Raw genomic sequence first — 72089 nt, forward strand, 5'->3', positions numbered from 1 at the left:
ATTTCAGCCAGTTTCTAGAGTAAATTAAATGGTTGGCACAATTTTGTGTGCCAAAGTGTCTCTAATATGCTATAGATTTCTATGATTCTGTGAAAGTCAAGGGAAATCTCCTATCCAACGGAGTGGTGACTTGTTGTAAACTGTAATCACAGGGAGAGTGAGAGGGGAACGGCAGGGACTAATTTTGATATACTGATATGGAACAGAAATATGGGCAGGGAGCAGATGGGCCGAGTGGCCTCTCTAGTGTACATTGTGAGTGTGGTAGAGAGAGTAAGTACCTGAGACACTGGATTTCATACAGAACTGATAAATTTTCACAGATCCACTATATTATACACCAGTCTAGTTTCAGGTGAACGTCAGCAGAACAGCCGCCTCCAATGCTCAGTGACCAGGGTTCAGTCCTGGGTGCGATGAGCAGCCGCAAGAACTGCAGAAACTGACAGCGACAGTCCCTCATGAACCTACAGCTGACTTCAGTCACCGTGATGGTTAAACATTCAACAGAGCGGATTTGAACTTCCTCCCTGATGTGAAGTTGCTGGTGGTGCTCACTCTTTGTTCACTCTGGACAGAAATGTGGCCTCTATTTATTGTGAACTCACCGGAGCATCACAAGGTGGGTTAACTGAATGAGTCTCTTCGCACACACGGAGCAGGTGAACGGCCGCTTCCCAGTGCGAAGCTGCTGGTGTATCTGCGATGGCTGACTGAATCCCTTCCAAAATGAGAGCCAGTGAATGACATCACACTGCTATCAACGTCATGGCAATGTATCCAATCAAATCACGGACATGGACACGTGATCGGGCTCTCCTTGTAGCGAGTGGGGCGCTGTCTTCTCCAGCATCTCCGCCTCTACAGTCAAGTATCGGCGGCATTCAAGCGCTGGTGAACTGACAGAAACAGCGGAACTAACGTGCTGTTGTGTTTGTGATTCCCATACACAAATCCTTTGACTTTTCTACACTGTTGAAAGTTTACAGAGCACGCCAGATGAGTGAAGGACATTTTAGCTGAGATAATTTTAGCCTCCATGGTGACCTCTGATTAAAAACTTTGTCACAGCTCAAAACAATTTAGAGGAACAACACCTCATCTTCTAACTGTCCACAGTACCGATATTTGGTTAATAATACCAAACTCTCGGCAAATCAAAGATTATCAAACACCAAAGAACTACAGTGCACGAGCGTCCATAGCCACGAGACAGTCATCACTGTTGTCTTAGTTCAGCGCAGAGACGAGTAAACCGGAGCGAGGGAGTGACGAACGCGGTGACGTGTGTCGGGAAGGGAGGGGATGACGGGGAGTGGGAACTGTATAGGGGACTGAGGGGTGGTCGGAGACAGTGTCGGCGTAGAGGAGGATTGGGTGACGGAGACGGGAAGTTGTATACCTCTTCCCACCCCGCCACATGCAAAAATGCCATTCCCTATTCCCAGTTCCTCTGTCTCCGCCGCATCTCCTCCCAGGATGAGGTTTTCTGTTCCAGGTCATCTAAAATCTCCTCTTTCTTTAAGGATCGTGGTTTCCCTTCTACCGTCATCAATGATGCCCTCACCCGCATCTCCTCCATTTCCCGCATTTCGGCCCTCACCCCACCCTCCCGCCACCACAACAGGCAAAGAATTCTCTTTGTCCTCACCTACTCCCCCAGTAGCCTCCGGATCCAGCAACTTCCGCCACTTTCAACAGGACCCCACCACTAAGCACACCTTTCCCTTTACACCCTTCTCTGCTTCCCACAGACATATTTCCCTCCGCGACTCCCTGGTCCACACGTCCCTCCCCACCGATCTCCCACCCGGCACTTATCTCTGTAAGCGTAAGAGCTAGACGTGTCCCTACACCTCCTCTCTTGCCACCATTCATGGCCCCAAACAGTCCTTCCAGGTAAGGCAACACTTTACTTGTGAGTCTGTTGGGGTCATCTATTTTATCCGGTGCTCCCGGTGCGGCCTCCTCTACATCGGTGATTGGGGGGGTCACTTCGTCGAGCACCTCCGCTCCGTCGCCAAAAAAGACAGGATCTCCCTGTTGCCACCCACTTCAACTCTGCTTCCCATTCCCATTCGGATATGTCCATACACGGCCTCCTCTACTGCCATGATGAGGCTAAACTCAGGTTGAAGGATCAACACCTCATATACCATCTGGGTAGTGTCCAGCCCCTTGGTATGAATATTGAATTCCCCAACTTCCCAAAATTCCCTCCCCCTCCCTTCCCCCATCCTAGTTTCTCTCTACTCCCTCCTCCAGCTGCCTATTACCTCCCTCATGGTTTCACCTCCTTCTACTACCCATTGTGCTTTCCCCTATTCCTTCTTCACCTTTCCTGACTATCCCCTCCCTACCCCCCTCCCCCACCCCTTTATCTTTCCCCTTACTGGTTTTTCACCTGGAACCTACCAGCCTCCTCTTTCCCACCCTCCCCCACCTTCTTACTAGGGCCTCTGCCCCTTCCCTCTTCAGTCCTGACAAAAGGTTCCGGCCCGAAACGTTGACTGATCGTTTCCACGGATTCTGCCCGACCTGCTGAGTTCCTCCAGCGTGTTGTGATTGTTGCTTTGACCCCAGAATCTGCAGAGTATTTTGTGTTTACGGTGGGAGGGGGTTGTTTGCAGGGATGGGAGGGTGAGACAGATACGGTAAAGTGTGCAGCGGATGGAGGATTGACGGAGGGTCTGAACTGTAAACCGGAGAGAGCAGTTCACAGAGACGGATGGCGGCGTAGGGGATGTAAGGGTGACGGAGATGGGGAGGATTGTGGAGGCGGGTAGAGGATATGGGAAGTGGTGTAGGGGTGTTTGATATGTGGGGAGGGGCGAAGGTATGTCCATCTCTCACCGATTATATTCCCGCTCTCTGCTCAAGAGGTCGGTATCAGATACACACACACACAGGTACTTCCAAATGGAAACGTTTGTTGCGCTTTGTGCAGAGCTGCTGCTGATCACATTGAAAGGAACCGACATGGAGAACGACTGTCCAGATCGATAACGCTGCATCCCAGCCCACAGGATCCTCTCCAGCAATGTACATATCCCTGAAGTGAGGTGGGTCTTTATGTTCTAGGTTTATCCACCCGGCTTCTTAAATGTTATAATAACTTTTATCACTGGCTTTATGGGATTTTGCTTGTGGCTATGAAGAACACAAATGTAGTGCTGACGTCCCCAGTAATCTCAATTACTGGATCTCTCAATAATGTGCAGTGTAGCTCCCGAGGCTCTGGAAGATTATCCACCTTAATGCCCTTTAAGAGACCGGATATGATCTCCTTACTGGTGCGGTACAAATTTAAAAGGCATTTTGGATACGTACAGGATGTTAAAAGTTTAGTCACAGACTCTTTCAGTGGGGGAAATACCCTTCAGCCCATGTGCCAAAGTGATTGAGATGTACACTCAAGCTGATTCCTTTTACAGAGGAAATGGCTCAGACGTAGGCAGATGAAACGAGTTTAGATCCGCATAGAAGGGCTGGGCCGAAGGGCCCTTGTGAACGGGAAGTATCGCGTCCGAAATATCGGCTGTATATATCTCAGTAAATGCTGGCTGACCTGCTAAGTTTCTTGACATTATGCATTCTGTTCTGTCTAGCATTTGGGAGAAAATATATTTTGTGCTGGAAGACTGCAGAGGAGATTACCGGGATTGTTGGGTACGTGTTATGGGGTGAGATTGGATTGTGTTGATGCCTAGGCTTAATCTACAGAGGGATCTTGTGATCCAGTTCATAGCTCCCTGAGAGTGGCTGCATGGGATCATGGGATCGATTGCTTTCAGTAGTCGCGACACTGAGTTCCGGTGTCAGGTAGTTAGATTATGAGAACACTCAGTCCTCTTTTATTGTCATTTAGAAATGCATACATGCATTAGGAAATGATGCAATGTTTCTCCGGAGTGATATCACAGAAAACAGGACAGACCAAAGACTAACACTGACAGAACCACGTAATTATAACATATTGCTGCAGCAGTGCCAAGCAATACCATAATTTGATAAAGAATAGACCATGGGCACAGTAAAAAAAAAAAAATCTCAAAATCTCTAGTCAATCGACTCCCGAGTCCCCGATAGCAAGCGTCAAAAGGGAGAAACTCCCTGCCATAAACCTCCAGGCACAGTCAACTTGCCGATACCTTGGAAGCAGCCGAACCCAGCCGACATTGAGTCCATCCGTCCGAAAACTCCGATCTTCCGAGCAGCCTCTCCGATATCGCCTCCCGAGCGCCATCCTCTGCCGAGCGCCTTCGACCTCTCCCCGGCCGCTGAAACACATACAGCCGAGGATCTCGGGGCCTTCAGTTCCGGAGATTCCGGTTGCCACACAGTAGCAGCGGCAGCTAATCGATCTATATCGATCTATTTATTTATTTATTTAGAGTAATTTTGTATCATTTCCGTACACTGCTGCTGTAATAAAACAAATTATGCAAGGCAGTGATGTTATAGATGACTCAGAATGTTTAAAAAAGAGGTCCTTCACGGGTTTTTTTTTTTTCATTCTCATTGTGGTGGAAGGAAAGCCAAATGTGATGGTGAAGACGGATTCGATGGAGGTTCTCAGATACTACATGAATATGTGAAAATGGAAGGATGTGCGCCTTGTGCAGGCAGAAGGAGTGGCCGTAGTTAGCCATGACATTGCCAGTTCGGTTAGTTCAGAACAATGCAGTGAGCATAAGGGCCGACTGTACTTTTCCATGTCTGTGAGACCACAGCTGGAGTTCGGTGCACATCTCTGGTCGCTTGTCTCAGGAAGACGTGATTAATCCAGAAAGACGCAGAAATGATTCACGGATTTGGTTGCCGGGAACAGAGGACTCGAGTCAAAAGGAGACTGTGCAGTGACTGTGCAGTGATCGCAACACTGAGGGCGATGTGACATCGATTCTCCCCTCCGCCACCACAGGCCCTACTCTCAGATTCAATTGTAGGTGATGCTAATGGTGGAAAATGGCACAAATGATCCATAATGGAGGCAGTGTGACGTAATTCACAAACACCGTCATTGAGTTGTTGTGTTCGCTTTAAGAGGTGGTGCGTGACATAATCACGAGAATGTAAGGGGATTCCGCTTTTGGTTTCCTCGTAATGGAAGTAAAGGTCCCTAGTTTTTATTAAGCACCTAACACGAACGGGCCACATTTTATTCGCAAACTCTTACGAACTCACGGTAAATGTGCTCTGATCCCAGAATTTATCTCCGCCCCTCCAGCCCCACAATCGTTTTGTTCCCATTAAGAGGTGGTGCCTGACGTAATGACTAGAGTGTAAGGGGATCGCTGTTGTTTTCCTTGTAATTCAACTGAAGGTTTAAAACTTCTATTAAGCACATAAAACGACCCGGGCTCGTTTTATTCACAAAATACTTGCGAACTCAGAGTAAAATGTACACTGGTCCCAGTAATGGGACCCGTCACTGCAGCCAACGAAAATGCATGTGAATGGCCTCCACTCCCTCAACTCCAGCCACACAGTGACTGTGCGTAGAACTTAACAACAGGATGGGTCACACGAGAGGGACTATATTATAGAGTTCAGTCGACAGCGGGAAATTGACCTGTCTCCGTCCAGCTTACCAGAAACTCTGGTCATTTCAATCGTCTCCATTTGCCGGCATCTCAATCTCCGAAGCTCCATGAAATAATAACCCACCCTGGACAATCCCTCACTATAACACAGGCCTCATAGTCACGGCAACATCCTCCTAAATCTCCCTCTCTCTCTCTCTCTCTCTCTCTCACACACACACACACACACACACAATATCTTTCTCGTTCTCACTACCTCACTGACCCCATGCGCACCCCGCTGTCGTTTCATCACCTCATTCAGCCACTCTCTTACGTTTCCCCTCGCAACCGTGCCCTGTCTACCTCTCTCCACATCCCCTCTCCCCCTATTCTTAGGGTCAACGATCCTAATATCCCGGCGCTGCCGGTCGATGGGACAATCAGGCGGTGAATCTGGTTTGTGTTCAGGTCGCGGCTTTATTAATGAACTGAAGCACCGAGGTGATCGGATATTTCACCGCTCTGATCACCCGCTCCCTGAATTTCGACTGAGTCACCGCGTAAATAAACGTGTTCGTGCAGCAGCTCAAATTCTTCAGCAAAACCCCGACAAAGTGAAAGATCCATTCAGAATCATTGAAATCAAATCCTTTTGCTCTGATCTCGTAATACATGAAATTTACAACCAGTGTCAGCCACAGGAGGATGAAGCTGCCGGACAGGGTGAAGAGTAGAACCACAGACCTCCTCCTGCTCTCCATCTCCGGGTCACTGGGATTCTGGCCTTTGCTTTACCCCTCAGTCCCTTACGGACCCGACTGGACATTAAAATGTGCCGGACTGTCAGAGCGTTGAGCAGCAGAATCACAACGAAAGGGATGAACGGACTTAAAACCGTATCGAGCCAATCATATCCTACCCACCAGGGGTCGGTGAGAGTATAGTCCATTAGGTCACAGAACCACGGTACATTGACGATTACCTCTCTGGGTTCCCAGAGGAAGTAGCGGGGGATGTTTTTCAGACAGCACAGCACGCCGGTTGTTGTTAGAACCAAAACCGCAGTTTTCCCGGTGCAATATTTTGTTTTCAGCTTCTGGCAGCAAATGGTGACAAACCGATCAAAAGTGAAAGCGACGGTGAACCAGACAGAGCAGTATGTGGCTGTGAACCTCAGTACCTCGATCACCCTGCACACAGGGGTAATACTCAGAAAAGTCCACGGAAAGTATTTATATATGATTCGAAATAAAGTGACCTCGCTAACAACGGTCAGTAGATCCCCTACTGCCATGGCCACCAGGTAGCGAGTGGTGCAGGTAGAGAGGCCGCACTTTCCCCGAGAGAGGATCACAATCGCCACGAAATTCACTGCGGGAAGAAAGAACAAGCATTGGGTAGTGCTGAACACCTTCCCCGGGAATGGAAACGGGATCTGGTTTCAGCCAATGATCAGGAGTGCGAGAGGAGGTGAACGGCTGCTCATCTAACATAAACCACAGGTCACCTTGTCTCTGACCTGCCTTCCTCATTGTGGAGGTAAGACGATGTGTGAGCAATTGTCATGAGCAGCAACGATCGGCACTAATCCGACCCCAGTCCCTGATGGGGCCGGTTTCACTGGTTTAACCGTGAATGACCAGGCCTCTGGAAATAGCATCTGACGGGGCTGAAGACGGATCCGGAGGGAAACAAAACTCACAAAATGCTGGAGAACCTCAGCAGCTCCAGCAGCGATCATGGAATTGAACGAACACCCGAGCAGGTCTCAGAGCGAAAGCAGGAACATCTTAGTGATCCAATGTGGATTGACTCCGTTCATGGGTTAGTTCCACAGCGCAGTTCAATTCGATAATACACGGCAGTAGATCCATGGACTCGGGTTCAGGTGATCAGATCCAACTTTTAACTAGCAGGTAATGGAATCCGATTGCGACGGGTTTCACAGGGAGACATAAAACACAGGACCAGGTCCCCACTCGGATCAATAACTCAGAAACAGTCAACTGTAAAATGTAAACCTCTCACAGTCACATCCTCCTGGTGGGCTGCCCGTCCTTAAGACCCTTATGCCTTATGGATATTTGTTCAATGAACACCAAGTTGTAAAATAATCATAAACAGTTTCATATTGGTCAAAGCAAAGAAATATCAAACAGTAATTGCTCCGGTCACTCACCAGGAACTCAAATAACGGCGATGAACATGTTCAATACTTTGCCCACAAGCAGGTACCTATCAAACAATGCAGGCATTTTTTTCTGGCCAGTGATTTGTCCCCGTCTGCTACAGGCAATCTCTCGGAATAAAATGTTGAGGCAGAACATGACTGGGGTTTTAATACCACTCAGCGACTCCACCGGGACAGATTTCAACAGATTCTAAAACAAAATTGTTTTAATTATTTACAATCCGATTAAGTCAGACAAGTGCCATTCCTGTGGCGCAACATTGTGATTAATTTAGTGAATTAGCCGTGAAACTGCAAACAATTGAAATTATGCTGGCAGTAAGGGGTGTAAATTGCAAGTGGCATTCCTCCAGCAAAGGGGATATTGTTTCAAAGACCATCAGACCCAGCTCTGCACCTCATCGTGAGTCGGTACGACTTTTGTCCATCGGCTGAGCGGATTCACTGAGAGTAAAGCGGCCGTCCACTCTGATTCTCCACCAATTGCAATTACAGCTCATTTCACTGTAACCTTATCTCCCACTCCCGATTACCAGCAACCATCCTCAGCTTGTTTCTGTGTACCAAACATTGTCCTGAGTCAAAAAGATATTCATCACCATTGAGAGGAATGCATGCTCTGAGAAAAGCAATGCCGCTGCCTTCCACTTGTGTTAGATCGATCTGGAACTGAAAAATGAAAGCATGGACAGTCTCTTCGGACCACAGTATCTGTGCCAACCATGCCGCCATTTTAAACGGATCCCACCTATGCACACATGATCAGTCTCCATACACTCCCGGCGTGTCCATATGTCAACGCTCACAACAGAGATCTGGGAGTTTTGTGTTCTCTGATCTCAGAAGCTTTTTGACCATCTGTGTGAAATAGTTGTAACCAACAAATTTGTCTGAACCTTCAAAGGTGTCTTGTCAATTGCAATGTGTTTCCACTCTAAATGTGTAATTTAAAGGAACCATTTGACAGACTCGAAATAATGAATTTGATTATCTATTTGTAGGTTATGAAATTATATTGAATCACCCATTGCTACCATTGTCGACAGGTGTATAATCTCTTGACGTTGTTTGAATTTGAGAGACTCTGCCAAGAATGTGTCCGAGGTAATGTACATTTATGGTGTTGAATAAACAATTTCATATCCACGAACTTCGTCATAGTCCGAACACTCGTTTAACTCTCTCAGTACCCATCCCTAACCCATCGAACGCAGCAAACTAAAGGAGTGACTATGTGGGCGCAGCTACAGGTACCTAGCAGACAATGCAGGTATTTTCTCTGTCCAGTGATTTGTCCCCGTGGGCTACGGCAATCTCTCGGAAGGAAATGTGTGCTCTGTCTGTTATGTGTATGTGATACACACTCAGGCTCGACCACGCACAAACTAGTATAAACATAAACAGACAAACACATTCAGATGCAGTCACATGCAGACGCACATAGAGACATACACACACGCGCGAACACACAGACAGTCATAAACACACACAGGCATATATAGGCACACGCAGACGCACACACCCAAACATAAAAAACGCAGAGCACGTGGTCAAGCCAACACACAGACCCTCAGACAGACGCAAAGACACGCATACAGAAGCAAACACACAATCACACACACACGTCAAGTCAAGTCGCTTTTATTGTCATTTCAACCATAACTGCTGGTACAGTGCACAATAAAATGGAAACAACGTTCCTCCAAGACCATGGTGCTACATGAAACAACACAAAACTACACTAGACTGCATGAACCAACACAAAACTACACTAAACTACCTGAAACAACCCAAAACTATATTCTGAATCAACCCAAAACTATATTAGAATTCACACCTACACGGGACTACATCAAGTGCACAAAACAGTGCAAGACAATACAATAATTAATAAACAAGAGAATAACCACAGTGAAGGACAAATTACAATATGATAATAAATATTATAAATGTAAATGTAAACAATGTAAACAACGTTATAGCAGAAATTGAGAAAGAAATGACCAAAAATTGCAAGTGAGTGGAGTTGTGTTCAGTTGAGTGTCTGTGTGTATATGTGTGTGTGTGTGTGTGTGTGTGTGTGTGTGTGTGTGTGTGTGTGTGTGTGTGTTTGTGTGTGTGTGTAGGTTGGTGACGGACGAGACTCTGGGAATTGAGGAGTCTAATGGCTTGGGGGGAAATGTCGTTACACAGTCTGGTCGTGAGAGTCCGAATGCTTCGGTCCCTTTTGCCAGATGGCAGGAGGGAGAAGAGTTTATATGAAGGGCGTGTGGGGTCCTTCACAATGCTGTTAGCTTTGTGGATACAGCGTGTGGTGTAATTGTCTGTAATGGCAGGAAGAGAGACCCCAGTGATCTTCTCAGCTGACCTCACTTTCCGCTGCAGTGTGTGCCATTCGAGACGGTGCAATTTCCGAACCAAGATCAGGATGCTCTCAATACAACCTCTGTAGAATGTGGTGAGGATGGGGGGTAGGAGATGGACTGTTCTCAGCCTTCGCAGAAAGTAGAGACGCTGCTGGGCTTTCTTTGCTATGGAGCTGGTTTTGAGGGACCAGGAGAGATTCTCCGCCAGGTGATCACCGAGAAATTTGGTACTCTTAACGATCTCTACGGAGGAGCCGTTGATGTTCAACGGAGAGTGGTCGCTCCATGCTCTCCTGAAGTCAACAACCATCTCTTCTGTTTTGTTCACATTGTTACGTACCCCGTAACTGGGTTGCCAAACCAGCAGAACGCTCGTTGGAGTCTGTGATTATTAGGATCTAATAAAGTTTTATTCAAGAAATAAGTAATACAGTACACTAATCGCAAGGATATAAATGTAACAGGTTAGCAATGATAATACACACATATACACAGAAATAGGGTAATAGGAATCAATCAAGCTCTATCGTAGTCTAGGAGTAAAATGATCAGTCTTAAGTGAAGCAGAGTTCGGTGCAGTTCAGTGCAGTTCGAAGTAATCACTGTTGTACCGTTGGAGAGAGAGAGGGAGAGAGAGAGTGGGAGATGTAATTGGCTTCAGGCAGACCTTTTGATGTCTTCGCAGTTGGTTTCGGGCAGACCTTTTGATGTCTTCTAATCCCGCTGTGGTCACTGACTGTGACCCCTCCGTTCCGGATACGATCGTTCTTCCGCGGTGAACCCGGCACCCAGGCAAGGGCGGACACACATCCCAGGTTCCCACCGACCGTACCTTTAGACCCTGTGAGCCTCTGATCGATTCCCGCGAACCGGTCCACCAAACTCTCACCAACTTGTGGGGGCACACTGCTCTTTCCAGGGTGTCGTAGCGTGTCTCGTGCCTTAGCAAACCTGCTCTTTTATCCCCCTGCTGGGGTATCACCTGTCCATCAAACATCAAGCAGTTCAGATTCAAAGCAACCGGTCTGTCAATATCTAAATTGTGTTTCTTTCTCGTTAATCACCCCCTTCTCTCTTATTAGCATTGTGAATGTTTCTCCATTGTCTTTCGTTATCTCTCTCATTAGCATCATCCGTCCGGTAGCTCTGCTTGGCGTCGCAGATGACAACCCCACCCTTAAAAGGATTTTTACCGGTGTAAAAATCATGGGCATGAATGCACATTATAAGATACACACTAATATACAGGTAGTCAACAGCTATTCGATTAATACAGAGAACTTTAAGTTTTAACACCTTGACAGGCAATCAGCAATCACATTGTCCGTTCCTTTTATATGTTTTATCTTAATATCAAATTCCTGTAAGACCAGACTCCAACTTAGTAACAGTTTGTTTTTATCCTTCATTGTGGCCAAAAACACTAATGGATCGTGATCAGTGTAAATTATCAGTGGTTTCCGTGACGGACAAATATAAACTAAAAATGTTGTAATGCTAGTATGATTGCCAGTAATTCCTTCTCCACAGTGGAATAATTTCTCTGATGGACATTAAACTTCTTAAAAAAAATAAGCCACTGGGTGTTCGATCTTCTCTTAGTCGGTCTGCAACAGCACCACCCCTGCCACTTCGTCGCTAGCATCTGTTGTTATGGAAAAGGGTTTTGAAAGGTCAGGCGCATTCAATACAGGGTGGTGACACAGAATCGCCTTCAGACTCTCGAAGGCTTTTCGACAAGGTCGTTCCACACAAACTTCGCGTTCTTCGGCAAGAGCTTAGTAAGAAGGAGGGTAATAGCCGCAAAGTTTTTGCAAAACTTACGATAGTACCACACCATCCCCAAGAACCTTCTCAGGTCTCTCTTGTCCGTCGGGATCGGAACTTCAGAGCTAGCTTGCACCTTAGCCTGCATCGGTGCCAGCTGCCCCTGTCCGACCACATACCCCAGATAAGTGACCTTAGCGTGGCCGAACTCACTTTTCGAGAGGTTCACTGTCAGGTTGGCCTCAGACAGCCGTTTAAACAGTTCCTCTACTGCCACAATGTGCTCCTCCCACGTGTCACTCCAGACCAATAAATCGTCAATATACACTTCTGCGTTCTTTAACCTTTTTATCCCCCAGCATCAGTTGCCATGAAAGCATCTGATTGTCAGCTTCATATTCGTTGTCTTCCAACTCCTGGTGCAGTTTGCACCTAGTAGCGTGAATCCATTCTCCTTTACCGTCAACCTTCGGGCTGTTAGCAGCACTGGGTAGGAGCCTTCCCATCTGGGAGAGAAAGAATCTCTATTCTTCGAAGTCACATATATTCTTTCTGCTGGATTAACGGATACATGTTACCCTTAGTTAAGGGTGCCTGGGCTTGCCGGAACCTCTCATACAATTCCCCTGCATTCTGACACAATGCTTGTGCATATTTCAGTATCTTATCATCATTCCATATTAGCTCTTACTTTTCTGAGTCATGGGGGCTTAGTTCCTGTTGTCATAGTCCGCCCCATCAAAATTTCATGAGGGGAAAGTCCTTTATTTCTATTCTTCTGATTTTCGCAGAGTTTACGTTCCTGGGGTCATTGCCTCTGGCCGTATGAGACTGTTTTGCTGACAAACTTTTGTCAAAGCCGCTATTATTTCCCCGTTTGCTTTTTCCACCATACCTAAGCACTGAGGCTAATAGGGGATATGGAATTTCTACTGCAACCCCAAGGCTTCCTCCAGTCCCTGCACTTCACAATTGTAAAATGGGTTCCCCTGTCACTACTTATCCCCAGGGGAATTCCAAATCTAGGTATAATTTCCGGTTGGGGCAAATAATTAAATCTAGTGGGTGTTTTTCCTCTATTGTTTTGCTGGCAAACTAAACAAGTTCGTGTTATCTTCTTGATAGTTACTGCTATCCCCAGGGCATACCATTGATTAGTGATGGCATGCTGCATCCCTCATTTGCCCATGCGAGCCTGGCAATGTGCCGAGCGAGCCAGGTGTAAAAATAAACTCTGAAGGTACACTACTCGGCCATCTGGGTGACGCCATAACCCGGTATTCTGGTAACATGCAGATTTGCTCCAGGCATAATTTTCTTGCTGTGAGGCAAGATTTTGCTCTTCCTGCAACTGCTGGACGTCCATACACACAGGGAGCTCCTTCCCTCCCGATTCAACCCGAGGGGTCTGCAACACAGGTTGTCGCTTAAGGGCTACCTGTTTTGCTACTATGTCTTCAAACCGATTTCCCTTGCAGCCCTCATTCTCGGCTCAGGTGTGTGCCTCGCACTTAATTATTACTAAAGTCTGTGGCAACTGTATAGCTTCTAAAAGGCTCAATACGAAGGAGGCGTGTTTAATCGCTTTCCCCGACGAGGTGATAAATCCTCTATTTTCCCACAATCGCTCACAGTCATGCGCTATCCCAAACGCATAACGTGAGTCAGAATGAACACTGGCAGCTTTTCTTTAGGCCAAAATTGAAACGAGCTCTGGTAACGACATAGAGTTCTGCCGCCTGCGCTGATGTTCCTATTGTCAAGGCATAAGCTTCTAGTATCTCGTGGCAGTTATTATAGTATACCCTGCCAGCAACAGATCAGCTCTTGGGCGGTGCAAAGAGCCATCTGTGAAAAGAAATAAATTAGTGTTATCAATAGGTTCGCTTCTCAGATCTGGTGGGGGAGCAGTAGTGGCTTCCACTGTGAGCAAACAGTCATGGTCATCCCCATCCTGCTGTGCAGATAGTAATGGAACAAAAGTAGCTGGATCAAAAGCCGGAGATCTTTTGTACGTACAGTTGGATCGAGAGAGAAGAATCACCTCATAGCCTGTCCTTCTGGCCGTGGTAGAATGCTGAGGAGCAGCTGAATTCAACAGTAGCATTACGGAATGGGGTACTATCACAGTACACTGGTGATCCAATACAATAGGAATAGATTTTCTACCATTACATGTAGGTCATGGAAGGCTTTCTCCCTTTCGGGTGTCCATTCCACAATGAGGGGCTCCGCTTTCAATGTGGCAGAACGCATTACTGCATCCCTCTCCCGGTATTCGGGAATCCACTGTCGACAGTGCCCTGCCATGCCCAGAAAAGACAGAATGTCATTTTTTTTTTGTTGTTGTTTTGGGGACTGAGACCTTCTTTTTCCTTTTATTCGATCCCTTTCCGAAATTCGCCAACATTTACTCAGCTGGAATCCAAGGTACTGGACAGACTCTTGGCAAAGCTGTATTTTCGCCACTGACACCCTATGCCCTCCTCTCGCCAAAACTTCCAGGAGTGTTAAAGAATCGGTCAGACATTGTGGCCCTGTAGCAGAAGCTACCAGGATGTTGTCTACATACTGAATCAGTGTGAAATATTCAGACAGCTGTCATTCGGCCAAATCATTTTTAACTGCTACAGCATAAACTGCGGGGCTTTCAGTATATCCCTGGGGCAGACGTGTCCATGTATATTGTTCATTCTTATAAGTAAAGGCAAATAGATACTGGCTATCCTCGTGCAAATGTATGGAACAAAATTCTGAGCACCGATCGACTACAGTAAAGGTACTCGCTCCCGCAAGTATAGAAGCAAGCACAATGTTAGTGTCCGGCACCAGCAGAGCAATAGGGATGAGTATCTTATTAATGGCTGTTCGGTCCTGCAGAAAACTCTACTCATTTCTCCTGTCCGGTTTTGGAATAGGTAATATAGGGGTGTTACACCGGCTTTGTGTCTTCACCAGCACCCCTTTCTGCAATGAGTCAATTACTGGAGCGATCTCTTCTTCAGCTTCAGTAACTATACGGTGCTGTTTAATACAGGGCAGTGGCTCATTCTTTTTTAGAGTAACTTTATGCTCCAGTTGTTTGTGCATTTCCCACATGATTTTTATGTTGGGCCCATAGGTTCCCTGGTACCCGCACTAAGGCTGGAGAGGGAGGTAAAGGGTCTTCTGCTGGTGGTTGTTGCTTTTCAAAGGTTGTTTCCCAGCTTTCGGACTGTAACATAATTCTCCCCTCCTTTTCGTTAAAGAATTCTATTCGGGCTTCTTGTCCCAGTACCGGCAGAATTATAGTATAAACAAACTTCGTTTCTTTCGCCAAACGTTTTACCATCGTCCCGATATCTTTAGGCTTTGCTGGTGGTGTTATGGCCACTGTCAAATGAGGCATTGCGGTCGGAATCTTTTTTTCCTGATCTTCCACTAAGTGTACCAGGAACCCTAATCCTTCGGGGACCAAAATACACATACGGGGTTGCCTTCAGCTTTAACGCTTAAGTAAGGGTGTAAAACCTGATCATAGTGCGGGTCAGTTTGTAAAGTGCAATAGACTGTGCAATGGAGCTGTTTCTTTTCTTAGCTGCTATTAATCAAGTATTGCAGGTTTCGCATGTAAAGGTTGGCTCGTCCTATCAATGTGTCATAAAGTCTCTGAACTTGCCCTGCATAGAGATTGCTATCCAGCTGCCAACAGTATAGTATGGGTACTGAATTGTCCTTTTCTCGCCCTTTCATTAATTTTAGCATTTGAGGGGCACTAATTTGAGAAAACGCCATGCATATACCTTCAGCTGTACAGTGCAGTGTTGCCCCTAATTTACAAAGGGTCTGCGGACCCAGTAAGGGAAGCGGGGCTCTTTCAGATATAATGAAGGTGTCTGTTAAAAGCTTACACTTCATTCTCGTTTTCTCTTTTCCTGCCACTTTTTTGTCTGCCTATTCGGGCGTTTTTTGAGTCATCTCTAGCACTGCTAACACTTCCTTCAGCTTCCTCAGCTTCAATTCCTCTTTCCTGAGACCCTTCTCTTGTCGCAGTGATGTCTACTCTGCTGCGGGTGTCAGGTGCCTGATTTCTGGAATGGGGGATTGTAAGGAGTGGGTACGGATCGTCCCAAGGCAGTCATCGTCATTATTAAATCGTCCATTTGACTATTGGGTGCCAAGGGCACTGGCCGGTACGGGGAGTTGGGGATAAAGTCCCGTGGCAGGTTTCGTTTCAACCCCAGCCTTCTCCGCTCCAGGCTGCTTAATATTTTTCTTTGGAGGTTGTTGTCTTTTAGCCACCTCCTTCCATCGTTTATAACGTCTTAGCATGTAATCAGCAGCACAATTTGGGTCGCCGTTCCCATTTCGGATGGCGTCCTCCCAGTGATGGATTAGTCTCAAATTAAAACTTCCCCCATACGGCCAATCCCCATATGACCATTCATGCAAATTACTACTGAATGTTGCCGCATACGTATTATCTCCCGGCTCTCTGAATACCATATCCGCCGGGGATCGAGGCGGGACTGAGGGGTCTCCTTTTTGCTGGTGGTGCCATTTTATCTTTTTAATCTTTTTGGCTCTCTTTTTCCTACCTGCAGTTGGGAATTCAAAGCCTTCATCTTATCGCCGGAACCCTTTAGTTTATTAGCAGGATAAGCGCTAGCACTTCCCATTTTTCTTGTTTATGATTTTAATTTCAGATAAAAGTGCACAAAGTTTCTTTATTCACACTATGTACACAATGAGCGCTCACGGGTGTGTTTCCTCTGTCATTCCACAGGGCTCTGAGCTCGATTACGGAATTGATCGGTAGCTACCTTGGTACCCTTAATGGCCGCCCCTGCCGTCCTTCTTTCAGCCTGGACGCAGGGCTCCTGTCTCCCCCTTTCAGCTAGGAGAACGGTTTTCCTTCCCAACTTGGAAGGCACCTTTCTGTCTTGCTTCTCCTTTCCCGCCGAGGGTTCTTCTTTTTCTTTTCATCCTGCTCCTATAGCTTCTCATTTTCAGCCAGGAGACTAAATTGAGGATTTCATCCTCGTCAACAAACTGTTGCGGATAAATGTCAGGAGCAGCAGACAGAATAAATCAGGTCGACTCAGAGAATTGCTTCAGACTAAAGGACTTTATTACATGATATCATGGAGAGCCTCTGTACCTAAAAGGGATGCTTAGGGGCTCTGCTTAGCTCTCAGACACGCTTCATTATATAGACACAGATACGTAACTAAAAACACTTAACAAACAACGTGACTTTGAACTTAGAACTAGATTTCAAAAGAACAACAGTATTTGTAATTGCAGGGCCATAACATCTTTCCTGCAAGGACTTTAGCTAAATTATAAGACTTGCAAGGACCTTAGCTAAATTTTAAGAGCATTCACAAGCGATTAGGTTAACCTCTACATATCCAAAGAGTCTTAAATTCTTTCACAGAGTGGAAGAAGCTGTCAGATGTGAATGGTCTAATGATTCATTCAGCGGTTGATTTTAATTCGGAGCTCGGTTTGGCTATTACATCACTGGCTGATAAATACAGAGGTGTATCTGCGGAGACAAAAAGTTATTGTAGGCTGGGTGTGTTCTCTGGGGTCAAGCCCACACCCGATAGAGAAGAGTTATATGCGGCTTGGGCTGAGCAGACGTATCAGTTTCTGGATGAATGGCAGTGCTCAGGTCACATGAAAATACTGAGACCGGTAGAAAGCTTAAAGGGTCCGGCGGCTGATATACTGAGTTTCTTCAAGCAGAAAATCCTTTAGAGACATCAGCTAATTGGCAAACTCTGGGAGATGCTATTGGCACTGCCGAAAGTGCAGCCGATCTCAGGATGAAGTTTAGGCACACATTTTAGGAAGAAGGAGGAAAACTGCCTGCCTGCATTTGCAGGTTGGAGAAGCGCTGCACTGTCTGAACCACAAAGGGTGCATTCAATTCTCTGAAAGAAATTGTTTGAGGATGGAGCAAACTGTGAAGGGCGGAATGTCACATAACGTTCTTGCTCTACGTCTTCGAATGACCGGAAAGATGTGGCCGCCTCCATCTTTATACCGAATCACTCAGAGAAGTTAGAGAGCAGGAAAACTGGACGGCTGTTACTGAGCAGCCTAGATCTGAGGGCGAGGAAATCCGGTCGATATCGGTTGGCGATGCACCAAGGCGAGGGCTGCTACTGAGAAGGGTCCCTAGACCGTGCCTGCCGTGGAGAAGATGGACAGTTCACGCGGGGATGTGAAGGACAAGTATATCTTCGGAAAGTAAATCAACGGTCAACAGCGAAGAAAATAGATAAACTACGGAAGAACACGGTTAATGAGAGGATACGGTACTATCACTGTATCAAGGGAAATATTAAACTACAAAACATTATTTCTGAAGGAGTTGTGGGACCATGCTCTGATGTATCTCTACGGAATAAAGGTATTTCTGCTAGACCCATACTTGACACAGATTCTTAAGTTATTTTACTTAATATATCCTTTTACAACCAGTATCCGACGCACTTACCGTTGACGCCAGTCAGTCCCCTTGTGATTCCGGGATTATTATAGATGAGTACCCATACGATAGTTACTTGTTGTTGAAGCAGGAGTTTACGAAATCAGATGTTGGAGTATCTGAGACTATTGACACACAATTGATGCTCTGCACGGATCGGATTGAAAAGGATGGAGCATTGATTCTCGTGGGAAAAATACTGCCGTTGTGAGAAGGCTCCAGGAAGCATGCAAACAGAGGAACAGAGAGAGCTTTAGAAACACCTTGTCCATTCACCCTGTGTTCAGAGCTGCTTTTGTGAAGGTGAAAGTTCCTACTAAATAGACGATGAGCGGAAGGAGGGAACTCTGAGGTACACTCATTCTAAACCTGTCAGTATACGTTCCGGCAGTAGCTGGAGTGTCAGGAAACTCTATATTTGCTGAAATGTTAGAGGAATGGACACAGGGATTAACTGAGAAAATATTGGAACGCGAAGATGTCCTTTCTGGTGGCAGGTCTGATTTTGATTTCTCCAAGATACCTCACCATACTATTAGAGCAACTGAGGACACCCCTTTCTGAGAGCGGTCTCTCTGGATGTTTCCAACGGAATTTCAAGATGGTTATCCGCACCTGCTGAAACTGAAGGGAGCTCAATTCAGTTCAGTCTCTAGAGGGAGACACCCTCTCGTAATCAGAAAGGGTCAGAGGAGGTGGTTGATTCGGTAACAGTTCAATCGTGCGAATTCCCGTGAGTAGAGGTCCAGAACCGTCACATGCTCCGCATATGACAAACCTTTCAATCCTGGAATCATTTTGTAAACCACCTTTGAATCATTCCAATATTAGGACATGCTTTCTGAGACAAGGAGCTCCAATACTCAGAGCAAGGCCTCATCAGTGCATCTTAAAGCGTCAACAATGCATTCTTATATCTATATTCCATTCCTCTCGAAATGTTTTCCGACATCGCATTTGCATTTTTCACCACCTTCGAAACCTGCAAATTAATCTTCAGGGAGTGTTGCACGAAATGTTTTGAGTCCCTTTGCACGTCAAATATTCTAATTTTCTCTATGTTTAGAAAATAATCTACGATGTTACTTCTTTTACCAAACTGCAGGACCATACATTTCCTGACAGTGTGTTCTATCTGCAAATTTTTAGCCGATTCTCCTAATCTGTAAACATTCTTTACTAGCCTTGCTAATTCCTCCACCTATCTCTGTCTAGTCCACAAACGTCCATAAAATCATTATTTCCAACATGCAAGTCATTAACATATAAAGTAACCGTATTCATTGATCAGTTATACTGTACCCTGCTGTTAGAACAAAGAACATAGAAAACCTACAGCACAATATTCGCCCTTCGGCCTACAATGCTGTTCCGAATATGGACTTATTTAGAAATTACCTAGGGTTGCCCATAGCCCTCTATTTTTTTTAAACTCCATTACCTATCCAGGAGTCACTTAAAATACTCTATTGCATCCGCCTCCACACCGCTGCAGGCAGCCCATTCCATGCACTCACCACTTTCTGGGTAAAAAAAAACTCCCCCCTGAAATGCCTTCTGTCCCTAGTTCCAAGCACCTTAATACTGTGCCCTCTCGTGTTCGCCATTTCAGCGCTGGGAAAAAGCTCTGACTATCCACACTATCAATGCCTCTCATTATCTTATACACCTCGACGAGGTCACTTCTCATCCTTAATCGGAGAAAAGGTCAAGTTAACTCAACCTATTCTCATAGGGCATGCTTCCCTCTCCATCCAGGCAACCTGCTTGTAAACCTCCTCTGCACCCTTTCTATAGTTTCTACATCCTTCGTGTAATGAGTTTTTTTTTAGCGTGTCGCACCAGAAAGTCAGCCATCCTTGTCTGGCGGGTGGTGTCAGGAGCTCGACGCTCAACCCGGCACGGATGGAAAGCGTCCTCGGCGGTGGACCGACTGCGATTCGTACTCGGGAGCCTTCGCTGCAGAGGCCGGAGCTGATCCCATTGCGCCACCAGCTGGCCTGTAATGAGGTGATCAGAACTCCAAGTGGGTTCTGACCAGGTTCCTATATAGCTGTAACATTACCTCTCGGCCCCTAAATTCAATCCTATGGTTGATAACGTCCGATGCAAGGTATGCCATCTTAACCACAGAGTCAACCTGCGCAGCAGGTTTCAGTGTCCTATGGACTCGGACCCCAAGATCCCTCTGATCTTCCACACTGCCAAGAATCCTTCCATTAATGCTATATTCTGCCAGCATGTTTGACCTGCTATTTTATATTGCTGTAACTCAATTGCAACTTTCTTTACTTTAATGCAATATGCTTAACTTTCAAATTTTATTTTGATAACTTTAGAAAACAGCTTTATTACATACATTATTTTTTTCAGCTTTACTGATAAAGGCGTGAATATCTTCCAAGCGTCCATGTTCAATCCGCTGTCAAGATAAATATTGTGATTTTGTCACGGCAGAGAGCAGTACAACTAGTCACATCGTACAGGAATCAGGGTGCAGTGTTTGATGAGAAAGAGGCTTCGATAAAGACTGCCGGTGTCAATTTCTCAGACGAGACTATTATTTGGAAAGAACGACATTAGTGCTATTCAGACAAGCTGTCGTTCGCTATATTGCAAGGGAATTTTAGATCGTCGTTCTGAAGTATACATCGGCTGCAGAGCTCAGTAACGAGCGTTTAACATCTTTCTGGACTTTCTGTAATTCGCTTGGTAGTCGCTGAGACAGGGTTTAAATGTAAACAAACTGTTGGATTCGTTAGCAGCCCTAGTTTACTGCATGAAGTTACAATTAATATTGATGTTATCATTATTATTATTTTGTTTGACTCAGCAGTTTCTTGCCTTATACACATTGAAGTTTTGACTGATCTGATGGTACGTTCCTTCATTGCTTTTACTGATTTTCGAGAGGAATTTAATCTAATTCTTGTAACTGATGATATATATGTTTATGCCGTGATGACAAGTTTACTTTAAAACGCAAACAACAGGAATTCTGCAGATGCTGGAAGTTTACTTTCTGCTTTGAACTTTGAAAACAATTTGGCCGAAGGTTACTTTCCATGCTGGACGACTCTATGACAACGTCTTAAAACATCTGCATTGCAAAAAAAGAGGAATACTGGCCGTATTAAACCACACAATGTGAATATAATGCAGTCCTGAATGAGAAACACGGAATTCCCATGTCCAAAAATGCGTTAAACGCACAGTATTGAGCTCCGCTGCCAATGTATATTTCAGAACGACGATATAAAATTCCCTTGCAATGTAACGACAGACAATTTGTCTGAAAGCCACCAATAATTTTCAGTCCAAACTGTAGTTGCGTCGGAGAAATTGATAGCGACACTTCAGCGAGACCTCTTTCTCATCAAACTGTCCACCCTGAATCTCCAGTAATGTGACCCGTTGTACCACTCTCTGTTGTGAAAAAAACAGTATATTTATCATTCTTCTGTCTTTCCCATCCACCTAAACAGAGCATGTTTTGATCGCTTCAATAAAATTACCGTGATTGAATTTTCAAACCAGCACGTGTAAAGCACAGTAGCTGTCAGGAGTGGGATTCGAACCCACGGCTCCAGATGGAGACCAGAACACTCGTGGTTGCTGTAAAGCGACTGTCTCGCCTTAAGTCTGGCGCCTTGGGCCACTCGGCCACACTAACAACCCTGAAGTACTCTCTTCACATCGGACATAAACAGCTGTGTTTCAGAATGGAATGAATGACTGCTACAGTGAGAGAGTATACATACAAAACACACACATTACCCTGGGATTTGAAATTAAATGGATATGTTGTATTTGCTCAGTTTACCAAGCATGTGCGAAATTAAAACATACAGCAGCTCAGCACTGGAACAGGTAATGGATACAGTTCCAGCCATCCGTCATAGAAAGGATGACGTGTGCAGATATGCTTTACCAAGCTGTTACCCGAATTAGACGGTTTGTGAGATAACGAGAGGTTGAACAAACTTAGGTTGCATTCTCTGGATTATGAAAAGCATAGACAGAGCACGCAGAGGTTATCTCAATCCCAGGGTCTTATACCACGGGGCATGCATTTCAACAAAGAGGGGATGACAACACCCAATCACTCAATGTCGGCAAGACCAAGGAACAGATTGTGGACTTCAGCAGAGAGAAAACCAGAGGTCCATGAGCCAGTTCTCGTTGGAGGAACAGAGGTGGGTATTAATATTTCCTCTACTTTCTTAACCTGGTCCCAACGTACAGCATCGATGCAGCTATAAAGAAGGCAAGACAGTGGCTATACTTTATTACGAGTTCGAAGAGATTTGGCATGTCAACAAATGCACTCAAACACGTCTGTAGTTGTACCGTGGAGAGCGTTCTGACAGGCTGCATCACTGTCTGGCATGGAGGCACTACTGCATGAGACCGAAAGTAGCTGCTGAGGATTATAAATCTTGTCAGCTCCATCTTGGGCACCAGCCTACAAATGCCCCAGGACATCATTAGGGAGCGGTGTCTCAGAAAGGCAGCGTCCATTATAAAGGACCTCTAGCACTCAGGGTATGTCCTTTTCTCACTGTTGTTGTCAAGTAGGAGATACAGAAGCCTGAAGGCACACAGTCAGCGAATCAGCAACAGCTTCTTCCCCTCTGCCATTCGATTCCTAAATGGACATTGAAAGCTTGAATACTACTTCATTTTTTTGACATAGAGTGTTTCTGTTTTTGCAATTAAAAAAAATCTATTCAATACACGTAAATAATTTACTTGTTTATTTATAATTATGTTTTATTTTATGTGTTATTATTTTTCTCTGTCTGTTGGATTATGTATTACATTGAACTGCTGCTAGTAAGTTAACAAATTTCGCGTCACATGCCAATGATAATAAACTTGATTCTGAATGCGAATATTCGGCATGACGTCAACAACTTTGACGAAATTCTATAAATGTGTAGTGGAGAGTATATTGTCTGTCTGCATCACGACCTGGTACGGAAACAGCAAGGCCTTTGAAGAAACATCTTCAAGAAACGTTAATGGATTCGGCTCTGTCCATCACGGGTCAAGCCCTGTCAAACATTTATCTAATCTACGTAAACCGGTGTCATCGGAAAGCAGCATCCATCATCAGAGATCCTCACCACCCCGGCCCTGCTCTATTGTCGCTGCTGCCGTCAGGTAGAAGGTAGAAAGTACAAGAGCCTCAGGTCTCAGTTCCGCCACCACGTTCAAGGACAGTCACTACTTATCAACTATCAGGCTTTTGATCAAACGGTGATAACTTACAATCACGTGCCTATCCATTGAATAATCCGACAACCAATGATTTCTATTTAAACACTTCTGTATATATTATTAGCTGAGTCTGTCTGGAGGAACTCAAAAGGCCAGGCAGCATCTGTGGAGAAGAGCAAAACAGTCGACATTTCGGACCGAGATACTTCACCAGGGAATTGTTTCTGAGGAAATCCGGCACCCAGAATTCGACGTACGATTGTCTGTTGTGCTGCGATATGCCGGGACAAACACACAATCTTTTCTTTCTACCATTTTTCTAATCCACACAAACAACCCACCTTTTCTTCGCAGTAATAACATCCCTCGATTGAACGTTTAAGGACAAAAGATGTCAGGAGTGGGATTCGAACCCACGCCCCCAGATGGAGACCAGAACACTCGTGCTTGTAAGAAGGACTTTCATTCCCTGAGTCTGGCGCCTTAGACCGCTCGGCCATCCTGACAACTTTCCATCACCCGCTTCACGTCCAAAACAAATGGTTGTGTTTGAGAACAGATTAAATGCCTAATTTGAGAACTGAGTTATATACACACAAACACATCCTGGGAATGAGAAATGAAAACGAGCTTGTTACAGTTTTCTCAGGTTAGGCAGTATCTGTGGAAAGAGAAGCAGTGTTAAAATTACAGATCAGAACTTGTTAGACGCGTATCAGCAGAGATTTGGGAGGGAGGTTGTAATGGTGAATGACAACGCTGGGAAGAATCGCTGTGTTCACATGGAGGGAGGTGAGGATTTGGACGTTTATAGATGGACTGAATGTGACATCCCTGGCTGGAACACAGGAGGTTCAGTTGTAACGGGGAACGCAGCTTTACTGTTGTTGTTTAAGGTTGCGGAGAGAAAGGGATTCCACGGGTAAAGAAAGAAAAATAAGATGGGAAAAAAGGGGGCTATGACGGGCACTGGTGGGTCTGATACAGACGAAAACGGTTCTGCCGTTTTCTGAGAAGCGGGGGCAAGGGCCACAGGTTTGACCCAAGCTTCAATTTGAACAGAGCGGTAGATGAGAAGTAAAGGGGATGCTGAGGCCAGCAACGCCGTCGGGATAAGCTGTAAACAGCTGTTTTGTAACTCGAAAGTAACTCACAAAATGCTGGAGGAACACAGCAGACCAGTTAGCGACAGTAGGAAAGAGTAAACTTTCGACATTTCGGGCCGACATTCTACATTAAGGCACTGATTGTGTGTGTGCTCTCTCGTATTTCGCGCAGCCGCAGATTGTTTCGTGGGCAGAGACTTTAAAGACAGGTCGCTATCGTTTCTGCGGAGTGAGGAGAAGAAGCTGTCTAATGTGAACGGTCTAATGATTCATTCAGCATTTGATTTAAATTCTGAGCTCGGATTGGCTATTGCATCACTGGCTGATAAATGCAGATATATCTGCGGAGAGACAAAGTTGTTGAAGGCTGGGAGTGTTCTCTAGGGTGAGGCCCACAGCCGCTGGGGAGGAGGAATATCAGGATCTGGCTGAGCAGACATCTGAATTTCTGGATGAATGGCACTGCTCAGATAACATGAAAATACTGAGACTGGTAGAGAGTTTAAAGGGTGCGGCGGCTGATATAGTGAGTTTCCGCAAGGCAGAAAATCCATTAGCCACATCAGCTAACTGTCTGCAAGCTCGGGAAGATGCCTTTTGCGCTGCTGAAAGTGCAGCCGATCTTTGGCGCACGTTTTAGGAAGAGGGAGCGAAGTTGCCTGCCGACATTTTCAGGCTGGCGAAGCTGCCGCATGTTTGAACGACGAAGGATGCACTCAACTGTCTTAGAGAAATTGAGGATGGAGTAAATTATTAAGGTCGGGGGGAGGGTTACAACATGATGTGATTGCTGTAGGTATACGAATGACACGAATATTCCGAGAAGTTCGCGAGGAGGAAAACACGATGGAGGAACGGGAAGCCTTCATGATCAGGGCAAAGTCCTCGGTAGTAGCCACTGTTGCTAAAGCGCCCCGAATCTCACACAACCGCGGGTGTTGCAGGCTATCGTGAAAAACCTGTGGGCCGCGGTAATTCGGATGATATCGTTTGCTGCTACACAAAGGGCCGATAGGAAGCCCGACACACGGGTGCGATGTTACTGAGCAGGACCCCTATACCAGGGAAGTGACCGATATGTTCTGTCCAAATGTGGGGAAGCGGGGGTGTGAAGGACAGGAAAACCTTCAGAAAACAATTCAGCGGTTAATCAAACAGCGACGAAAAGAGATCAAGCTGCGGAGGGACCCAGTAAAGGAACAGGCTGACGTCATGGAGAGGATTAGTGTATCAAAGGAAACAGTACTAAAGTACAAAACACTATTGCTGAAGGGCTAGTGAGACTATACTCTGGTGTATCTCTACGGACTGAAGGTGCTTATGTTAGATCCATAGTAGACACAGTTTTTCAAATTACTTTGCTTTGCAGGTCCTTTTCCGACCGGCATCGGGCGCACTTACCATTGTCGTCACTGAGTGCCCTGAGATTCCGGGGTTTAGTACTGATGAGTAGCCATACAATGGTTACGTGTTGTTGAAGCTGGTGTTTACGGAGCAGATGTTGGAGTAACTGAGATTATTGACACACTAGTCTTCCTGTACCCGGATCCGATTGAGAAGGATGGAGCTTCTATTCTTGTGGGAACAAATACTGCCGATGGGAGCACGCGAGGAGAGAAATGGGAAGAAGTTTTTGTACTCCTTGTCCATTCATCCTGCGTATAGAGCTGCTTTTGAGAAGGTGCCAGTTCCTGCTAAGTCGGATGATGAACGGAAAGGAGAAACTGTGAGGTACACCCAGTCTAAACCTATCATCTTCTGTACTGGGTGTAGGTCGAGCAACAGGAATCCCTGCATTTGCCGGAATGCTTGAGGAATAGAAAAGGCGATTAACTGAGAACATTTTGGAATGCGAAGAAACATTTTCTACCGACAGGTTTGATTTTGATTTCTCCAATAGTACCTGCCACACTATTAGAGCAACTGAGAACACGCCTTTCTGAGAGAAATCTCGCCAGCTGCTTCTAGTAAAGTTCCAAGATGCTTTTCAGCACCTGCTGAAATTGCAGGAAACCAGGTTCAGTCCTGGAGCAGGTGGACCCAAGCCGCCGGAAGACACAAGTGATAGACATGGGGAGGCAACGTCTAGTAGTCAGGAAGGGTCAAATGGGGACGTTAGTAGGGTAAACACTTAATTTTCCCGATTACCGTGAGTACAGAAACACTCCATCTTCTGAATAGCCGGGCGTAGAGGCCCAAAGCCATCATATGCTCGAGCTATCAGTCTTTCAATCCTGAATTATTTTTTTAAACCACTTTTGAAACGTGTCGATTGATAGCACATCCTTTCTAAGACAAGGGGCTCCAAACTGCTCACAATACTCACAGTAAGGCCACATCATGTACATTTTAAAGCCTCAAGATTATATTCCGGCAACTATATTCCATTCTTCCATCAATATTTGCTACCATCTCATTTGCCTTCCTGACCACTTTCGCAACCTAAAACATTCCCTCAGGGAACTCTGCACGAACAAGCTTAACTGCGTTTGCACCTCCGATTTTCCAATTTTCTCTAGGTTTAGAAAATAGCCTTTGATTTTATTTATTTTGCCGAAGTGCGGAAGCACTGTTAATCCCTGACAGTGTGTTCTATGTGCCACTTCTTTGCCTAGTATCCTGATCTGTCCAAGTTCTTTTGTAGCTTCTCTACGTCCTGCAGATTTTCTTCATCTTCACCTATTTTCATCTGGTCCTCAAACCTGCCCGTAAGATCATCAACTCCAACATCCAAATCATAAAGATATAAAGTAAAAGTATCCATCCATCAGTTATATTTCATCCTGCTGTACTAGTTTATCTTGTGCTACCTCAATTGAAATTTCCTTTTTGTTTAATCTAATATGCTTATCTTGTCCAGATTTTAATTTTTTAACTTCCGAAATTATTTTTACTAGCTGTATTAAACGTTTCAGATTTATGTGAATAATTTCAAATGGTTCATATTCGATCCTTCGTCAATGTGTTATTCATCTGGTTGTTTTGAGAAGGAGTTTATATCTAAAGAAATTCCAGTGGGCTTCGTAGTCGCCCTGGATTATTGCGTAAAATAACGATCAATATTGTTATTATCATTATTATTTCGCTTGACTTTGCACAGTTTGTTGTGTTACACACATTGAGTGTTTGACCGTCTTGTTACTACGGTCCTTCAATGATTTTATTGTGCTTCTTGGACACCCGCGGGAAAGTGAATCTCATTTTTGTATATGGTGATATATGTATACAGACTTGCTGTGATGCAAAATTTACTTTCTGTTTTTAACTTTGAACCAGTTGGGCCGAAGGCTACTTTCCGCGCTGTACGTCTTAAAACATTTACTTTGCAAAACTAAGAGTGGCCTATTAAGCCAAAGATAGGGAATATAATCCAGTCCAGAATGATCAATCCGATATTCCCAAGTGCAGAGTGGTGTTAAACGTACGATACTGAACTCGGCGGCGGATGCACAGGTATGCTTAAGAACGACGATGTAAAATGTCGTTTCAAAATAGCAACGGTCAACGTGTCTGAATGGCACCGATGTCATTCTGTCCAACAAATAGCCATGGCTGATAAGGTGACACAGACACTCTTCACCGATTCCTCTTTCTCTTCAAACTCCGCACCCTAAATCCGATGTGATGTGACCCGTTGTACTGCTCTCTGTTGTGACTAAAACAAAATCTTTATCTTTCTGGCGTCTTTCTCATCCTTCCAAGCAGACCATGTTTTAATCGCTGCAATAAAATTAGTGATTGAATTATCAAAACACCAAGTTTAAAAGACAACAGCTGTCAGGAGTGGGATTCGAACCCACGTCTCCAGGTGGAGACCATAACACTCGCGTCTATTATGAAACGACTTTCTCGGCTTAAGTCTGGCGCCTTAGACCACTCGGCCACCCTGACAACTCTCTTCAAACCCACATGAACAGCTGTGTTTTACATAATAGAGTGAATGACTACTTTGGTAAGAGAGTATACATACACAACACACACTATATCGTGGGATTTGAAATGAAAATGGGCGTGATGCCTTTTCTCAGGTTTTCCAGCATGTGAGAATTTAAAGCTCACAGCAGCACAGCACTGAAACTGGTAATGCACACAGTTTAGGCCATCTGTCACCAAAAGGATGACGAGGCTTTGGAGAGTGTGCAGAAGAGATTTAACAAGATGATACCTGATTTAGACGTTTTTTTGCGATGACCAGAGTTTCTACAAACGTTGGTTGTTTTTTTTTTCTCTGGAGCAGCAAGGCTGAGTGTGAATCTGATAGACATCTCTTAGATTTTGGGAGGCATAGATGAAGGTAGAGCACACAGAAGCTCTCTCCATCGCAGAGGTGACATGTCTTATATCATAGGGCATACATTTCAACTAAGAGGGGATTGTTTTGAAGAAGATGTGACAACACCCTATCACTCAATGTCGGCAAGACCAAGGACAGATTGTGGTCTTGAGGAGAGGGAAAACCACAGGCCCTTGAGCCAGTTTTCGTTGGAGGAAGTAATTTTAAATTGGTAGGTATTACTATATCCTCTATGTTCTTAGGGAACTGCGGGGATTCACCATGGCCTCAAAAACCTTGATGAACTTCTGCAGATGTGTAGTAGAGAATAGATTGCCTGCCTGCATCACGACTTCGTACGGAAATAGCAATACATTTGAAGGAAAATCTTCAAAAGTTTAGCGGATTGGCCCAGTCCGTCACGGGTAAAGCACTACAAAACATTCAGCACATCTGCATAACGCTGTCATCGGAAAACTGCATCCACCGCCAGAGGTTCTCACCAACCAGGAAATTTTCTTTTTACGCTGCTGCCATTAGGTAGAAGGTAAAAGAGCCTCCGGACTCGCACCGAGAGGTGCAAGAACAGTTTACACTCACGTCCCCATCCATTGAATATTCCGACAGCCAATGATTTCACTTTAAACACTATTCTATATTGATTAGATGAGTAGAAAAGAGTACACAGTCGACGTTACGGGCCGAGATCCTTCTCCATGGAATTGTTTCTGAATAAATCGCTCACACAGAAATCGGTGTGCGATTATCTGTTGTACCGTGATGAGCAGGGTCAAAAGCCACAATCTATTCTACCGTTTTCCTAATCCACACTAAGAACCTACGTTTTGTTGCAGAAATAACATCACCTGGATTGAATGTTTAACAACAAAAGATGTCAGGAGTGGGATTCGAACCCACGACCCCAGCTGGAGACCAGAACACTCGAGTTTGTCGGAAGGATTTTCATACCTTGAGTCTGGCGCCTTAGACCACTCGGCCACCCTGACTGCTGTTGTGTTTGGGAACGGAATGAATGCCTGATTTGAAGGCAAAGTTATTTACGCACAAACACACATATCATCCCGCTAATCGGAAATGAACGCGAGCTTGTTACAGTTTCGCAGGTTAGGCAGCTTCTTTGGGAAGTGAAGCAAAATAATTACAGATCGAAGACTCGTGAGACGCGTCTCAGCAAGAATTTGGGAAGGAGGTTTGCTGAGATGAATGAGAACGCTTGGAAGACTCATTATTTTTACATGTAGTGAAGCGGGGAAGAAACGTTAATTGACCGTATTGAATCTGAAAACATTGAGTGCGAGTTGATCATGACAACGTCAACAGAAACTGAACACAGTTCAATTATATCTCGCAACGCTGCTTTACAGATGGATGTTAGTAACTGAACTATAAAGCTCAATAGTCTGATGACTGTGGAAGAAAGCGAAGCTGCGATTAAGTTCACAAGAACATAAGACATCGTGCAGAAAGGCCATTCGGTCCGCTGTGTCTGTTCATCATTCTATCATGGATGAGTTATTACAGTCAGAATATTGTTCAGGCTTGTAGGTCAATGTTTACTCTGATGGAGAGGAGACAGAAGCAGGGCGTTTTGGACTGTAGAGCAGCGGCCTTTCTGACAGATGAGACGCTTAAGAGAACGTATTTCGCTCGGGTTTGCTAATCCTGAGATAAATGCACAGAAGACATTAAAGTAAGGCAGGGACAAGGGGGCGGCCATCGCCGGAGTGGAATGCTCCTCGCGGGATGTGGAAAGGCGGGGAGATTTCCATGGTTCCTGATGACAACAGCTGCGAGAAGTACACAGAGCTGCAGCTGGTAACAGTCTGCAAGGTGCAGATTCTATGAGGTGTTTGAGTTGAATCTGGATGAACCCCGGTTCATTGGGGGCCGCAGGCGGGATGGACTAGGACATATAAAGTGGTAGATACAGTCAGGGTGCAGGACACAGGAAATTGGGTGACAGTCAGGAAGGGGAAAGGGTTTAGAGAGCCAGTGCAGACTATCCCTATGGCCATCACCCTCACCAACACCTGGTTGCCGTTTGTGGTTGGATGATCTAGCAGGGGAAAGCCACAGAGGTCGGATGTCTGGCACTGTGTCTGGTTCTATGCCTCAGAAGGGAAGGGGAAGAACAGATTCCTGGATGTTATGTTGCCTCCCGGGTACCAAGGTCCGAAACAACTTGGATCAAGTCCTGAATATTCTTCAGTAGGACCGTGAGCAGCCAGCAGCTGTGGTCAATTAAGGACCAATGACATCGGTAAGAAGAGTGACGAATTTCTGCAATGGAAATTCAGAGAGTTAGGTGCTGAGATGGAGGGCAGGATCTTCGGTGTTGTGACAGCGACACGTGACGCGTCCTAATCAGGAGATAAATGGAAACATGATACATATTAACACGTGGCTAAGGGTTTGGTGTAGGAGGGAGGCCATACGAGTTATCGATCACTGATCTCTCTTCCATGGAAGTTAAGACCTTTGGATAAAGACTTTTCGTGCGTGAACTGAAAGTGTATTAATATCCTGCCGGAAGGTTAGCGAGTGCTGCATGATTAGATTTAAACTACATTTGCACGGGGGATGGGAACCAGGGTGCCAGAACAGCTGGTGAGGAGATTGCGCAGACACGTTGATAAGGTCTCAGACAACGTCAGGAATGCAATCGCTGAGTAAGGTACGACTAGTGTTCTGAGCTGCGCATACTTCAGTGGTAGAAATATCGGAGAAAAGGCCGATGACTCAGGGCTTGGATCAAAACCCGGAATCATGGTACTCTGCCGTTAAAGAGACTTGGTTGCAGTGGAGTTTAGTGTGACAGTTCAGTATTTCGGAGTTCCTTTGTTTCAGAAGCGATAGAGCGGGATGGACTAAAAGAGAAGGAGTAGCGTTAATAGATAGGGAAAATGTCACGGCTGTCTTCCGTCACGACAGATGCAGAATTCGATTATTGAGGCTCTATTGATGAAACTGAAAAAGAGGAAAGGTATGATCACGTTAATGGGGATAGATTACTGACCGCCCAATAGTCAGTGGTATTTAGACGGTCAAATTTGAGGATATATCGCTGTCTGTCGCTAGGGCATTACGGTTGTTAGAGTTGGTGCTTCTGACATTCCGCACGTTGACTGTTATTTCCACAGTTTTAAAGGACTAAATAGGTTAGAGTTAGTCCAATGTGTTCAAAAATTCTCTTCCCCTTCATCAGTGTGCAGACGTCCCAAGGAGAACGCGTGCAATACTTGATCTGCCATTATGAAATAAAAGAGACTGTGCAAGAGAAATAAATTTGATTTATCGAACACCTTGTAACTCGTGATCACAATGCCATTGATTTCAAAGTAAATATGGAAAAAAAAAGATCGTTCTAGTCCATGCATTGAGATTTTTCATTGCGGAAAGTTCAATTTTGACGGTATCAAAAACCGTTTAGCAAGTGTCTATTGGAGCCGGGATGTTTTCTGGTCAGTGGGACGCGTTCAGAAATGAATTTCGGAGCGTACAAAGCTCATATGGGCTGTCAGCATAAAAGGTAAAGATAACAAGAGGAAATAACCTTAGTTTTCAAGAGATATTGATTTCTTGCATCTCACTCCCGATGCGGGCGGAGACGGACGAGGAAACCGACTGTGATTTGGCTTCTCTTTCTACTAAAGACACGTAGGCACCTGAGGGAGAGCTTTGGGTCCATCCTGCTTTGTCACTTCTGAAACAAAGAAACTCGAAACACTCTCGCTACAAATGGAGTTTCAGAGGTCATCCTCGGAACAAGATTCCGGGGCAATAGCAGCACCCAATTTGTTAGAAATCAAATACGTTTACAAGTATTTCGAAGAGGTTTCAGTAAGAGAAAGTTCTAGACTCTTCCACCACATAGAACCTACGCCTGGGCAGTAGATCACTGTCAGGTCCATGTCCTCCGCGGGGTTGACTGTACGCGTGGAAGATGACATTCTATACACCGACAGAGCACCCCGAGTTCCTTATCACGAAAAATAATCCGTGTTGTTCACTATGCCAGAACACAATACTACATACATGCATTAAATATCAAAGTACATAATTTCAAAGGAGAGCTGTGAGAGTGGTTTTCGCAACGAATGGTGGGTATTTGGATCGACGTGGCAAACTGGCGTGAGACCATTGCTTCGGGAAAGCAGATTCGAAGATTCCGTAAGTGGGAGAGACGAAATTGATTTGGAACATGCGCGTTAAACGTTATTTTTGCAGAAATCTCTAAAATACGCGACTAAACATCTCCGGTAAGTCGAACAGGTATTCATGTACAGCCCCCTAAGTTAATAAAGTTCCAATACTAAATATTCAGTACCGCACCAGCATCCCAGTGCCCCGGAAAGGTGTAACATCTTTGCATTTGATCTCCCCTTCCGGCACTTCCTAAATCTTATCCACCAATTGTCGAATATAATCCTCCAGGTGAATTTTGCTCCTCGACTCGTCGGCAATGTAGGTCGGTGCAGCATTATTGATCGATAACAGCAAACGTGACACTTATCTGTGTGAGCACGTACTGGAAGGCCGTCGGATTCTGCGTGACACACATTCCAATTTCCACTTTTTTTTCCCCCGCCAGTACTCCAGACAACCCATTCTGCGTGGACTTCCAGTTCAAGAGTCTGTTAGTGAAGTGTAAAGCCGACTTCCTCACGGATAAAAATAAAAAAAAAAAAAAAACAACCATAAATCACACCTGTTCTTGAGAAATTTTTATTTCAATCAATAGTCCGTATCATCTCTTTTGGATTAGTTGATAGCAACGAAGGCGGTGTGGGAGAAAGCAGAGAGGCTGAGAATGCGAAACAGTCTTGCTGGTTTGGAATCCAGACCATCACCTCGGTATTTCTTCCCCCCTCCCCCAGTGCTCATTCGGTTGGAAACAAATGTGATTCGGTTCGTCTGCTATTGCACGAGCGGATGATGCTGGGACTGCTCAGCACTGTTCCTGCGGACATAAATTTGCAGGGATGAACGGACTTGGGCTACATTATGTTTAATTTTTTACCTGTGACTGTATTGCCAGCTATTTTACAGGTGCTGTAAATGTCTTCTGCTGTGTCTGTCTGTTGGCACGCTGATTTGTACCTTCGCCCTGAAGGAACGCAAAGCAGGTGGATAATAAAGAGCAAGGGTACAAAGAGATAGACTGCGCGGTCAGGAGTGCAGAATGAAAAGGTCTAAACAGACTCCGGGATTCAACTTAAAACAATATACAAGCTGATGTTCATAGAGGAGTCCTGTGTTCTCTAGCGAATGTACCGTGATCATAATTTTACATTATTCTTCTATTATTTCTTACGATTTTCACACCCTGCCCCGCATGTGTTGTGTATAGACAGACTGCAGTAAGCCCTTTGCAGTTTCAATATGCAGTATCCCTGCTTCATGCGAACCGTGCGTAGTTCTGCATTTACATTTCATGTACAATGGCGAGTTTCTGTTCTGGAGTTCCATGAAGCTCTTGGCACTTTAGTGAGTTGACCAGAGTGAACATTCGCCTATATTCTGTGGCGTGGATCGCTTGTTATAGATTTCCTCTGCCTGGTATTCTTACAGTTATATGCCCCATATTTCTCTGCTATGGTACAAGTCAATTTCCACGACTATAATTTTGCTATTGCTTACTACTGGAAAGCATCTGCTCGTTCCGGGCGACCGTCAGCGGCTGAAAACACAGAATCTGAAGCTGTTCTGTGAACCTGGTGGTTTCTGCTATCAGGCGCATGTTCATTCTGCCCAGGGGAATCGGAGGAAGACTACAGGTCTGGGGTAAGTTTGTCGATTATATTGCTGCTTCAACAAGGCAGCGGGAAGTCTAGACTGAGACTATGGAGTGGTTGTAGGTTGCCATGATGCGCTGAGCAACCGCCAAAACTATAAACAATAGAGCAATGAAGTACACGAACAGGCCCTTCAGCTCATGTAATAACCTGCCCTGAGAACATAACCTGTTTCACCTATACTGTACCATATCCTTCTGTAACACTCGCTTTGCCAAGTAGCATGATCTCGGAGTGATAACCCCCTGCCCGGCCAAACCTTAGCACTCTTGTTTGGGTGGATGCTGCATGTTGTGTCCCCTGTGTAACATCGGTAGCCCGAAATACCATTCAGTCCACAATGTGCGGTTAAACGATGAAAATTTTATACTTAAGTATGGGGTTAGTAGAGAACCAAAGAAAAGGAGAGCAAATAAAAGGCGCCAATAATCTCATAAACATGTCCAGTGCACAAAGGTTGGAGCTCACGGATTCCCTTTCGCTGATCCTCCTTCACTCATCGTCGACCCCTGTGCTCCCGCCCCGAGCCCAGGCCCAACGGGTCCGGCAACCGTCTCCCAAAGCCACGTCTTCTCTCTCCATCCTCCTCGCGCCTTCTCCCCCAGAGCCCGCGCAAACTAGCAGCTTTCACACGGTCAGAAAGAATAACATCTATCCCAATTGTTTAGCAAACGAATACAAGTCCCGTTATCACTAATTATAATCCAAACATACTGCTATAGAGAACCACTGTCTCAGCAGTTAACAGTACAGAGAAGCCATTTGATTCACCTTAGTCGTAACGTAAAAGAAACCCATACACTTCCCCCCCCCACCAAATTTAGTAATGTCCTCATGACTTCTAAATAATTCGCCAACCCTTCCTGCAGACACAAAAGCCCAATTATGTAGAAACAGTGACATTGCTCCCCAAACAAAAGACCTTACGCTCTGTTCCTCAGGCGCTACCAAGGCCTCTGGGAGTTTCCTAATCCTTCGATACTTCCGTACCCCATCACCTAAACCCTTTAGGTTCGGACACCACTGGAGATACCGCGGGTCTGCTTGCGAAATCCTCTCTCAGTCTCTTACTCATGCCCACACTGCAACTCGGAGCCCCTTGTCCCGAGTCCATGGCCCCGCTGCTTTTCCTTCAGGGTCCTGCTGTAACCCAGGCTGCCCACAGATAACCCTCCTCACTACCCCTGACTCAGTGGGAGAAGGGCCTAAAGTCTCTTCATCCAACAAGGGGAAGTTTGCGAAAGGCAGCATGTACCACACATTCAGCACATCATCCTTCGAATCCGTATTCTTCCCCATTTCCTCGATTGGTAGCTGCTGTTTGATTTTCTCCAAACAGAAGCACTTAGCCTGGGCTGCCTCTGCAGCCTCTTCAGCCTCCTGGAATCGAGACGTCAGCTTCTTCTTTGACTCGTCTGCCTCCAGCCGTAGTCGCAGCAGTTCGGACTCACGCTTCCTGTTCATCTCCACCTGGAATGCAATTACACCACCAGCTTCTTCCAATCTGTTCTGGATCGATTTCTTCAATTTCTGCTGTTCCTTGTGAAGGTTGGTCATTGCTTCGTCTCTCTGGATTAATTCATCAGTAAATGACTGCATTTTCGGTTCGGAATACTGTTTCCCCATCTCCACTTTGATGAGCGTGGACTCCCATTCTTCAATGGTTGTCCCAAAATTACAGCACTCAGTCTCCAGCCTGCATTTCTGAGCGTTCAGTTCAGCGGTGTAAATTTCCTCACTCAGAAGCTGCGTTCTTCTCCAGACCAAAGAAAGTTTTACTTCGTTCATCCTTAGTCGCCCGAGGTCCCTCACTGGCCTCGCTTCATAGTTTTCCAAGGCGAATCCCAATGGTAGGAGATCATCCAAATACACTAAAACTCCAAACACCTCCTCATCTCCCATGGTCTTCCCCATGCCCCGCTGAAAGGTTTCAGGGGCTCCGGATACGCCATGTGGCATCTTTTCGGATCGGAATAATTCTAGGGAACCAATAACAGCCATCTTCTCCTTATCGGCCTCACTCATCGGGATCTAGCAACATCTGCTGCTCAGATCCAGCACATTAAACCACGTCGCCCCACTCAGACAAACCATCGCGTCTTCGGCCCTCAGGACCGTATACTGGTCAATGACAGTGCGTCTGTTCAGAGTCCTATAATCCACACATGCTGCCTACGTCTTTGACCGCTGCAGGGGCCAGTCGCCGCGACATCTCGCTCACCGAGGTGTCTTCAGCGGTCAACTACCCTCCCTTGTGGCATTTCGAGCGTCTACTAAGAGGGTCTTACCCTCAGATACTTCCCCCGGCCGTACCACAATAGGCTTTCGTTTCAATTCGGTACCGGCCGAAAGCTGCTACACACGTCCTCACAAGCAGCTCGAAACACAGGGTGCACAGACAATGCCCCCATGAACTCCATTTTCACTGAATAATAATAGTCCTCCGGATAGCCACTGGCACTGGTACCCCAAATCTCCAGTGCCCTTAATGTTGTCAAGGGTAAATGCTTCAAAACCGGTTGTAAAACGAACTGTACAACAACTTGACCTGCGCCCCGGTGTCGAGAATGGCTTTAGCATAGCTTCCATCTATCCGTAACGACACCCGATGGCGTGGTCCCTCTGAGCCTTCAGGAATAGGGTCTATTCCTTTCGGGAGTTCCTTGGTACATTGCTGAGAACGTACTCCCCCAGACACGCCAGGCCGTTCCCCCACTGGGCCTCCACTAAGTTTCTCGACACCTCTCTGATCAGCTGAACATCTAAGGGAGGGGTTGGTTAGCCTAAATTATCCCCCTGGTACTGCAAGCAATTTAGCTGCCCCCCCCCAGCTTGAGAAGATGCACTGAAAGCTTCCCCCCCCCCGCCTTTCAGATAACTGGCAGCTGTCACTACGGTGTAATTGAACCTGACAGTTCTAACACCGTCACCAGCCCGCCTACTCAAACTTTCAACCAATCCCTGTCGCTCTCCCTCAACCGAGCACTGACACTCATCTAACAACTGAGAGATCCGCTCCGCCCACGTCTCGCACACCTCCGCCCCTTTAGACATAGACATTATCCCAAAAACTAGGCGGAGCCTGGCATAGCTGGAACATTTATTCGCAGACACTACCTCCGAATCAGACCTCTCGTTCCTCTGTCTCCTAACAGTATGGACAGACGATGGCCTCACCTCACTCCGGGCACCAATAGACACTGGCAGTCCCACCACCAACTCGTCAGCGCTAGTCTGAACTCGAACAAAGACGTCCGGGGTACCAACAGCCACCCCACTCAACACGACTGCAATAATAACCAGCAATCCCACAGAGGCAGACCAGCCCTCCGCCCCCGCAGCATGCATAACTTAAAGAGGGAGATCACACAGCTTCCCAAAGACGTCATCTTTTAGGAATGTTGAAGAATAATTTGCGGACCATACATAACTTTCAGCGGCACTTTGCTTTTGTTGTATGATTCTAATCATAGATCATTAAAATTTCTGCCATAGATTAAAGTGTGTATCCATTGAGAATGTAAAATATTGCACGAGGACTGGACATTAGAGATCAGTTGAAAGAGAAACAGAGGTAATGCGTGCGAGAATGAAGGGAAGGCATTCCTGTGATTTTTAGCAAGATGTTTGAATTAATCTTTTCATTCACAAGAGGATCTCACTGTCTGCAAATGTCTGCTTTATTGGTTGAAATAAATTTGCAGGAACATGTAAATATCAGAGACTGCTTCTTTTTCCGAAATTGTATAAAGTCTTAGTGTATGGGGACCGCAATCACCCACATCTGGTTTCACTTTGTTATTTGGAATATTTGATAAGGATTTTCACTCTAAGAATTAACTGTTTATTCTATATACGCCAGTTACTAGTGACAGTTTTAAAGGAAGAAACGTTTGAGTTTAGATTTCTGTTCTGCCTTCCTACGTATTTCGATTGCATTCTTGTGATTGTTTGCTTTGGCATTGATTTCAGAGGTAGACACGGATTCCACACTGGCCATATGAAATCAAGGTTAAATAGACAGAGATATGAGTGTTTTTATTCCGGGTACGATAAACCCGCTGTTCAAAGGTAAATTGACATGAGACAAACTCATGTGTTTGAATTGGGAATTTGAAATTCGCTTTCTGGGAGGCTGGTTCATTTGGAAAGCAACAAAGGATGCTGTGGAATATTTTGAAATGCTGATCTTGAGTTGCAGGATTCCACTGGAAGAAAAATGTTTTGATGCAATCGTAGCATCTGCCCTGTAATAAGTAAACGTGATTTCAGTTTAGATAGGGTGCAGTTTCAGTCCGAATTCAGTAGTCTGATTTCAAACTCAGCCATAACTCAATAAATGACCCAAGTCCTGCAGGATGGTCAAATTAAAGTTTGTCTCTCAGGACACTATAATAGCAGAGTCGAGATATAGTTGTCAGGCTACTAAAGATTATACCTTCCATGAGGAACATCACTGGCCACTGTCCACCAGGCAGAATACACTCGATCCACTACCTCATCGGCTTTCCCTTGTTTAGCCAGTTCTGAATCTACGCAGCCGGGTTTCACCAGATCCCAGGCCACCTGACTTTCTGAAGGTGTGCACCATAGGGAACGTTCAAGAGCTTGCAGAGTTAATATACCCCACATTGAGTCTACTGCTTCATCTGCCCTATTTTTCACTTATTCATGGAATTTATTTTGGCGCATAAGGGACACATTCCATGCTGACTATCCCCAAACAGAATACGTTTCTTCGTAAATTCCGTCTCTAAGAAGTCTCTCCAATACCTTTCCCACGAATGACCGAGGACTCACTGGCCTGTAATTCTCAAGACTATCCATATTACATTTCTTGAACAAAAAAAAAAATAGCGTTTCCTATTCTCCAATCCTCCCTTACTACTTCCGTGGCCAGTGATGACGCAAATGTCATGTCCAAATGAGCGGCAATATCTTCGCTCACTTTCTCTAATTACCCGGATTGCATCCCTTCTAGCGCCGCGGAATGGTTGATTTTCATGTTTTCCCACTTTCCAGCTCGTAATTCTGAGCATCTGCATGCCTCAGCACACTTGCCTTTTTCTTCGCTGTATCTACATTTATCAAGGTCTCACTCACTGGGAAATACCGAAGCAATGTATCATAAAGGGATTTCACTGCCTGATTGCATTCCAGACACATATTTCCTCTTTTACCTCTTATCTCTCCTACTCTCTCTCTCGACGTCATCCTGTTTTTCACCTATTTTAATGCAGCTCTCCCATGCTTTTTCATGTCCCCTTTTAATCTTTCTAAGTCCATTATTAAATTCCTCCTGGCAACATTATGCCTTTACATAGCCCTGCCTAATCCTTTCTTACAACACCGTAAGCATATTTCTTTCTTCCTCTTGATGAGGTGTTCCGTATCTCTTATCAACCAGGATTACTTTACGGGGCCATCCGATCCCCGCCTCAATGAAACAAGCCAACGTTGAACCCTAATCAAGTGCTCCATTAACAATCTCCATATTTCTCTTGTGCATTTGAAGGAACAAATCGTTTCCCTAATTCGGCTCCCACGTTCCTACCCAATAGTATCAATTGAGTACATTCCATATAGTCTGCTGCTATCCCGGTGTAAGGTATGTCGAATAGCTGTGCTCTATCGTTCTGAAATGCTGACACGCGGAGAGATCAGTTACCTGACCCATTTCACTTTCTAGTTTTAGCACAAGATCGACTGTTCACAAATCCGCCTGCCCGCTACTTGTACCAGGTCTCCTTTCTGTACACAACTGAGAAATTCTGTCACATCTAAACCTTTTAAACAGAGGAATTGCCGATGAATATCAGTGAAGTTTAAGTTGCCTGTGGCAACAGCCGTGTTAATATGGCACCTGTGCAAAATCTATCTCCTGATCTGTCACTGTCTCTGTGTGTTGTTTTCGTTTTGGTAATGGGAGCTCTGTACAGAATACTCTCAAACGAGTGTTTGTTCCCTTCCTACTTCTGAGTTCCACTCACAGTCTATGAACATACAATCCCACCGCAGTGTCCTCCCTTTCCGCAGCTATGATACTATCACACTCTCCCTGTGTTTAAAAGGCTTTCTCTTTACTCTCTTTTACCCGACTATGAGCATTTTGAAACATCTGAACCCCGAAAAGTCCGGAAGTCATTCCTCCCCTTGTGATTGAATTGACTATATTTCCTACATCCTTCACATACATGAGGAATAAAACTCTTTACGTTACTTCTCCATCTGAATGTGAAATGTGCAATCATAGTACTTTATAATAATTTATAATAAATAGAACAGTCAATGTAACATAGAAAAACACTCAAATCAACGTGAGTTAATCAGTTTGATGGTCTGGTGGATGAAGCTGGCCCGGAGGCTGCTGGTCCTGCCTTTTATGCTGCGGTAACGTTTCCCGGAGGATTGCAAGTCTCTGCAATAGTATGGAATTAATTCATTTCAGGATGACCGGGCAGATGATTGTTTGAGTTTATCACAGATTTGTCAAACCTAATGATTTATTCGAACTATTTTATTCTAAAACTCCGCTGAATTGCTGTTGGAGTTGACGTTATCTGCACAGATGGCCACTTAACGTAAACACATACTTCATTCCATCCTTCAGCTCTTGTCTGAATTTCCTCTGGATCAGTGTACAGATATAAGTATTGGTGCACACGCTGAGAGATTGCAACATCAACCCAAATTGCTGCAGTATATATACCGGGGAACTCAAATATCTGTCCTGATAACAGTAATTTTCCGCTTGCTATTTCAGGGAAGGAACTACACAGGGAATCCAAAGTAATATGAAATTAGCAGAAATTGCAAACAATAATATCATCGATTTTCTGTGGTTTTCCACTTCGGTATCTTTCTGTTTATAGCTGCTCTTCCGAAGCCCTCTGCGGACTCTATTTGCCGCTATTATATGTCTTACTGTTAACCCATTGAAGAGAAGAATTATGCAGATTGGTAGCAACGGTGTTAAAATACTGTCCAGCAATTCGTATCCTTTCCACACAGGTAAAGTAGCGTATTCATATGAGAAGGCGCAATGCCATGGCACGTTGTCAATAATGACGTAAGGTTCAATGGTAAAATAAAACGGGACACTTCTCCCGCAACTCACTATAACCACCGTCACCATAACCACCGTTGCTGTTCTCTCAGTGCAGTATCGTTCCCCGAGTTTTCGACAACATATTGCGATGAAACGATCGTAGGTAAAATTGACCGTAAACCAAACAGAATAGTCCCTCGTCACAACAAATAATACAAGTGTCAGAGCGCACACAGGAGTAATGAGCAGGGATTTAGAATAAATGTAGATATTGTTAGCCTGTTCCACTAAAGCATGAACGATAACCACCATCAGATCCGCTGTTGCCATTCCAACCAGGTAACGGGTGATGCATTTAGAGAGACCACATTTCCCCCGAGATAGGATCACAATCGCCGTTAAATTAACTACAAGAAATTTGGAGAATGAAAAATAAACAACACAGAATTATCGTTAGCTGCAAATGTCTGAATGCCCAGCATTTTTCCAATGGTATGTTTTTTTTTGAAGTGAAAAACAGAAATTCAATTTGTGCAGACTCTGACCATGCACACCGGCTAGACAGTAATGGAGAGAATTAGAAGTGGCTTGCCGACTTTCCGACAGATTAGAACCGGGCATCTGATTTCCACGTCTTGTACCGCTGATGGTCGATAGCTCCATAAACAACAATATTTGCATTGTTTGAGGTGAGATAGCTGAAGGGTTTATTTGAAGTGAAATCATGAGATTTAATGCATAAGTTATGTTTTAGCGTTTTATGGAAGAACAGACATCAGTGTCGAAATTCGACTGGCCAGTCAGTTGAAAAAGGTTCTGATCTGGACATGCGACCACTGTCGGTTCAGAAAGCCGAGCAAGATGAAACTATGGAATTATGGAAATATCGGCACCAGGTAATTGACAAAAGAAATCAGATGCATCACATAGAAACAATATGGCAGCTGAATAACAAAACTATCAGATGCTTGTATCCTCAATTCTGGAAACATATATCAGACGAAGTCAGCACCTGTGCTCAGTAAAAGTCCAAACAGTGCAGCGGAACAAAATCAAGATGACGACGGCACCGTACGTAGAGTGACCAGCTCCAGTATCTTACCAGGGATACCGATCGCTACAATTGCAGGATAGAAAATGCCCGCGGTGTAGTAAATCGCTGGATATCCCATATTCCGTCAGCGTTCAGTTGTACGGAACGTTCGAACCGCTTATATGGCCTGGTGGAAGGTGTTACAGAGTTATATGCAATTCAGAGTAATTCCACTGAGGCAGTTAGTGTGGTTACGCCATCAGTCGCATGAGGGACAATTAGCTGCACAGTTACATTAAAATGTTTTCCTCACTCTGTAACCGTGCCATGAATTCGTATCCCCAAGGGATGTTACAACTTGTTAACTTTTGAACAAAACGTAGTACGAACGTTCCTAATGTACTTTCCCAGACATCTGAAGTCAGCTGCTGAAACGGGACATTTTTTGAACACTGTTGTTTCTGAGATAGACAATCATCCCGATCAATCAACATGGACAATCAACTTTAAACAGATTTATTTTGTCACATTCAGCAGAGCACATTCGCTTCTGGCATTGCGGGTGGGGCATTAGCTCGACAGGTGAAATAGGGCACAATTTATTGAGGGGGAAGACAGGATCATTTTTTTCTGTCGTTTCTTTTAGTCATTTCGAGTCATTTGAATGACGAAAGTCACAGTAACAGCTGATGGCATGTATCACAATAAAACGTGTTGTACGTATGTTCTCCTGAGTATATAAAAGAGATGGAGAGAAATATTCCAGGGAACTTTGATAATAATAAAATAAGCTCGGCTCCCACACGAATTTAGCTGCGGCTTGTGGACGGATTGATGAGCGGTCTTTTCTCGATTAGCAGAGAGTGGATGGTTGATTCTTTCACTCTGACAAGTGTAGTGCAGGTGTTAGGCCCGCTGTTCTTTTTTTTTATCATGAATGTTAATGACTCAGATGTTGATGTAGAAAACCGGATGAGAAGAATTGCGGATGACTCCTAGGTTGGAGACGTTGTTCCTGCCAGGAACTCGATCCAGGCTTGTAGCTTGATGTTGACTGGCCAGGAAATGACTGAAAAATGGCAGATGGCATTTAGTACAGACAAAAGCGAGATGATCTGCGTTGTGAGGAAAGATAGAACAGTTTTCGACGCACATATTGAATATGTGAACTTTAGTATACAGTATTTAAAAAGAGACCTGTCGATACAGATCGATAATTCCAGGAAATCGGCGTCACGGGCAGACCGGCTAGTACTGAACTCTGATCACACTGGCCTTTACAATCAGATCACGGAGTACACGACTTGGGACGTTATGTTGAAGCTATACAACATGTTGGTGAGGCCGTAGATAGAATATCGTGGGCTGTTATGGTCACCGACTTAGAGTTTTAAAATATCAATAAGCTTCAGAATGTCCAGTGATAATTTGAAAGGAAGAGTTGGGGAAATGAACAGGGTGAATGCAGGCATATTTTCCCCATCCAGGATCTATACTATAGACACTATAGAGAGGGCGCGTGGATACTAGAGAAGGAGTGCAGAGGAAATTTACAAGGGTGTTGCCTGGAATGGATGTCGTACGTTAGGAGGACAGGGCCTTTTCTCCTTGCAGTGACGGAGGATGAGAGGTGATAGAGGTGTATAAGATGAAGGGAGTCATTGAACGCTTGTATTGACAGAGGTTTCTTCCCCCAGGGCCAAAATGGCTAACACTAGAGGGGATAGTTTTAAAGCGCTTGGAAACTGGGACAGAGGGGATACCGGGGTAGTTGTTGTTGTTTTTTTTTTCACACAGAGAGGGGTCTGTGCCGGCGGCTGCGGTGGAAGAGATGCAATAGGGTCTTTTAAGAGTCTTTTAGACAGGTAGATGGAACTTAGAAAAATAAAGCGTTATGCGCTCGGGGAAGTCCAGGGAGTTTGTAGAGTTGGTTACATATTTGGCACAACATTGTGGACCGAAGAGCCCACAATATACTGTAGATTTCTATCTTCTATGTTCTATCTTTTGAAAGTATCTACAACCAGTGTGCATTGGCTTGGGGAGAAAGTTGAAATATACAATCAGTGTATGTAGTAGAAGTTATTCACTCAGAAGTTCGTGCGATTGTGGAAGGAATTGCAACGTAACTGGTAGATGCGGACTCAATTGTATAATTTCTGTGAAGGTTGTGTTGGTACGTGGATGAGAGTGGGGCAGAGGGTGCGGATATATGGGGCGGACGATCACAGAGCGATGACCGAGATGAACGGAAGAGCCTATTTCTCTTTCGTAATAATCTGTGACGTCACGACTGTGTCCCGTATCCCCATGCAGTGTCTTCTCATTTTCGTCACCAATCTAAGTATGTCAAGCACAGAGGTGTGTTCAAGCTCAGTTCCTTCTGCTTTTGTAGTACAAACTACTCCGTGCCGATTGTAGAATTCGTACCGATGAGTGGCGCTCGGCTTACTGGGGGAAAAACGAAGTCTTACCATCCTCCATCCAGTGTAGAACTTGTACCAATGTGCAGCGCTCAGTTGACTAGAGAGAGTCTGATGTCTGTATCTATCTTGCAACTGGTATTGATGTGCGAATCAGGTGTCACTGGAGGGCGACTCGCCTCTCTGCATCCATTGTGGAGCTGGCATCAATTTGAGATATGCGGGACTGGTATCAATTGCTCCTCCGAAGGCAATGATTAACTTCTCTTTTATAGGATTTCAGCCTTTCCAGTAGCGAATGGGAAGAGATAAAGAATAACTGTGATGGACGGCGATATATTTCTCGGCAAAGCAGGCTTCTGACTCACACGGGGACTCTGAGACGGCGAGTTCCTCTGCAGCTGTGGTCATTGCTCCAGACGCTGGAGGTGCTGCCTGGACGAGCGCTGAACACGGTACACACTGCAGAATGAAATGTGAACAAGCGGGGTCCTTTGCTGGGTGGCAACTTGCTGAAGATTTAAGTGTGGAATGTTCCATCATACTCCTGTTCCGTGTCATCTGTGGACAAAAGGTAGGATATTTTAAAAGGCGAGTTACAGAGCAAGTCTCCAACGTGATTCTATGCATCCTGCTGCAAGACAGTTTGAAATTCATTTTGCCAAACTACCTGGGAATCACTGGGCTCCGTTCGTATAGACCGGCCGTATATCCATCTAGGTAGGAACACCGGGGAATGTTCACACGTTAATTCGCTAACGCAAAACACATGAACTTTAGTGGGTGACTGCAAAGCGATAGTATTCCACAATGCGGTACCGGAATCTATATTGGGTCTCACATTGCAATGAGGGAGGACGTGTAGATGTAGGCAGGGCACTTGTAACGATTGCAGTGATAAGTGCCAGGAAGGAGATTAGTAAGCAGGGATATTGGACAAAAGAGTTAGTGATACCTGCAGAAACCGCAAAGGTGCTCAGAAAGTTTATCTTCGTAAGATCGCGTTGAAGACGGAGGACGTTACGAGGAGGAATGCTGGAGGTGTGTTAGGTAGCAACATGAAGATCTGTTCCTACCCCCACCTATGACGCTGGAGGAAGGTATAAGAGTAAATACTGCAGAAGTTGAGACGTTCAATATCGAGAAATACTCACCCGTTTCAGGGTATAATATCGTTCCGTCAATCGAAGGCCAGGTGAATGCCATTAAACTCAAACAATGAACCCCGCAAATAATGACGATTACTATCTGAAGTAAATAAGAATGTAGGGAGCTGCACCAAATTTCAAGCGTGTGAGGATGGCTGTTCAGCATCTTCAATGGGAGGTTTCTAAGTACACAGCCCGACGACATATTTCCGTGCCAGAAAGTGTTCTGCCAAATCTGCTACAAAATTTCAGATGCTGTCTCTCCGGTGAATACAAATACTGTCATTGTCATCCTGACAATGCCGATTTTGTACTGGTCAAATAAATATCGTAAACATTTTTTTATGCTAAACAGCATCAAATACAACCAGCATTGAATATCTAACGGCACAGTGAAACGTGGGTCTTCCACCTTCAAGATCACATATACATTTACTTCATTTTACCCACTTAGAAACTCCCTGTCGTTAACAGAGAGCCATTGTGCTCTGCCAAAGATAAGATTTGATGCTTGCTTAGCGCACATTGTATATGCTTTGATAGTTACTAATAATTAATATTTCTCAAATTAGCAGCTCAAGTATCGTGCAAAAAAAATCTCCCAGACCCTTCATTTTAACATGTTATAAACAGTAAATTATTTGCACCTCTGGCTGCGGGCTTGTCGTACTCTACCCACTTTTAGTCCCCTCCTGACAGCCAGCTCTTACCGGTGGCTCCGAGGAGCTGTTTACATCCGACAGTGGCAAACCCTGGTACGGCGCTTCGACATGAGGGTTAAACCAGATGAGAGTAACAGATGAGGGTAGTCGGGAAACTTGAAACCTCGTGAGTTAGGGATTTGCCTACCCCAGCATGTGAAGCCAGTTCCCGGACTCGGCGGATGAGATCAACGACGAGATCCAACACCCAAGAAGGCGGTGCAGCAAAGCTTCATGGAGAGCGAAGGTCAAAACAAGACTCAGACGTCGTCACAGTGAACTGCTACAGCAGAGGAAGTCTCTGTTCTTCACGTTCTTTCCTGCCATTGGACCAAGACTTTTGAATTCATTTGAATTGAATGATCTTCGTTGTCCTCATACATAGGTACAATGAAACTCTGTTTGGCTGCCTCTCAAGCGGTAGATAAAAACAAAGCAGTAATAGAAAAACAGTATTAAATAGATAAGGAACAGAAAATAAGTAGCAGCAGCACCAGAATATCACAGTGATGTCGAGAGAGTGGAGCTGCCCCAGTGCAACGTCTTTTTCACCATGAAATTCTTCCTTCAAAAGTTACGCCATCGTTGAAAACAACGATAAACAATAATGAAAACGGAATTAGAAATAAAACAACAAACTAAATCAGCTCGGGCAGAACACCTTGATATTTTTTCAGGACTTTGCCTTGCGCGATTTGCACAATCGTTTCAAGTAGAACATCTGTATTTCAGTTACAATTCTTCATATTCCATAGAAATTGTCACCACAGCTATTTCATAGAAAAACATTTTCAGTTTATCGCCAATGGGCGCATATAAATACATAGACAGGTGCATAAATATTTAGGTAGATAGATTGGGAAGAATTACATTTACGAGACAGATAATTTGATTCCCTTTCTGGGTTGTGAGGAGAAACTGGGATTATTTCCCTCCTTCCAAGTGATCCATTACTGCAAAGAATTGCACTGTCACAGGTCGAGAGGCACATCACTGACAATATGGGTGCTATCAGTGATTATTCTGACATGTCGCCTAGCACATGGATATTGTCACTGCTTGTCTAGATCCTTCAGTTCTGCAATGCTATTATCACATCTCATTCATTCCCACGATCTCTCTCACAGAGAATATTGTTCGAGCCTGATGGGTTAGATGAAGTGGTGCGGAGGTCTCAGAGGATTAGGAAACTCCCGGATGAGTAGCGCCTGGGGAACAGGGCGTAAGGTCTACTGTTTGGGGAGCGATGTCACTGTTTTATTTTTGCCTGGATTAGGTTTTTGTGTCTACAGGAGGGGTTCCTAAGCTACTTAGACGTCATAAGGACATGACTAAATTTGGTGGGGGGAGAGTATAAGGGTTCCTTCTTTTATGTTACTTGCTAAGGCTAATAAAATGGCTTCGCTGTAGTGTTATAATAAAATGCCATCTCTGTAATGTTAACTGCTGAGGTTGAGGGTTTTCTGTGGAAGCATGCTTGGGTTATAATTAGTGATAATGGGACTTGTATTTATTTGCTAACCAATTTGGGATAGATGTTATTCTTTCTTGTGTATCTGAAAGCTGTTGTTTGCACGGGAATTGAGGCAGAACGCGCCATGGGGATGAAGAGAGAAGACGCACACGAAAAGATGCTGTGATCTGGTTAGCAGAGCGGCTCCGAGCGGGGGCTCGGGACCCGGCGGAGTTCGGAGGAGATCGAAAGTTGGAAAGGGGATATTGCGTGAGCTCCACCGAATTGTTTGTGCACATACTGAATAAAGATACAATGGCGCCGTTTTTTTTTACATTTTTTGTTCGTTACTAACCCCATAGTTCAAGTAAGAATTACAAAATTTTAATTATTCAATCGCATCCTGTGTACGGCTTGTCATTACAGGGTACGGAATTGAAACAAGGGACACATGCATCATCCATCCACACGAGATTGTTAAAGGTTGGCCGGATAGGGGAGTCGTCATCCCCGAGATCAATCCGCTAGACGAGTTACGGAGCAGCAGTGAAACGTAAAGACATTGAACCCAGGATATCGGTATCATTTTCGTACTGATTTTCGGAGTGACCTGGTGATTAAGGAGATTATTCACTCAGTGTTTTTTCGTCATGACATTGGGCCGTGTTTATATTTCGAGGCACATGCACATTTCTATTTTCGAATGTCTAAATAAAATTCGGTGTTATTTACTTGTAAGTCTTATTACACGCTTTTGTTTAGTCAGTCCGCACGGAGAAATCTGATCAAGTTCAATGGGTTCGTGGAAAAAGAACCTGAATGAGGAAAATAGGCGCAGCTTGTATTCAACAGATTCAGATAATGGAAACCACCGGGGAACATAAGATTGGCAAACCATCATCACTCACAGCTTTACACAGCCGAGTTGTTTTCCTCTGATGCCTCGTACTAGGAATAAAATAGTAAATATGATTGTCAAAATACCCCGTATGCATGTAAATATGCATTAAGTATGCTTAACTTTTGAATAAAAATGTATTTCAAATAAATGTGCATGTCTTTATTGTTTCAGGCAGACGTTGTAGAATAACATTTAAAAAAATTATTACACATCACTAGTCAGATTAATTACCGTCAAAGTGAGATGTAGTTAATCAGTTATATTTCGGCACTTGCAGAATTACGGAATATGCTCAGTGATATGTTTGTGTACAATAAGAATGAGACAGTTTTTTTAATGATTCTTAATAATTTGTAAATAATGCTTGAATGAGACAAAACATGACAAGCAGCAGAATAAAGCGGTCAGGTCTCTGCAGACGGGCAGTAATGTGAAACACAACCGGATGAATATGCCCAAACTCTGGAAGCTGAACGTTGAAACCAGGAGGAGGAGGATTTATCTTCTTGTCCGGCTCTCTCTCAATTCCCAGCTTCCGGACGCAAATTTTCATTTTTAAGACTAAACGGAATTTAGTACATTTACATTGAAGTCCTCTCACATTTATTTTTGTGACCTATTGGTCTAAATTTAAATCTGGACTCGTGCACAGATCAGTGGAAACATGATCTGAAGTTGCAAAACATGTGTCACTTGTATTCAGTGAATGGAGGTCATAGTCCCCATCTGGGAATCGAAAAGCATTTTCACTGAATCACTCACTGTGCAACACTGTGTACAGCGTTATACTGTAGAACTGAACTTTACTGCGCTTTCGAGTTATAAGAAAATTTTAAATAAGCTTTAATATATTCTGTATCCTACGAAACAGACATTTAACAGATTAAAACACCTTTTCTGAATATATTGTGAAGTATGTGTCTGCTTCGTTATTTCGACGTGGCTATGTAGAGAGACAAGAAAAGCTCGCTGTGCATCAAAGATGTGACTAATAATTCTGTAGTCGAGAAGAGATTTAGTCAACGCGCTGACCAGGTTTCGAAAGATTTTGAAATCGTATGTGAATGAGGGTTTTGCACTTTCACCAGTTCTCCACTGAGCACACGGGCCCCTATCTCTGCCACAGCTGGAAAAACGAAGCCAAGCAGGCACGAAGGACGCAAACAAATTGCAGTACGAAAACGAACACAGGAGAAACGGCGTCGCTGAAAGAGACAACTCAGTTTAACACAGAGAATAGTTTGTTTTATTTCATCAGAACGCCAGTGACAATACTAATGTCACCACTGCTTTTCCAGGATAATTGATGCATACATTGACAATGTCACTGCTGACCATGATGATAACGGCTTTGGTAATCTGGGACCATCATTGACCACACTAAAAATACAGTTGTCTCTGCAGACTTACCAGTGACAGTTTAGACAATCATGAACTAATGTACAGTGATTTCGGGTGACGAGAGAGAATTTTTAGGAAGTTGAGGGACCACTTTTGACCAATGTAGTGAGTGAGTGTATGGAAAGAGCTGCCCGTGGATCTGTTCGAAGTGTACGCTGCCACAACATTCAAACTGTAACTGAGCAGTCCATCAACAGGAATGCTCCAATGGAATAAGGGCCACAAGTGAGCTAATGAGGACAGCTTCGGCGGCACGGACCGGTTGGGCCGCCGTTCCTGCTTCCGTTCACTAAGGTTGTTTACTTTAAGAACTGGAACATTGATACCTTCTGCGATTCTGTGCCTGACTTGTGCTTCATTTCCGATTTTGTGCAGTAACGCCAGTTGGAGTTCTGTGATCTTTCATGAAGGGCAAATTGTGCAAAGTCACAGCGTTTACAGCTCAGGTTATTTTGTTTGTCAATATATACAAGGTCAGTACGAAGAACGGGACTGTACATCTAACTAAATTGTGTTCTCTCACCCGCTTTATATCCAACGGAGCAGCATCAGCTGCCGTATCTGGTGCAGTCTGTACAACTGTGGTCTGTGAACGGTTTCGGTTGTAATCAAATATTTTAAATCAGTTCCTTGTTCCTTTCTATTTCAACAGCTGAACGTATTCACAATGAAATAACCCACCGTGGAAGTGTTGATGTCCATAAAGATACCATTCTGTCAGTGGGATGTCATGAAATCTATCCAGCAGCCACTTGAGGTAGATCACAGAATGATGGTGTGTAAAGATAGTGTCCAGGAGAACGCGTGGCCTCGCTACCTGCACCACACAATATCTGGTGGACATGACATCGGTGGATTTACTGACCGGTGTCATCGAGGTCATTTTGTATAAAAAAAAATCATTCGTATTTCTTCCCGAGGAGTTTTCAGCCTGTGTGCAGTGTTATCAATGTGATGACCTTCACAGCCACAGACTGTTCTGTCTGGTTCACCGTGGCTTTAATCTTTGATCGGTTTGTCGCCATTTGCTGCCAAAAGCTGAAAACAGAATTTGCACCAGGAAAATTGTGGAGGCAATTCTAATAGCAATCGGCGTACTGTGCGGTCTGAAATAAAAAAAACATTCCCCGCTACTTCACGTGGAAGCCGGGCTGGTCACTGACAATGTGGCTCTGTACGACGATAAGGAATTTTGTCACTGACGCCGGGTGAGTAGGATATGATTGGCTCGATACGTTGTTAACTCATTCCTACCATTTGCTGTGATCTTGCTGCTCAACCCTCTGGCAGTCAGGCACATTCCAGTGTCCAGTCAGCTCCGAAAGGGGTTAAACGGTTAGAACAAGCGGGAAATCGGCAGTGACTCAGAGAAGGAGAGCAGGAGGAGGTCTGCGGTTTTACTCTTAACGCTCTCCGGCAGATCATCCTCCTGCGGATGACGTACATTATAACTTTCATATATTATCAGGTGTCAGGAAAAGGATTCGATTTAAATGATTCTGAATTGATCTTTTTCTACGTCTGGTGTTTGCTTGGAGATTTGAAATGCTACATGAATACATATATTTACGCGGTGACAGTCGAAAATCAGGGAGCAGGTGATGAGTACGATGAAATATCTTGTTACATCGCTGCCTCCGATAACGAATAAAGTCGCGTTCTGAGCTCAAGTTCAAGGAATGCACGCTGTCTTCCGTCCAGGCTCCAGCTCTACATATTCACCGCCTCATCTCACAAGTGTTACTCCTGCGCCGATTGACTGACAGCTCCGGGACACTAGAATTCAGAGTGTATGTGCGCGCGCAGCGCGCCCGCTCGTGAGCGGGAGGTAAGGGAGGCAATGCACATAAACACATTATTTCCCCGACAAATGTTAGTCAATTATCATTGATCATTGAAAATATGTTTTATTTCTCACTCATTGGTCATTGGAAATATATTTTATTTCCCCGCCCCCCCAACTGACGCCCTCCAATTTCAGAGTCTAACATTCCCTGAGAACGGCGGAGATCTAGTCTGATGCTGGTTGGCTAATCAAATGTCAGTCAAACTTTTATTAGACTTCCTATTGAATGATCGGCTAACATGATGAAATAGGGCGGATTTTGAAGACGGCGGTTGACACTCTACCTTAAAGGAGTATCCCCTCCATCAAATGGATTGGAGCACTTGTGATGCATTAGGAAATACACCGTTCAGCACTTCCATTTCTAAATGAAAGCTACATTACCCCCAAAAAACACTACAGATAGCAAGCAATGGAACACAAAACTGTGAATATATTTAAGGTCACCCCATAACTGAAAAGAATGTGCTCTATTGCATCCTAACGACAGAACACACACGACGCAGAGTGATGATTTCCACTGGGATATGAGGAATAATTCAGCAGAATGTACCCAAATTTCAGTCATGTCCACATCATTCTTTGTCTCCTTGTTTTACCCCTTCTGCTACAGGACCTAGAGTTCATGTACTCTGTAAATATGTCTCCCGACATCAGACCATTACACCAAAAGACATAGAAGCAGAATAGGTTCACTCAACCAATTGAATCTACTCCGCCATTCCAACATGTCTGATCCCGGATTCCCCTGAACCCCATACACCTGCCTGCTCGCAATATCCTTTGATGCCAGGATCAGGAAACGATAAACTTCCGCGTTAAGCATACCCATCGACCTGGTATGCTCTACGACCGCTGGACTAAGTCTGTAAAAGTAGGAGGCGACTATGTTGAAAAAATAAATGTGCCAAGTTTTCTCAAATAGATTCCTTCGACCGTAGGCCACGGACTTATCAATTACCCCTCATACATTAGGTTTGACTGCCGTTATCAGCCACGTGGAATACCCGTGGAATAGCTGTGGAATACGCCACCCACACGTCCTAGAAACTCACGCCATTGCTGTCCTGCTGTCATTCCTACAGGCACCTCCTTCCAATTTACTTTGGCCTGCTCCAGCCTCATAGCACTATAATTTCCTTTACTTCAGTGTCAGACTCTTCGTCAGACTTTACTTTCTCCCAATTAAATTTCAAGTTGAACTGAACGATCACTGCCACTCAAGGATTCTGTTGTCTTATGCTCCCTAAACACCTCCGGCTCATTACATAACACTCAATCCAGAATTGCTGATCCCTTCGTATGGGCGACGACAAACTGCCCTTTAAAGCTAACTCGCGGGCATTCAACAAGCTCTCTCTATTGGTATCCATTCAAATATGACTTCCCCAATAGACCTGCTTGCTGGAATCTGCCATGCCTGTCATTTGTACCAATATGTACCAGTACATATGGCTGCTCTCCCTCCCTCTCCAAAATATTGTTGTCGTGATCCAAAAGTCATCAAGTTAAAGAGGAAATCTTCCTTTCAACTTTTAAAGAAAGATTAGTGTATTATTTTTGTTTTGTATAATTTTAGAGTTAAATAAAGGAGCACCTTGCATATGTTTGGCTACCCCAAGAGATTTGTGCCTTCAGATAACTTTTACCAAGATCTCAGATCTTAATTAGCTAGTTCGGGCTATGGCGTGTTCACAGTCATCGTTAGGAAAGGCCAGGTGATGCAAATTTCAATGCTTTATAAATACCTGAAATCCTCAAACCTTGTCCCAACAATCAGCAGCCATGGGTCCCTCTAAGCAGCTGCCGAGCACTCTGAAAATTGAAATAAATGATGCCACCAAAGCAGGAGAAGGCAATAAGAAGATAGCAAAGCGTTTTCAGGTATCCGTTTCCTCACTTCGTAACGTAATTAAGAAATGGCAGTTAACAGGATTGGTGGAGGTCAAGTTGAGGTCTGGAAGACCAAGAACACTTTCCGAGAGAACTGCTTGTAGGATTTCTAGAAAGGCAAATCGAAACCCTCGTTCGGCTGCAAAAGACCTTCAGGAAGATTTAGCGGACTCTGGAGTGGTGGTGCACTGTTCTACTGTGCAGTGACACCTGCAAAAATATGACCTTCAGGGAAGAGTAATCAGAAGAGAATCTTTCCTGCATCCTCACCACAAAATTCAGCGTCGTAAGTTTGCAAATACTATGGGCGACATTCTGTCCTTCCAGTTCAGACAGTGATATTCATTTTCATGGTGTTGCAGCCTCTGCGTTGGTCAGGCCCACCGTAGATTGAGAAACAGAATTGTGGAACACCATCGCTTCCCATGCACCCTCTAAAATCCATGCATTCAGCATTAGTGAATAAATGTGGAAAGAATTCCCAGTATTCCTATCCTAATAGATCTGTGGACGGAATGGCTCCAGTGAATCCCAGTTTGATCGGCAAATTGAGTTTCAAACTGTCTTGTAATGGGAGGCAAAGATTCACGGTGGAGACTTGCTCTGTGACTCGCCTCTTAAAATGTCATACTTTCCGTCCACACATGACAGGGAACAAGTCTATGAAGGAATATTCCCCACTTAGCGAGGCAATAAATCTTTAGCGAGTCACAGGAATATTAACACCATCCGGAAAATGAACTCTGCCTCAACGTATTTCACTCTGCAGTGTGCACCGTGCTCAGTGCAGGTCCAGGCAGGAACTCCAGCGACTGGAGCAATGACCACAGTTGCAGTGAAACTCACCACCTCAGAGTTCCGGGGCGAAGCAGAAACCTTTTTGCCGAGAAGTAAATCTCCGTCCGTCACTGTTCTTCTCTACCTCTTTTCATTCTCCTCTTGAAAGACTGCAGTCTTACAGAAGAGAAGTTAATCATTGCCGTCTGAGGAGCAATTGGAGACGGATAATAAATGGTGCGTTGGTAACAACGCTGATATCGCAGAAATGAAAATCATTCCGAGTGTGGATTTATTAATCAATTAACCCAATGTATTGATTAATGGCGCCGTTGACAATAAAATGGCGGAGTATGAATTGAAGTGAACTGCTGTCGCAACAAATGACAACTGTTCACGACTTAGGGATAAAAGCAATTCACAAGAACAGATCAGTCAAATGGTGAGACTGGCCCAGGCAGCCTCACAAATGTATCCAAGTGTGAGAAGGTAACGCCTGTTAGCCGGGTTGAGATATTCTCACATGAGCCGAGGATCACGCATCGACATCAGCTCCACAATTGATACAGAGAGGTTAGTCATGCGACAGTGACCCGGGGCCCGCACGTCGATCCCAGTTCCAGGATAGATAAGGAAATGAGACTTGATGTAGTGAAGCAAGGGCTGTAAATTTGTAGGAGCCCCACAATGGACAAGCAGTAGTGAGACCGTTTTACCAATAAGCCGAGGGCTGCTCCTCGGGGCGAGTTTCACAATCAGAATGGCATACTGTAAGATCAGAAGGAGTGTGATGGAAATGTGAGCTTGAACACATCCTCTGGTCTGCATATATTTAAATTGGTGAAGAAATGGAAAATGAGAAGACACTGAATGGGGAAATGGGACAGAGAGAGTCATGCAGTCATAGGTTATTACTGCGGTGAAATAGGCTTTTCCGTCCATCTAGATAATCCCGCTGTGATCTTCTGCCTCCTCACATTTCACTGCACCCTCTTCCCGTCTCTCATCAACGTACCAACACAACCTTCACTGAAATGACCCTTCAGTGAATAAGTTTTACCACATACCCCTCTTGCATATTTCTCTTTTCACGCCAAACCTACGAACACTAGTTGTAGACTCACTTAGTGGATGGGGGAAATCTGCAGGCATTCACCCTGTCTATAACTCTCATAATTTTATAAACTTGTGTGAGATCTCTGCTCATTTTCCTGCTATCTGGGGAATAAATTCCTAACCTATCCAACCATTCCCTCTAATCCTTGTCCTCAGCTTCCGGACTCTTCCTTTCAAATTCCTAACCTATCCAACCGGTCCATCTAACCCTCGTCCTCATTTCCCGGACCTTTCCTTTCAAATTTTCGCTGCACCTTTTGAAGATGTTGACATTTCATAACTGTAGGTAGCTGGCGATAACAGCACATAATTTTCTATCTACGGCCTCAGCAACGTGTGGTACAGCTTCCAAATAACGTCCCAACTCCTGTACTCAGTGATCAAATTGTGAAGGACAATGTGATTAGAGCTCAATACGAGCCGAGCTGCCCGTGATGCCGCTTTCCTGGAATTATACACCTGAATTCCCATGTCTCTTTTTAAATACTGCACGCTAAATTCCACCTATTCAGTATCTGCTTCATAACTTGTTGTATCTTTCCTCACAATACAGAACACCTCACACTTCTCTGTATTAAATTCCATCTGCCACTTTTCAACTCATTTCCCAATTAGTCAACATCAAACTACAAGCTTGGATAGAGTTCCTGGTTGTAAAAAACGCCCCAATCTAGGACTCGTCCGCAATTCTTCTCACTCAGTTTTTTACATCCACATCAAAATGATAAAAACACAAAATAAATAACAACGGAGAACACCAGTCCCTGCAGTAGACTTGTCAAAGTCAAAGAATCAACCATCCACTCTCTTCTAATCCAGAAAAGAACTTTCACCATTCTGTCCACAAACCGCAGCTAAAGTCGTGTGGGCGCGTATTTTCTTTTGTTATTATCAAAGGTCCCTGGAATATTATTGTTCATCTCTTTTAGGTGCTGAGAAGGGCATACGTACAGCATGTTTCATTGTGAAACATGTTATCAGCTGTTACTGTGATTTCGACATTCAAATGACTCAAAACGACTAGAACGAGCGAAAGAAAAACATGATCCTAACTTCCCCGTCAATAATGTGTATTCCATTTCACCTGCCGAGCTGATGTGCCGCCTTCAATGTCAGAAGTGAACGTGCTCCGCCGATGTGACAAAATAAATTTATTGGATGATGATTGTTCAAGATGGTAGCCTAAGTTAGAAGCACCACTGATCAGAAAATGTCCCATTTCAGCAGCAGAAGCCAGGTGTCTTGGAAATAATGTTGGCAATGTTCATTTTTTTTTTAAATGTTAATAACTTGCAACAGCCCTTGGGGATACGACTTCATGGCATGGTGACAGAGTAGGAAAAACACTTTTCGCCAGTGTTTGTGCAGCTGGTTGTTCCCAATGCGACTCATGTGATAACCACACTAATTGCCTCAGAGGAATTGCTCTGAATTGTATATAAATCTGTAAAACCGATCACCGGTCTAGATGACCATCTGGAACGTTCTGTACACCTGAACGCTGCTTCTGACGGAATATGGGGTATCCCGCGATTTACTACATCGCGGGCATTTTCTATCCTGCAATTGTAGCGATTGGTATCCCTGGTAAGATACTGGAGCTGGTCACTATATGTACTGTGACGACCTCTTGCTTTTGCTCTGCTGCACTGCTCGGAATTTTACTGAGCACAAATGCTACCCTCGTCTGAAATGTGTTTACAGAATGGAATATTCAAGCATCTGATGGTTTTCTTTTACTCCGTTTCCATATTTTTTCGATGTGATGTTTTTATTTTATTTTGTCAATTACGTTGTGCCGATATTGCGGTAGTTTGTTTGACCTGGTTCGGCTTTCTGAAGAGACAATGGTTGCATTTCCAGATCGCAGCTTTTACAACTGTCCGGCCAGTCGAATATGGGCATGTAGGTATATTCTTCAATCATTCACTGAATTATAACTTATGCTTTAAACCTGATTAATTTCACTACAAATTATCCCTTCAGCTGTTTCACTTCTAATAATGAAAATAGCGTTGCTCATGGTGATATTTACTGGAGCGATCGACCGCTCACCGGTGGGTGAGTGGTGGAAATCAGATACCTCGCTCTACACTGTTGGCAAGTCGCTAGTCCATTATGGTCCTCCAGCCGGAGTGCACCCATGAAGCCGGCAATCGTCGAATTTCTGCTTTTCGCTTCCAAATAGCGTACCTTACATAGCATTGAAAGAATAGTGGACATTCAGACGGTTGCAGCTAACGATAATTCTGTTTTTTGTTTGTAAATTTCGTCTAGTTAATTTAACGGCGATTGTGATCCTTTCTCGGGGAAAATGCGGACTCACCAAATGCATCACCCGTTACCTGGTTGGAATGGCAACAGCGGATATGATGGTAGTTATATTTTTCGTTTTAGTGGGACAGACCAACTATATCTACATGTACTCCAGATGCCTGCTCATCACTCCTGTGTGCGCAGTGACATTTGTATTGATGGCTATGACGAGGGACCTTTCTGTTTGGTTTACGGTCAGTTTTACTTTCGATCGTTTCATCGCAATATGTTGTCGGAAGCTGCGGGAAAGATACTGCACTGAGAGAACAGCAAGGGTGGTTATAGTGACCGTGGTTATAGTGAGCTGCGGGAGAAGTGTCCCGTTTTACTTTACCGTTGAGCCTTACGTCATCATTGACAACATGCCGTGGCGTTGTGCAAGAACGTATGAATACGCTACTTCACCAGCGTGGAAAGGATACGAATTGCTGGACAGTATTTTAACACCGTTGCTACCAATTGGTTTAATTCTGGTGTTCAATGGGTTAACAGTAAGGCATATCATTGCGGCAAATACAGTCCGCAGAGGGCTTCGGAACAACAGTGATAATGAGAAGGATTCTGAGGTGGAAAAGCGCAGAAAATCGATGATTTTGTTGTTTGCTATATCAGCTAATTTCGTATTATTTTGGATGCCCTATGTAGCTCATTCTCTGAAATGGCAAACGAAAAATTTCTTTTACCTGGACAGATATTTGAGTACACCGGTATATATACTACAGCAATTCGGGTTCATGTTGCAAATGCTCAGTATGTGCACAAATACTTGTATCTATACACTGACACAGAGGAAATTCAGAGAGGAGCTGCAGAATGCAATGAAATATGTGTTTACCTTAAATGGCCATCTGTGTAGATAACGCCCAGGTCATTTTGCAACTCAGCGCAATTTTGAAATAAAACAGTTTTAAAAATGAGTAGTTTCGCAGATATGTCATAAGTTCAAACAATAATGTGCCTTGACATCCTTCAATCGCGAAATCCACGGAGGGTTGCTCACTTCATAGAGATCAGGTATGAAAAATGGCAAATAGTCAATGAGCTGGGGTAATAGATACATTATTTCAACAAATTCCAAACTATCGCAGAGACTTTATAATCACTGGGGCGGAAGGACGTCTGGTCTTTTCGGGGTTCAGGTGTTTCAAAATAGATATAGTCGGGTGAAATATTTTAAAGGGAGCACCTTTGAACAACAGAGAGATGATGATGGCGTCAAAGCTGCAGAAAGCGGGGACACTGTGGTGGAATTGTTTGGTAATACAGTAGACTGAGTAGAAATCAGAAGCAGGAAGGGAACAAACACACGTTTGAGAGTATACTGTACAGATTCCTCATCACCGAAACGAAAACAGCAGACCGAGACAGTGACAGATCGGGAGATAGATTTTGGACAGGGGCCACATTAATAGCGTTGTTGTCACAGGCAACTTAAACTTCCCGAATATCATTTGCAGTTCTTCATGTAAAATGTTTAGATATGACAGAATTTCTGAGTTGTGTCCAGGAAGGATTCCTGGCACAATAATCGGTCGGGTGCATTAGCGTACAGTGCATACTGGATCCAGTACTAGAAAATGAAACGGATCACGTGACAGAACTCTCCGCGAGTCATCATTGCAGAACGATAGAGCTCAACACCCCGGCATTTACTATAACATTACACTGGGATAGCAGCAGACAGTTTGGAACGTATTTAATTGGAGGAGTGCGAATTATGCTGCTACCGGGCAGGAACATGGGAAGGTAAATTGGGAAATGATGTATTCATGGAAATGCGCATCAGAAACGTGGAGATAGTGTAGGGAGCACTTGTATGGAGTTCAGTTTAGAGTTGCCTCATTAAGAAGCGGATGGGATGGAGGCCTAAAATAACTATGGTTGAGAAGTGATATGTAAAACCTCGTCAAGAGGAAGAAGGAAAGATTCTAAAGGATCAGTAAGTAGGCATTGGGCAGTGCTATGGAAAGTCACAATGTAGTCAGGAAGGATTTTAGCAATGGACTCAGAAGAGTGAGAATGGAAGGCCTTGGAGAGTCTCATTGATTACGTGAAGAACGGGGGATGTGACGGAAGAGTTTGGGGCAGATCAACTATAAAAGAGGGCACATGTGTCTTGAGTTCGAGGAGGCAGTGAAGGTCCTCAATGATACTTTTCTTAGGTATTCACCAGCGAGCGCGACCTTCATCAATTTGGATATATCGTAAAAAGACAGACGTGATGGCACGTGTGACGCTAAGAAGGAAGTTGCGCTGGAAACTTTGAAAATATGAAAATGCATAATTCCCCGGTACGGGAAGGGATGTACTACAGGTAATTGGAGAATGCAAACAAAAGTATTGATGCGCTTTTGTACATGGGTATTTGCCTCTTCGATAAACATAGGATTACGATGTGAAGATTGGAGGATGGCAAACTTTCCAACCCGCCTTTTTGTCGAGGAAATGCAATAGCGTTAACGAATAATCTCTTTCAGGCGATAATTGGTATCGCTTTTAAATGGCATTTCGATGGCAAACTTTGTCGTCAACATCAGGGATGATCCCTGGGCATGTCTAGTCTGAACTGCATTCATACCACCCTGTCGCCGTCTCTCATGATTGGTTAGTCTTCATCCAATTAGTTTCCGCTGTCCCAACTTGTTTACAATATAATTCCAGTTCTTACCTAAAGGCAGAGATTCGTCTTTGTTAAAATTATTTTTCTCAAGTTTTATTTCAGCAGGCGGTCCCAATAGTCATTGGCGCGGCACAGTAGTTTTGCGCTGTCGTACTCAATCCCATGACCACGGCGAATGCAATGTTCGGCTGCCGCCGATTTCTCCGGGTAAACTAAAAGGAAGCACATTTTGTGCTCATTGATGCGGGTTTTCACGGTGGACTCGTCTGCCTGAAATACGCTGCTACGCGTTCACAGGGAATCCAGTAAACGCCAGCCGCTCACGAGTCCCAGATTATCCGGGACCCGAATACACTGTGCTTTGTGCTTCCTTACGTGTTTGTGGATAGTTATGAGTTACAGGCCAGTATGTCTCCCGTCAGTAGTTGTTCCGCAAGAAAGATATGAACTTCTGTAGACTTTACAACGATATCTCGACTCTGCTCTTATAGTGTTCTGAAAGACAGACTTTAATTTGACTATCCTGCAGCACTTGGATAATTTATTGCTTAAATAGCGAAATACTTCTTTTCTGATTGGAACTGCACGCTATCTAAATTGAACTCCCGTTTAGATATTAAAGGGCAGATGCTACTACTACATGAAAACAAAATTTTCCAGTGGAGCCCTGCAACTCATAATCAACATTTCAAAGACCTCAGCAGCATCCTTTGGTGCTCCCCAAATGAAACAGCCTCCCAATATGCCAATTTCAAATTCGTTATTCAACTACACACGAATTATCTTAATGTAAGTTTATCTTCGAACAGTGGGTTCATCGTGCTGGGAGTGGATACACTCATATTTCCATCCCTTTAACCTTTATTTCACATAGCCAGTGTGGAATACACGTCTCCCTCTGAAATAAATAGCAATGCAAACAAACATGTAGCACAATCTAAATACGCAGGTAAGACAAAACAAAAATCTCAGCTTGGACCTTGCTTCATTCAAAACTGTCGCAGGTAACTGGCGTACACCGAATAAACTGTGAATTCTCAAATTGAAAATCCTTATCAAATATTCTAAAGAACAAAGGTAAACTAGGTGTTGGTGGTTGCGGTCCCCATGCACTAAGACTTTGTACAGTTTTGAAAATAAAAGTAGCCTCTGAAATTCACATCAGTTCCTGCAAATTTATTTCACCCAAGGAAGAAGACATTTGCAGACAGTGAGGTCATATTGTGAGCAAAAGGATTAATTCAAACATTGTTTCAACACGAACTTAACGATCACATGACTGCCTTCCGCTCATTCACACACGAATTACCTGTCTTTCTCTTTCACGTGAACTCACAAATGTTCAGTACTTGTGAAATATTGTATATTCTCAATGCATGCACACTTTTAAGATATCGCAGTACACGTCATACTTTTAAGTGTAGAATTTCACAATAAATCTATAATTAGAAACATACATTTATGAAATCCTTTCGAGACTAAAGTAAAGGGACGCTGTTCGTGATGTCTCGTCCGCAAGTTGATATTCAACAATTTAAAACATGACGTCACCACGTCACGAAATCTCCACATACTTACACGCTTTCTGACCTTCCATCTCTAACCAAGGATATAATATCAGGTTTAATAATCCCCATTACCACCGTTGAAATAACAGATTTGAACGCTGAACTGGGACCTTTGCATATCAACCTTCAGTCCGAAACTATTGTCTTTACTGATGGAGTGAAGGTATATTTCTTTATCGTGATACATCCCTTTAAAATATCACACCTGAACTTTGAAGCAATGAATGCTATAACCATTCATTTTACTATGTATTTGTGCTTCGCTTTGTGTAAGAACAGTCTAATCAATTCCGTTTTCCCTGCGGTACCTAGACCGTGTAATAATCTCTGGTGATTAGTTGCTGGTAACAGCTCACTATGATCGTCCACAGGCACGTATGTCCCAGAATACTGAACAATATGTCTCAGATGCTGAAGCACAAAGGAAATAGTGCAGATTATATTCTTGCCTCAGTTCCATGCCCCTGTTTCGTTACCTTGCGATTTCTCACTGGTGGCAAATGGGGTAGAGATGGGAGGTTTGACGCAGACAGTAATACTGGGTTCTTCCCTTTGTATGCTGGCAGGAGAAGGTTGGAAGTTGGTTGCCTATTATCGTCGTAACCCAATGGAGATGCGTCACTACGACCATCACTAACGTCCCCTCCTATTTCAGATCCAAAAACCCATATTGTTTCCCTCTGAGTAGGCAACTTGGCCTGCAGCTTTTATATCTGCGTTAGATGCTTCGTGTTATCTCTAGTGTTACGTTTCTGTTTCTGATAATGATTTCAGTATTACATTCATAATGTGTTGAAATCAGCATACATTTTCCCCAATCCTTTCACTTCGTTACAAGCTAACGTACTTCTTATCAGTCACCCTTGTGTTTGACAAGCTCTCGAAAACTGATACAAGTGTTTCATTTCCACGCCCCTTGCTCCAACCCTCCTCGTAAATAAGTTGCCTTCTCCTTAAGGTGGACACCTTTTCTTTCAAGACTGGTCACCACATCAGGGAATGCTTGATTGCTTCTTGTAATCAGTCTCGCTCTCCATTCGCTTGCCGCGGACATTCTATTCAATCCTGAATTAAGCACCCTTCTGCTCCGACTTCGTTTAAATTCTGTGTCTGACATCTTCCCATGGGTAATCACCTCAATCTTTATCACAGCGTTTTTCACTTTCCTCTATACCTCTATGAGCAGCTCAGTCTCTACGTTGAAGACAATTACTTATTACGTACTTCTTAATCAGGGCATGACTTAAGAATTGAAGGGCGCCCATTCAGAACAGAAATGCGAAGAAATGTTTTTTAGCCAGAGGGTGGTGAATCTATGGAATTTGTTGCCACGGGCTGCAGTGAAGGCCAAGACAGTGGGTGTATTTAAGGCAGAGATTGATAGGTATCTGAGTAGCCAGGGCATCAAAGGTTATGGTGAGAAGGCGGGGGAGTGGAACTAAATGGAAGAATGGATGAGCTCATGAATTAATGGCTGAGCAGACTCGATGGCTCGAATGGCTGACCTCTACTCCTTTGTCTTATGGTCTTATGGTCTTATAGAATATTAAAAAGGCAAGTTCTGAGTATGATATTATAGTTATAGTTGATATTAATTTTCCACATACTAAGTGAGAGAACCAAGCGACTCATTAATTACAGGAAAGTGAATTTACTGAGTTATCGTATGCTTGTATTTTTGACCCAGCATGCAAATTCACCAACGAGAGGGGAGGCCTGCCTTGATTTGATACTCTCCAATGACCAGGATAGAATTTGAGTAGGAAAGTTGTTCAGACTTTAGAAACAAGTGATCATAACATTGTTAGTCACGAAGATTTTGCTCGGTAGAGTATACTAGTAAACGCCAAAACAATTAAATTGAATTTCAGAAAGGCAAATTTTGTGCATATGCGGCAAAAACTTTAGAAAGTAAACTGGAAGGAACTGCTTGACGTTGAGTCAGTTGAGACACAATTTGGTCTATGTAAAGAGGTACTGCAGACAGTGCCGGAAACATTCATACTCAAGGTCGGGAGAAATAATAAAAGCAGTAGATCATACTGCAAATTTCAAATTGAAATTTATTAACAGAGTACATACATGGCACTAAAATGCAGATATATAAGGAATACTGAAAAAGTAGTAATGATGTTAACTGTAGGGCATATGAAAGTATGAGAGCTGGAGTGAACAGGAAAATTCGGTTTGCCAAACAGGCAGACTGAGAAGGATATTGCCAATAATGCTAAGATTGACCCCAAGGCAATGATTTCAATAATTTAATATCAAAAGAAAAGTAATGGAGGATCTTAAAGTGCTTTAGGAATAATAGCGAGGTGTTAAATTATGCTGAGAAGGACATAGTGGATACAGTTAACTCACATTTTGCGGACATATTCACCTGCGAAGATGTTAGAATATGCCAATTAGTGAAAATATCATTGCTTAATGTGACATCAAGGTATTAGAAAGTGAGGTCCTGCGTTAGCTGAAAATGTGAAAAGTTAATAAATCTCCAGGACAGAAGTGTATATCCAAGGGTACTGAAACAGTTCTGTGATTATATATACAAACCCCAAATATGCATTTTTCAAAAGTGATAGACGACTGGGGAATATTTACGAACTAGAAAGAGGCTAAAGTTGTCACTGTATATTGAAAAAGGTGTCCGTAATGACCCTGACAACGATAGACCAGGAAGCTTACCGTGTATCGTAGTTAAGAGAATGGAAACAATAATAAAAGAATGAGGTGTAAAAGCTGCTGATAAAAACCAGCCTGTCGCAAAAAGTCAGAAATGGTTCATATAGCGGAAACCATATTTTACCAATATGCTGAAATTGTATGAAGTGGCATTTTTTATATAACATTAGAGCTGTTGATCTTATCTACTTACATTTTCAGATGAGGATAATAATCAAATGACAGGAGGTTGGGAATCGGATTAAAGCGTGCGAATGGCTGGAGAATTGGATCAAAAGCATAAAACAATGAGTTACGGTGGGAGGGTCATTTTCACACTTCGAGATATTAAAAGTGGGGTTCCACAGGGTTCGGTTTTGGGACGGCTGCTGTTTTTAATTTACATTAATAATTTGGACAGTCACATTGCAAATAAACTAGTAACGCTTGCCGATGTCGCAAAATTAAAAGTACTGGCTGATAACAGTCAGGCAACCGAATCAAAACAGCCAGATCCAAACAAAATCCAGATGTGTGCAGATAAATGTCAGAACACAATGTAAGTAAATTATTTAGGGAGTAGAAGTATTAAATATAAATATACATAGGGGGTCTTGAGTTATGGACAGCATAGTATGAGAAGGATTTGAGAGTCGTGGTATAGTCTTCACTATCAACATCTGGACAATGCAGAGAAACAATTAGGAAGACAAATAGAATCGTGGGCTATATAATGCACTCAGTGAAGTTCAAATCTAGAGATGTTTACCATGAGGTGCGTAATGCGATTGTGAGGTGTATACAATCATTATCTCCATCTTGTGTCAGGGACATGAAGGCACTGGAGACCGTTCAGAGGAGGCCGACTCGAAACATTCCATGTCTGTAGGAAACGAGCTATGAAGAAAGATTGAAATAATTAAATATTTTAGCCTAGGTAGATGTATAATGAAAGTATACATGATAGACGTTATCAAAATCATTAAAGGCACAAGCGATGTGGACGCCAGCTGCTACTTTAAAATTAATCCGTCATCAAGGACACCGGGTCATAGGTAAAGACTGGCTAAAGGGAGAGTTCATACAAACATCAGTTAGCACTTCACGTAGGGTCTGTACAAACAAAACGGAGTGAATGATTCTCCTCCGTGAAATATGAGGAAATACACAAATTCTATTTGCAAAGTAGATGGGAAGGATTTGTTTGGGCAAAGAGATTTCGAATAGAGTTTGGACATTTTACAAACCATATGTTTGGTGATAAGATGACAGAAACAGGGAAGGTGGAGAATGGGGAAAAGGGAAAAGAGATGTGAAATGCAAGCCAGGGCTGTTGTAGAAAATCAAAACCATTTGGAATGCCGGAAATATTAGGAGATTAGCTGTGACAAAGCAGTTTATTGCGCTCGTTGCTTGCAGTCTGGAATTCTGCTGCTATAAAACAGAAAGTAATACTGCATCAACGATTTGACTCCCAGTTTTCACTTGTTTCTTTCGTTCAATCCCCATCCGAAGGGTGACTGCACTAACAATGTGAGGCAGAGAGGGCCAAAGAGTGACCAGACTAATGTGGAACGGAGAGAGGGACAAAGGGAGACCAGACTGATAGTGGAACAGAGATTCATTAAGCATGAACTTTTGTTATTATTATGGCAATGACGTCATGAATGACTAGCCGATTGCGTGGAAAATATCTCACCGTAATTTATTTTTATCATCATCATTGGCCATGTTTACACTTCGACAGTGTCGGGAACGCTAAAGTTCTCTTACATATTTTTATTTCCGATGATACAAAATAAATTTGGTGACAAAGTTCCACGAGTTCTCACATTCACTTCGGCGCTCTATTGTTCAACATTAAATCAGGATACTATTTCTTGCTATAGTAGATAACGAGTCTCAAATGTGATGTAAGTGTAGTTTGGTTCCAGTGCTTCGGACGTAGTGGAGGTCTGAAGACCTCATAATGAGGAAACATAATCTCATATAAATCTGTCCTATTCTGATGTCTCATCCCGGGGTTTACATTTTACACACCTCAAAAAGTATGATGTGTACGACTACACAGGCATTTAACATGCTGAACAAGTTGTGATTGACGCTCCGAATACAAATGCCTACTTTTATTTATTCTTTTCGAAAAAGCTGCAAACAGCCACAAGAAAAACGAATATTGGAAACCGGACATGAGATTGTTTACAGTCAAGAAGGGTTGTAGTTAACCCGTTGCGGTTCGGAATTTGCAAGGTGGCAGAATAAACCTTGCTATCAGTTTGTACAAAATAAAAATAAAACTATACAGATATGATTCCCGATATTGTTCGAATGAGAGAATAGTTTACAAAGTACAAATGCGCACAGGAAGTTCATTATCAGAGTGTCAGTATCTTGCCATTTACTAGCTTGAGTGCCATTGTTTTACTCTCAAGAACAAGAAAAAGAGGAAATGCATTTTTAAAAATTACCGGATAAACAAAGTAGACTGCCGAACAACTGATGTGCAAAAGAAAACAAATTATGCTAGTAAAAAATAACTGAGAACATGAGCTGTAAAGTGTTCGTCAACATTTGTAATTTCCAAGGAACCGAAAACAAGGAAGATTTGTCGAAGGAGAAGGATGTGAACCACGGCCTGCTGGATCCGCTGAACTCTCCAATCGGAAGACTGACCCTCATCTCTGCGACATCCTCCAGCGCTATTACCGCGATTGACAAAGATAACAGACGTAAACACAGCAAGGAATGCAATGCTGGAGACCGAGAGACTTCACAGGCATATTTTCTACCGTCATTGAGATAATTCATATCAATAAATAGAATTCCGATCTTCACTGGTTTCCCAATCCCTATCCTCATCGCACTCTGAATGGTTGCATGGTTCTAGCGAGATTTAAACTGAAACTGCGTAATAGAATTCGATCTTCCGCCTGCGCGGAGCATACAATTACTGTGAGGTGTTTTTCAGAAAATCAGAAAACCCTGGCTGTTTGTCCGGTTATATTTCCCTCTCAAACCTCAGACTCTTCTGCAGTCTATCTGTTTCTGTGTATGTGTCTCTGGTCTGCGGCTGCCTGCATACCACCTTTCTCTCAAACTCCCGTCTCTTCCTCTCTCTCTCCTCTCTCTCTCTCTCTCTCTCTCTCTCTCTCCCTCTCTCTCTCTCTCTCCTCTCCACCCCCACTCACTATGTCCCATCTCCGTTTATCTATATCTCCCCCATAATCTCCCAAATACAGTGTTATGCGCCCCCTCTATCACGATAAATAACACCTGGTCTAAAGCTTTGAAGATTTATTGCAGCGTATTCCTAAGGAGTTGTTTCGAAATGGAAAGTTAAGACATTTTCCTTGCACGAATTCTGCCGGACATGTCCGACTTTGCAGAAACCTCGCTTTTCTTTGTTCTTTTTTCTTTGGAGGGAGGCGTGGGAAGTCGAGAGATCGGGGGTGAGGAGAGATATTTGGGAAGGGGATAGAGATCGGTGTGAGGAGGAAGAATGGAAGAGAACTCGGAAGCGCAGACCCCGAGCCGGGTGGTGGGGGGCGGTGGTTGTTGGGGGCGGGGGGTAGGGACAGCAACTCGTGTGAGAGAGAGGTGGGTGGGAGAGACCGGAATTGGGGAGTGAAACGATGGAGGGAGAGGCGGGATTAGATACTGGTGGCGGGAGGTGTTGGAGAGATGGGTGAATACAGAGAGACGGGAGTAAATGAAGGAGGGAAATAGACACTAGATGTAGAGAGAGAGAGAGAGAGAGGGAGGGAGGGAGAGAGAGAGAGAGAGAGAGAGAGAGAGAGAGAGAGAGAGAGAGCGCGAGCGACTGGGATGAGTGAATCAGAGAATATTGTCCATAAATGCATTGAGCGATTAGAGGACGCATTGAGCGATTAGAGGACGTTCCTTCCTGCAGGGCATTCTGGGATTACAGTGTTTCCATTCTAAAGTCTCTCTAAAATAAGCAACCCGTGTCATCTCGCTAACTTCTCTCACCCCGCCTGCCTGACCCCACTCCTTCCCACACCTTATCTGCGATCTCCCTTTCCTCAACCGGACTTCGCGATCTTCACCCTCCTCCCCCGTCTCTGTGCCCACACCCATTGGCTCCTGTTACGAACGCGCAAAGTAGTACGATGGAACACTGACACTGAGTCATATTTGCAATGGGGCACTCGGGCAATTTACAGTGTGGGACCGAACCGAACCCACCCGAGACGATAAACATACACTGGAAAGTCTGCGATGAGACAGCGCCTCATACGCGCAAGAAGTCCAATCGATACACACCGCGTCATCAAACAGCCGCATGCGCACCTGCCACATGGTCGCAATTGATCTGATGGATACGTTCGCATCCTTCCACTGCACTTCTTCCCATTTCCACAACACCTTCACTTTCCTCCGACCTGACCTTCTTTCCCTCGCGTCACAGGGATAACCTTCCCTTCATCCGAACCCTGCGCTTCTCGGACAGCACTGTCTCCCTGCCTATCGGCGGGAGACAAAGGTTCTCCAGGAGGATCACGCCGGGGACATCGCCAGCATCTTGTCCAGTCTGGAGTCGCAGATGGTGCTCAGTGCACCCTGGAGTCGGCACAGAATGGAGCTCTGGGAGAGTCCCTTGACGAGGATCTGGCCTGGATCGTGGTCGAACTTACCCCGGAGCACTCCAACCCCTTCCGTTCCCATCGACCTCTCATGGATATGGAGACCCGCCGGTGCTTAACCTCATTCCTGGTCCAAAACACCCCAGCCTCCTGTATGGCCTCTCGGAGCTACCGCAGGCTTCTGTCTCAGGCGCTGAGGGAGCGGGAGGAGGGGACACGTCACAGGAATGCGTACAGAGAGGCCTCGCAACACTTTCGGGCTCAAGAGGGGTAGGCGGCGAGTTTCGGGTATTCATCTCGGCTTCAGCTTCCAGGGACATGGTGGAGGCTTTTACCGGACGGTGTACGACCACCTAGACGGCGGGAAGAGTCATTGCAGGCTCTTGCTCAAGCAGGAGGGAGAAGCTGATAGCCCTTATGAAGTCATTCCTGGTTGATAGGGTCATAAGGCCGGCGGTGTCGAACGAAAGGGATAGAATTTTGGAGATTTATCTGACCTCCGAGGGGCTGATTCATGGAGCCAGCAGCGGCAGGGGAAGTGGGGGTGAGATGGGGAATCCCGGATTCCCGGCACTTGTGGGGTGGGCGGTGCTCCCGGGCTCGGGATTCCGTGGTCCTGAGCTCAAAGGAAGTGTGGAATGAGAGCGCGAGAATGCGGCATTGGACCGTGAGGGGGAGCTCCTCGGTGGAGAGGAAGGAGTTCGCTATGTGGTCTTAATTTAGCTCGATAGGTGACTTTAACTATATATGGAATAACACAAACAGAGGACTTGTGTAAATATAATAATATTATTTTTTTTGTGATTAACTCTGTTCCAGCAACCTCCATTCATAAACAGGGAACATACATTAATCCCAGAGCCCTACGTCAATCCTAAAAAATAATTCCACAGACACGTGTCAGACCCAAAGTAATCACCCTGCACCACAATTTCCCCACAACCTCGTGTTGGTCTCCAAACTAACAACACTGCTCATCTCGTTACCCACAGACTTGTCAGTCGCCAAATTAATCACATTATCCCACCCTCTCCCCACAGCCCGGGTCAGTCCATGAACTAATTACATTGTCAGACTCTCCCCACAGCCCCTGTCAGTCCCCAAATTAATCACACTATCCCACTCTCTCCTCACATCCCGTGTTCCCAAACTAATCACTCTGCCCCACTCTATCCCCCACAGCCCGTGTCAGTCTTCAAAGAAATCGCACTGTCACACACTCTCTCTCTCCCAGAGTCCATGATAGTCCCTCGACGAATGCCACTGCCGTACTCTCTCCCTACAGCCAGTTTCAATCCCTAGATTAATCCCGAGGTTCCGTTCTCTTCCCACTGGCTCACGTCTGTCCTAAACTAATTCCACTGCCCCTCTCTCTCCACCCATCCCCGCCTTGTCAGTCTCCAAACTAATCACACTGTCCCACGACCTCCTCTCAACCCGTGTCAGACCTCGAATCATACCGTCCCACTATCTCCCCGCAGCTCTGTTTGATTTCCGAAAGTAATTAGTTGTGCGACGCTATAAACCTTGAAACGGACTTTAAATCGGGAACAGATGTACTCTGCGAAATACACAACGGAAATATGGAGGATATTTAGGCAGCACTTGCAAGGGGTTCTGGATAGGTTTGTCCAACTGAGGCAGGGAAAGGATGGTAAAGTGAAGGAACCATGGGTGACAAGAGATGTGGATCATCTCGTCAAGAGAAAAACGAAGCTGATTTAAGGCCTCTGGAGCAAAGATCAGACAGTTCTGTAGCGAGTTACAATTTAGCCAAAGACGAACTGAAGAATGGAATTAAGAGAGCATAAAAGGTCTTTAGAAGG

At 44.4% G+C, this 72089-nt stretch overlaps 4 non-coding genes and 1 pseudogene across 4 annotated transcripts; all 5 read right to left on the reverse strand.

Moving 5' to 3' along the window:
- Nucleotides 1-5992: 5992 nt before the first annotated feature.
- LOC140207980 (probable G-protein coupled receptor 139) lies at nt 5993-7783 on the reverse strand (annotated as a pseudogene).
- A 14107-nt stretch (nt 7784-21890) lies between these two features.
- trnal-uaa (transfer RNA leucine (anticodon UAA)) lies at nt 21891-22006 on the reverse strand. Its single transcript has 2 exons — nt 21969-22006; nt 21891-21925 (listed from the first exon to the last, which is right to left on the reverse strand). It is a non-coding gene; the product is annotated as a tRNA-Leu (tRNA).
- A 1942-nt stretch (nt 22007-23948) lies between these two features.
- On the reverse strand, nt 23949-24062 carry trnal-cag (transfer RNA leucine (anticodon CAG)). The gene is made up of 2 exons: nt 24025-24062; nt 23949-23983 (listed from the first exon to the last, which is right to left on the reverse strand). It is a non-coding gene; the product is annotated as a tRNA-Leu (tRNA).
- A 4375-nt stretch (nt 24063-28437) lies between these two features.
- On the reverse strand, nt 28438-28553 carry trnal-uaa (transfer RNA leucine (anticodon UAA)). Its single transcript has 2 exons — nt 28516-28553; nt 28438-28472 (listed from the first exon to the last, which is right to left on the reverse strand). It is a non-coding gene; the product is annotated as a tRNA-Leu (tRNA).
- Nucleotides 28554-29828: 1275 nt separating this feature from the next.
- Nucleotides 29829-29942, reverse strand: trnal-caa (transfer RNA leucine (anticodon CAA)). The gene is made up of 2 exons: nt 29905-29942; nt 29829-29874 (listed from the first exon to the last, which is right to left on the reverse strand). It is a non-coding gene; the product is annotated as a tRNA-Leu (tRNA).
- Between the last annotated feature and the right edge of the window lie 42147 nt (nt 29943-72089).

This window comes from Mobula birostris, chromosome 13, assembly GCF_030028105.1.
Source record: "Mobula birostris isolate sMobBir1 chromosome 13, sMobBir1.hap1, whole genome shotgun sequence".
NCBI classification, from domain to species: Eukaryota; Metazoa; Chordata; class Chondrichthyes; order Myliobatiformes; family Myliobatidae; genus Mobula; species Mobula birostris.